Below are 72,089 nucleotides of genomic sequence, written 5' to 3'. Positions count from 1 at the left end.
TAGGGACGGTTTAAGAACAGCTACTCTGGTCCCTTTTGTGGGTCCTTTATGACCCTGATTAGCTACTCTGGTCCCTTTTGTGGGTCCTTTATGACCCTGATTCGCTACTCTGGTCCCTTTTGTGGGTCCTTTATGACCCTGATTCGGTTTGGGTTGACCTTTTGTGGGTCCTTTATGACCCTGATTCGGTTTGGGTTGAGATCCTCCATTTCTTGAAGTTCCCAAACCGTTGGTCTGTTTATCTCTCGAGAGACAGTCTTGACGGAACCCTAGACCGGTTCTATCACTGGTAGGTCTGTGATCATTCACCATTTTCTCCATAGCTTTGGAGGAATTAGTGTATGATGCTATAACCTTTCTAAGATCATTTTCTGTGATCTCTCGAGTTTTGCACTCTTTAGTTAGTAGGATTACTTTGGCTTCTAACTCACTTACTTTGAGAGTTAGCTCTGAATTCTCTTTCGAGACGTTCTTAAGCATATCTCTTTCAGCAGTTAGCTTGCTGTTTTCTTCCCTGATTTTGGCATGAGTGCTATTAGCGACAGCGAGATCCCTTTTAAATGTTTCAAGCATCTCAAAGGGATCTTCATCGCTTCTGAAGGAAGAACAACGAGAGGTAGAAGTAGAGCAGCGAGATGTGGAAGTAGAGGTTACCTCATTGTCAATGGCCATTAGACATTGATCCTCTTCTTCCTCGGTGTATAAGCAGATGAGTCCCCTCTCATCCTCTGAGCTGCTGCTGATATCGCTAGAGCTCGACGTCTCGGACTCCTCGATCAATCTCTCGAGTTCCTCAGCAACAAGCGCCTTTCTGCGCAGATGTTTCTTTGAATCTCCCTTGAAGCCACTTTGTGCTGGCTTCTCTTTGGATTCCTCCTTTCTCCTGGAGTCCCTGCCTTCTTGGCCTTGATACTTGCTTACCTTAGGGTAAGGACAGTCAGCCTTGAAGTGCCCCGGTCTCCTGCAGTTGTAGCATAGACCTTGATCTTCTTCCTCCATTCTTCTGAGTGTGTATCTTTCATTTTTCCTTCTTGATGAGGAAGGTGAACTTGTATTGCTTTCTGGCGTCTTCTTCATGAACTTCCTGAATTTTCTTATGAAGAAAGCAAACTGTTCGTCAGATAAAAAATCAGTGGGGTTAGACTCTGACCTTGAGGATGTGGATGGTTGATCAGCAACAAGTGCCACGTTTCGTCGGTCCACTACGTCCTCATCTCTCGGGAACATCTCAAATTCGAAGGCTTTGAGATCTCGGAAGAGTTGGTTTGTGGAGGTGTTCTTTAGATCTCTGTGATCACGCATTATGATCACCTTCATCTCCCACTCCTTGGTTAGGCCTCGTAGGACCTTCAGGTTTAGTTCCTTCTGTGGGATATCCTTGTTGAGATCGTTGATCTCGGTTATCAGCTTCATGAACCGAGAGTCCATGCTGTCGACGCTCTCTCCTGACTTCATCTTGAAGTCTTCGAACTTCTTCATGGCCACAGTGAGCTTGTTCTCCTTCTCCTGTTCGTCACCTTCACCAATTAACATTAAAGTGTCCCATACCTCTTTAGCTGTGTTGCACTTCCTTACTCTAGGGAAGATGGTTTCGTCTATGGCTCTGAAAAGGATGTCCTTGGCAATGTTGTTAAGGTTGTTCCTCTTCCTATCGTCACTTGTCCATTCTTCCTTAGGTTTGGGGACATACTTTGGTGAATCCCTGGTTTGCTCAGCAGCCGTGTTCACCATCATGATCTTGACTGGTCCAGATGTTATGACTTCGGCCATCTCGTCATGGAGGGCTGATAGATACGCAAGCATGCGTGTTTTCCAGTCATCAAACCTGCTGAGATCAAAGAGAAGGTGTCTCGACAACATGCTGTCCATTTTAAAAAATATCTCGTGCTTTGAAAATATTTTTAAAAGATTTTTCAAAGAAAGATCTCTAGGCAATATAAACAAAGGTTTATATCGATCAGAGAACTTGCTCTGATACCAATTGTTGGTCCCAAGGGGATGGGGTACAAGTCTAGAGGGGGGGTGAATAGACTTGTATAAGATTTTGCAAATCTTTTTCGACCTCTCGAGTGTATTGAACTTAGGATGTTTAGGTTCGATACCTCACGAGATGAAGACAAAGTTTTATGCGCAGCGGAAAAGTTATCCCCTTTTAGTTAGCACGAGTTTGGGTTAGTTCGAGNGTTTAAGAACAGCTACTCTGGTCCCTTTTGTGGGTCCTTTATGACCCTGATTCGGTTTGGGTTGAGATCCTCCATTTCTTGAAGTTCCCAAACCGTTGGTCTGTTTATCTCTCGAGAGACAGTCTTGACGGAACCCTAGACCGGTTCTATCACTGGTAGGTCTGTGATCATTCACCATTTTCTCCATAGCTTTGGAGGAATTAGTGTATGATGCTATAACCTTTCTAAGATCATTTTCTGTGATCTCTCGAGTTTTGCACTCTTTAGTTAGTAGGATTACTTTGGCTTCTAACTCACTTACTTTGAGAGTTAGCTCTGAATTCTCTTTCGAGACGTTCTTAAGCATATCTCTTTCAGCAGTTAGCTTGCTGTTTTCTTCCCTGATTTTGGCATGAGTGCTATTAGCGACAGCGAGATCCCTTTTAAATGTTTCAAGCATCTCAAAGGGATCTTCATCGCTTCTGAAGGAAGAACAACGAGAGGTAGAAGTAGAGCAGCGAGATGTGGAAGTAGAGGTTACCTCATTGTCAATGGCCATTAGACATTGATCCTCTTCTTCCTCGGTGTATAAGCAGATGAGTCCCCTCTCATCCTCTGAGCTGCTGCTGATATCGCTAGAGCTCGACGTCTCGGACTCCTCGATCAATCTCTCGAGTTCCTCAGCAACAAGCGCCTTTCTGCGCAGATGTTTCTTTGAATCTCCCTTGAAGCCACTTTGTGCTGGCTTCTCTTTGGATTCCTCCTTTCTCCTGGAGTCCCTGCCTTCTTGGCCTTGATACTTGCTTACCTTAGGGTAAGGACAGTCAGCCTTGAAGTGCCCCGGTCTCCTGCAGTTGTAGCATAGACCTTGATCTTCTTCCTCCATTCTTCTGAGTGTGTATCTTTCATTTTTCCTTCTTGATGAGGAAGGTGAACTTGTATTGCTTTCTGGCGTCTTCTTCATGAACTTCCTGAATTTTCTTATGAAGAAAGCAAACTGTTCGTCAGATAAAAAATCAGTGGGGTTAGACTCTGACCTTGAGGATGTGGATGGTTGATCAGCAACAAGTGCCACGTTTCGTCGGTCCACTACGTCCTCATCTCTCGGGAACATCTCAAATTCGAAGGCTTTGAGATCTCGGAAGAGTTGGTTTGTGGAGGTGTTCTTTAGATCTCTGTGATCACGCATTATGATCACCTTCATCTCCCACTCCTTGGTTAGGCCTCGTAGGACCTTCAGGTTTAGTTCCTTCTGTGGGATATCCTTGTTGAGATCGTTGATCTCGGTTATCAGCTTCATGAACCGAGAGTCCATGCTGTCGACGCTCTCTCCTGACTTCATCTTGAAGTCTTCGAACTTCTTCATGGCCACAGTGAGCTTGTTCTCCTTCTCCTGTTCGTCACCTTCACCAATTAACATTAAAGTGTCCCATACCTCTTTAGCTGTGTTGCACTTCCTTACTCTAGGGAAGATGGTTTCGTCTATGGCTCTGAAAAGGATGTCCTTGGCAATGTTGTTAAGGTTGTTCCTCTTCCTATCGTCACTTGTCCATTCTTCCTTAGGTTTGGGGACATACTTTGGTGAATCCCTGGTTTGCTCAGCAGCCGTGTTCACCATCATGATCTTGACTGGTCCAGATGTTATGACTTCGGCCATCTCGTCATGGAGGGCTGATAGATACGCAAGCATGCGTGTTTTCCAGTCATCAAACCTGCTGAGATCAAAGAGAAGGTGTCTCGACAACATGCTGTCCATTTTAAAAAATATCTCGTGCTTTGAAAATATTTTTAAAAGATTTTTCAAAGAAAGATCTCTAGGCAATATAAACAAAGGTTTATATCGATCAGAGAACTTGCTCTGATACCAATTGTTGGTCCCAAGGGGATGGGGTACAAGTCTAGAGGGGGGGTGAATAGACTTGTATAAGATTTTGCAAATCTTTTTCGACCTCTCGAGTGTATTGAACTTAGGATGTTTAGGTTCGATACCTCACGAGATGAAGACAAAGTTTTATGCGCAGCGGAAAAGTTATCCCCTTTTAGTTAGCACGAGTTTGGGTTAGTTCGAGAGGTGAGAATTATATGTAGTGCAATCGAGAGGTTAGTCGAGAGATAAAACAGAAAGTAAATGCGAGAGAGATTTTTAAGTGGTTCGGCCAACCCGCCTACTTCCACTCTTCTTCCAGAAACTCCCTGGAAGGATTGCACTAAAAACTTCCCTTTCTAGTACAATAACGAGCGCTTGAGCTTTGATCACCAAGCCCGCCTCAAGCCTCAGGTTTTTCGCCCCGCTTCCAGTTACTCCACCTCTCGAGCACTTGACCTTTGATCACCAAGCCCGCGTCAAGCCTCAGGTTTCTTTCACTCGGACAGCTGCCAGGTTACTCCGCCTCTCCTAAGGTATTTCTCCCCGCTTCCAGTTACTCCACCTCTCGAGCACTTGACCTTTGATCACCAAGCCCGCGTCAAGCCTCAGGTTTCTTTCGCTCGGACAGCTGCCAGGATACTCCACCTCTCTTGCTTAATCCAAAGCAAGGTGTTTTTGGTTGTCACAGTTGAATGTAACAATCTCCAATCTGACCACAAGCTATCGTTGAATCAACTTCGATGTAGAGCAGCTTCGGTCACCTTCTAGATGTATAGCAGTTTAAGCTTTGTAACTCTCTCAAACACTAAGATGTGTTTTCTCGCTGTTTTGAATATCAGGATGATATTCCAAGTTAAGCACTTGCACTTGAACGTTTGAATCAGACACCTCTTAAGAATTTCGAACTTGTTAACCTTTGAACTCTTGAACCCCCTTACTTCTTCTGTGTCTTCACGTCCTTATATATGAGAGTAGAGGAATAATTCCGTTGGAGGGAAAATTATTCCGTTTGAAATTTGTCTCCCATGCCGAACATGGGTTTTGCACATTTTCAGCATATTTCATGGAGTGGTGGTCTTGTAACTTGAACCTTTTGTCTTGTAGTGAATATCCCATATTCCACTGTCTTGAGTCTATGCTCCACTTGCTTCTTTTGGAAAAAGTTACTCTTTTTATATTCCCCCTTGTTGAGAAAAGTTACTCTTTTTAAATTCCCATCATTCCTTGTTTGTGGGGAATCAGACCACTTCAGGATTGGTGCACCTTTTGACCGTTTGTGGTGGAAGTCTGTCGTGTCATCCACTTCCGCCCATTTTGAAATCTCACGTTCAGCACCTCTTCATTATTCTATCTCCATGATATTCTTCTTCTCCAAACTTAGAATATTTTATACGCACATGTTGACTGCCATTCAGCCTCTTGGAGAAGTACCGGTTTATCGAGACCATGCTTGATGTCTCGATTGCTCGATCCCATGTATCGAGAGGTCTATCTTTCGAACATTTATTACGTCTCGAGCTGGATAGTTATATCGAAAGGTCCTTATCTCTCGAACTCGGCTTATGTCTCGAGACTTAGTTGATGTCTCGCAGACCCTTATTCCTCCAATGTTGTCTCGTGCCTTCTTTTGATCTATCTGTTAGCTTACAACACGAAAACTTCTAAGTTGTTCAAACAAGTTTACCTTAAGCTTAAATATTTTCCGAGTTGAGCTCAAAGTTACCCGGTTGTATTTTCGCTCTTAGTTTACTTGTCGAACTTACATTGTTTTGCCTATGTATCGAGACTTGGGGATTTCTACTTAACAGTTGGTATCATCAAAACCTATTACATAATGTTCCTAACACACTCTCTCTCTTCCCCTACTCATTCTTCACGCCACTTTCATTCATCTTCCCCTTCAAAGATTGGTCTTCATTTCATCTTCAATATTCAAGTCAAGATTGCTCTTTTAGGATTGTTGAGGCTTGGGTAAGTGTCTATCTCTAGGAGTATACCTTGCATCATGTTATTTTCATAATCTTTATACAAGTTCTTATGTTGTTCTTTTGGGGATCTTTTGGGAAAAAGATGATCAAGATGGAGGTGGTGCTTTGTGAAGAGGTTTGAGAGTTCTTGGGTGGAGTGTGCTTCAAGAGGTAACCATCATGTCCACTAAAACCTATTTTTACACTCTCAATCTATGATATTATTTGGTGTATTGGAATCCTGAGAAATTCTTTGCTGCTTAGCCTATTTGTTATTGTCTATGAAGTCATCTTTGATGGATTATGAACTTGTGTTCTTGATCCTTTGTGTATTGATGTTATGGATATTTGTTGGTATGGATTCCTTGTTTATTTGGCTTCTGGGAGTTGTAATCTGAGCAATATAATCCTATTTTTGTATTCTGATCTGAACATTTCGTATTCTGTCTGATCTGTTCTGGGAAGGGTTGGTTAACACTTACGGAGGACTCTAACGGAATAATGTGCCCCGTTGGTGCCTTCCGTAAGCGTGTAACGGTGGGGGATGGTGGAGGGAGGTCTTCCGCCAGGGTGATCCGCCTACTTCTTGCGGAGGAGTGCGGCGGAGCTACGGGATCCGCTGGGGAGTTCCGTTAGTTCTGTTGGGAGTCTGTTCCAGTGAGCTATTCTGTGATCTGTTTGTTTAGTTGTTTCCCCTTTTGTTCTGAATCTTGTTGGAGTATTTTGTTGGGTATTTTACCATGTCTTTGGAGTATTTATTCCTACCTCTTGGTCCATCTTTTGAATCTCTTGCTTTGTTGAATCCTTGATTATATTATCTGGGAGTTGGTTTGTGTTCATATCTGAGATGAACACTCTGAGTGGTTGTTCTTGGGCTGGGGTTGAGGTTGGATATGGTTGGTGGATCTTTGAGTATCTTTGTGTATATGAGCATTATTTGCCATTTGTGTATATGAGCATTAATTGCCATTTGTGTATATCGGCACTATTTGCCACTTTGGTAGTTGAGGATTTGTGTATATCGGCACTATTTGCCACTTTGGTAGTTGAGGAATATTTGCCTCTATGTATTCGGGCACGATTTGCCTCCGTGTATATTTCGGGCACCATTTGCCTTCGTGTATTTTGGGCACCATTTGCCTTATGATTCGGGTATTATCTACCTCCGTGTACTGAGTTTGGATTTGGTGATTGGTATGAGGTTTCTCCGTGTACTGAGTTTGGATTTGGTGATTGGTATGAGGTTTGGTGTGTTGGTTGGAGGGTAAGGGTTAGTACTTATCCTTAGGTTGAGGTCTGTTTGGTCTTTTACTTGATTCTTGAGTTATATCGCATCTCGCTAGTTGTTGATTATTCTTGGATATATTCTTGATTCGGTTGATATTCTGTTGATATCTTGTGCCTTGTGCAATTATGTTGAATATTTGATATTGTTGAGGAGTCTTGGTTTATCCTTTATTCAGCGTGTTATTGTTGAGTATCCGATTTCAAGTATTGAACAGTTCGTTGGTGTATATATTCTATATGGGTGTGTAAACCTATTTACAACTTATTATATATCTATATTTCCTTGCGGGTGTGAGTGGTGGTTGCTTAGCAGTCTTTTGCTAATGGTTTCTTGCGTGTTTTCCAGGAATGCAATAAGTCTAAGCGAGAGCGCGCTAGAGCTTACCTATATGAGGCAGCTTAGACATAGTTATGTTGCTTTAGACTTGTGTTTTGGGCCTGTGTGCCAATGACGAGACTATATGTACTCTTGTTTAGATTTCAGATGTTTTGGATATGTTTTGAGGATTTGTTATCTATGCAGTTCAGTTCTTTTGGTTAGCCTGTGCATCTAGGCCGTGTTTTTCTTACCTAGATGTGGCATGATACCCCTTTAGGTTATAAATCGCTTCCGTTATGTTATGTTTGATAGTTGAGATAGGCAGCTTTTGCGTTAAAGTTTAGCTATCTCGGCTTGTGAAAAGTTGGGGTGTCACACCGGTGCTCCAAGAAGTTTCGACTCTTGAGTTGAACACGCAACAATGGGGAGAGATTGAGAGTGAAGACGAGGATGATATTGAGATCGTGTGGGAAGAAGAAAACCCCGCAAAAGGTAAAACCCTCACTCTAACTCTAATTGAAAATTCTTATGATGTTTGTGAGGATGATTCCCTTACGATTTATAATGATAATCTTGATAAGTGTGACAAAGTTTCCTTTTGCTCATGGGAGTGTGATTCCTTACAATTTCGTGATAATGATTTGGGGAGTGAGGATGATATCAAGTCTTTTTATTCTTGTGAGAGTGAGATCTGCGAATTTGATGATTCGGGAGAAGGTGTAGACACTTCACGTGAGATAGATAGCGGTGAGTGTGTTCACTTGGAAGCTTTTAAGGATAAATTTTTGAGGGATGGAATCTATAACGAGAAGGGAGAAGAGAGGCTTGCTATCCTTAAACAACTTAGGGTAGTACCTGATAAGCCTCCGAGATACCCTTAAATCAAGCTAATATTAGAGTGTTTTGTCACGTCTATAGCATCCTTACTTGATGAATTGTGCTCATAAATGCTTGAAATTCACTAACCAACACACAAAAGCTACTTTTAGCCTAAAGGAGGTAAAACAGGAGCCCCGGGAGCAAATAGGAGCAAAAGTTGAGCTTAAAGAGCGAACCAGGCAAGATCGGAGCTCTGGAGGACCCAACAGGATGGCCACACGCGTGTGAGCGTGCGTGGAAATAATCCAGTAGCCTCCCACGCACACTCACACGCGTGTAAGCAGGCGTGGAGACTGCATTGCGCGAAATTTGACTAGGGTTGCTTTTTCAGAGACTATTTAAACCCCTTTGATAGATTTTCAGAGGAGGTTCCCAGAAATTCAGTTTTCCTTTCCTTAGTTTTTCCTTTGGAGAACTTTCTCCATTTTCTTAGTTTTTCATTTCTTAGTTTAGATAAATCTCCATTGTAGAAGACTACAAAGCTTGGATTGAAGGATTACTTCACTCTAGGTGATCTCTATTTCATTTATATTATATTTTGTTATCTTGTTTTTGGATTAAATTAGCTTTTGTCTTGAATTTCATGTCATGAGTGGCTAGTTTAATCTAGAGATTTGGATTGTGTGATTGTATGATGCTAGTGTGATGATCTTATCTCTATTTTTGGATCTAAATGCTTAGATTGTTGGATTATCTATTCTTGTCTATTGATTGTTGTTTTGATGAGATCTTGTTTGGATTTGGCCAATCTAGATGAGAGATTGAGCTCTTGGCTCTTTCATGTCTTTGATTAGAGTTAAGATTTGAAGCTTGACACAATCATAGTTCCTATGGACTTCTTAAGAATAGTAGGATAGTGTGTAGCTTAAGTGTTTGATAAAATTCCTCTTAGAGCTTTGGATGCTTGAAGGCACTCCTTAGTCAAAGAAGCCTTAGTACACAAAGGTGGAAAAGGACTAAGACAACACACTCTTGAATAGCCAACATCCTTGCATTATCTATCCATTACCTTAGTCACACCAAGATGCAACATACATGAACACTATCCAATCCCTACCCCTTTTTACATATTTGCAAACTCTTTTACTTTACTACTCTCTTACAATCAAACCAAACCTTATGAACTCCTTTCACTCACAATCCACCATTCACCACACTCAAATCCCTCGCATGACTCAATCAAGTAAACACCCGAACCTTTGACACACCTCCACGTCCCTCCTTCGAAACCGACACTCGGGGAGTCACTGACTTTCCGTTTTAACATAAATATCTTTTGACACCTCAACCCTACGCACAAAACTCCAATGTCAAAATGGCGCCGTTGCCGAGGAGGGCAATAGGTTGTCATATGTTTTGTTTACTTTGATTGTATGAATGCTAGATTTGAGCATTGTTTGTTGGTCCCGATTGGGTGGTGAAAAGTCTAGAGGGGGGGTGAATAGACTTTTCAAACAAATTAAAATTTATAACACTTTAACAAAATAACTCAAATTAAATTAGACTTGAATAAATCTAAAGTAGAGTGCACAGCAGAATAATAGTATGTAAAGTGCTATAATAAAATGAAGAATTAACTGGGCATTGACGGTATGCAAAATTATAAAGAAATACGTGAGTTGTGTGTGAACTTAATTGTGTTGCATGCAAGATAAAGTCTGCATAAAAATAATAAGTAAAGTAAAGAGAGAGAGAGAGGCGATTTTATAGTGGTTCGAAGGTGATGTAATCCTTATACTCCACTCTTCTCCTTTCACTCTAAGGAGGAATTCACTATCTTCTGTCACCAAGATACAATAGTGAATGCACCAGTGCTAGTTCTTCTAACTCAGCACTTCTACAACTTCTCCTTAGTGCCTTGAACACAAAGCTAGCACTAATCTCACTTCGAGTGCCTCTGCACAAAGCTTGCACTCCCTAGGCCTTTCACAACTCCTCTGCTACTCAACCCTCTACCCACACTTAGCAGGGAATTTGTTTTACAAGGAAAATAATTTTTCTTTCTTTCTCCAACTCTAAGAGACTCTCAGAATATTTATTTGAGATAGCTTAGTCTCCAGATGAAATATTGAAGAATTTCTCTCTTAATTTTTGTATAGCACTTGTATTCAGCATACGTAGAATTTGTGTTGTGTGATTGGTTGTTTTTCTTCTTCAAGTCTTCATTTATTTATAGCTGTGAATTTTGAAGTTGCCCGTTGGAGATAGGCAATTTCAAAATTTGAAATCTTGTACTTGAGATCTTGCTGTGTAGAAATGTTGAAAATAATTTCAACTTTTATCAGATGTCAGGATGATTTTTGACTTTGTAATATTTTCCTGATCTTGCAAGTAATCTCCATGCTTTGTAATTAATTCTTGTCAGATGTGTGTCTTGAGCTTTCTTGGCTGATGAATATATTCCTTTGCTCATGTATTAATTCCTTGGCTCAATATTTAATCCTTTGCTCTTTTTGGATTAACTGCTCTCAGTGGGGTTTGAACTCAGCTACTAGGACCGTGACTCATAGCGTAGCTCCTTAATTAAATCATTGGCTGATCCTTTTAATTTTGCTTCCATTAGGAATTGATGCATGGATCAAATCAGCGTAGCTCCTTAATTAATAAATAAGAGCGTGGCTCATTTCCTTCATAAAATAGAGACCGTGGCTCATTATTTAAAATGTTCCTCATGAGTGTTGATCCCTGGTTTTTCTTCAATATCAACCGTAGCTCATCTCCTTGAATAAATTTAGAGCGTGACTCCTCCTATTTAATTAAATTTGAGCGTAGCATCCTTTTAATTCCAATCCTTAGCTTATTCCTTTTATGAAATAAGAACCGTGGCTCATCCTTAAAGAAATTGAGACCGTAGCTCATCTCTATTTCCAATCCTTAGCTGATTTTAGAGATTCATCCGTAGCTCTTCTTCTTTCTTGGCTTCTTCAAGAAATTCCTGGACTTAAATATTTCTTGTTCTGATCAAAATAAAATGACTCAAAATTCAAATAAAAATTGGGGGGTCTAGAATTTTTATCCTAGAAATACAATTTGGCTCATCAAAATCTAATTACAATTTATTCCTAACATTGTTAATCCATTCCACTTTCTTTCGTTTTATTTTCATTTCAATTGTTTTTGCTACGTACCCGATTGACTACTTCTAGTCAATTGTGGAATTTATGTTTCATTGATAATCTTACTAGGTGAATGCACATGCGAGTAAAAGGAAATCAAGGCTTACTACCCTACATTTCAGAAATCAATAGAGCAACTAGAAGGAAAAATACCCAAAGATCACAAATGGCTTCATCAAGCGCAACAAGAAATCCACAAGGAAGAGGAACAAATGTACCAAATCCACCCCAGTTCCAATTGTTCCACAAGCACCAATTAACCATGAAGAACCAATTCTTGAAGAACCACAAGCTAACAGGGCAAACAATCAAGAGAACATTCGTGAAGAAGAATACTATGGAATTCCTCAAGAACCGCAAAGATCAATTGCAGATTACATGACCCCTGATTTTAACATGCATAATTCGATCTATGTACCGCCGATGGAAAACGTCAACTTTCACGTACATCCAACTATTCTCACACTGGTTCAGAACAGTCAATACTCGGGATTACCATCTGAAGATCCCAATGCACACATCACAAGGTTCATACGAGCATGTGGGATGTACAGGCAAGAAGGCGTTAGTGAGGAGATAGTTCGACTCAAATTATTCCCATTTTCAGTTATAGGAGAGGTAGCACGATGGTTGGAAAGCCAAGACGACAATCATTTCAGATCGTGGCAGCAGTTGCATCGTGAATTCATGAACGAGTTCTTTCACATTACAAAGACTATGAGGATTCGAAGACTAATTCAGGAATTCAAGCAAGGAAGACTTGAAAGTTTGGGAGAGGCTTGGCGACGATTCAAGGTTCTTAAAAGACAATGCCCGCAAGATCTGATGCACCCATGGGACATGATTAGCTCATTCTACGGAGGGCTAACAGATGAAGGAAAAATGTTGCTTGACTCATCCTCCAGCGGTGCCTTTGTCTCCCTTGCTTTGCCAGAGGCTGAAGAATTAATTGAGAGAATATCCAAGAATACATCCTGTTGGTATGACCGACGAGGAGATCACGGGGGCATATATGAAGTTGATAATCGTGTGGTGAGCGAGGCAAAAACAGAGGCAATGAATCACGAAATCAAAAAGCTATAGGCCATGGTAGAAAAAATGGAAGGAAAACCCAAGCTTTGTATGGCTTTGGCACTTTACTGTAATATCTGTGGAGGACCTCATGATACCAATATTTGCACTTCTCCGTCTGCATCTGAGCAAGTTGAGGCGGTAGATTACCAAAGGAACTCCAATTTCAATGCTTATGGACAGAATCAAAGATCGAACAATAATTGGAAGCAGGGAGAGGGTTGGAACAATAGCAACAATGATGGATATCAAGCGAGAGGACAATACAACTATGGAAACAAACCTGCATATGGACAAAATGATAAGAACAGATTGATGTACAATCAAAACCAAGGAAATGGAAATCAAATGACCCAATACAGGCCACAATACAACTCTCAACTAGACTTGACTCAACAAAGAAGAGATGATATCCAAGAAGTAGATGAAAGACTTACAAGGACGATCATGGAACTAAAAAATGATCGGGCAAATCTAAAATAAGAGATTACTCAAGAGATTCGACAAGAAATTTCTAGTCTTAGTCAAGAGTCCAAGGCTACACTAAAGACAATTGAGAATCAAATCTCTCAAATGTTTAAGATGATGTCGGATAGACACTACGGACAACTCCCGAGTAACACTGAGAACAATCCTAAAGAGAGAGTCAATGCTATTGATGCCAAGGAAGAAGAACATGAAAAATGTGACCCGATGGATGCTATTTGCGGAATATGCCAATGTAAGGTAGAAGACAAGAGAAACGAGACTACCTCTTGTAGTCTCGATCTCGAATTAAAGAATGCGAGCGGTTCGTGCACAATCTCAATGAAGGAAAGCAAGGAGAAAACCACTTCGGAAGTATGCCCAAAAGAAAAGGAGCTACCACGAGACAAAATCAAAAGTTCAAAAGAGAAAGAAGCGGCACGAGAAGGTACAATTAATGCTTTTATCCGAAAATTTTTCAATAACAAGGAATATCGTGAGTTATTTGAGGATGAAAATTGTGATAATTTTACTTGCTTAAGCCAAGAAGCATCGGCTTGTTTGACTGAGGGTTACCCCAGAAAGAAGGGCGACCCTAGAGCTTTGTTAATTCCTTGTTCTATACAGAACATGGAACCTCAAAATGCTCTTGTCGATCTTGGAGCTTCTATTAATGTCATGCCTTCAAATCTTTTTGAAAAATTGAACTTACCAAGTTTGAAACCGACAAGGCTGACTCTACGTTTAGCTGACGGAACCACACGGTATCCGGAAGGCTTAGCGGAAGATGTTTTAGTAAGAGTAGGAAAATTTCTTGTGCCTGTCGACTTTGTTGTTTGCAAGATGGGTGATAATGAGCCCATGTTAGCCTCCACACCCGGAATGTTGATACTATCATGTTCTTCCAAATCCGGCGCGATATAATCGGACATAGCTCTCCTAGCCGGTGGGGGTTGATTAACTCCGTTCCCATCACCATTTCCATTTCTATTTCCATTGTCGTTTCCATCTCCATTAAGATTTAAATTGATATTTCCTTGCGCTTGTGCCATCCTTCGTTGCTTTCTAAGGTATTTTGCTCTCTTTTCAATCTCAAGGTCCAAAGGTAGTAATCCTTCTTTCCCCGATGACCGTGTTTGCATGCAACAAGTACCTAAAACACAAGATCACAACTAAACAAAGAAAATTTGTTATGGGTAAGTAAATATAAAGAAAAATAATGGATTAGACTCCTAGAATAAAACTTTCACTAATGTCAATACTTAAACGCCACTTCCACGGTAACGGCGCCAATTTGATTGCAGCATAATTTTATAACAATTCAAATACCCGGAGTATTCCGGGGTATCGATCCACAGGGAAGCGGGGCGCATTGAACACTAGTTACTAATATACTCATGTGAAGCTAATCCTAACGAAATTGATGTTTGAACGATTGCAAATGTTGTAATAAACGAGAATAAAGAAAGCTTAATTTATGAAAACAATTAGAGAGAGAGATGGGATTTCCGGGTTTAGGTGTTTAGTCTCCTAATGCCAAACTAAAGTGAAATATCATATTTGGGTAAGACAAGTGTTTAGATGCACTTAAAGAGGGGAATTACTCCCATAATTCCTACAAGACAAGGGGTAGATCAAGCATCATAAACAACTACACTAAACACTCTTTTCCAAGAGGTGCAAGCAAGATGCAAATGTGGGTGCCCTAGATTATATCCTAACTCCCGTCAAGATACAAATGTAGCAAATGAAACAAGCAATTGGATCCTTAATCACAAGCTTCATCATCTTTAAACACAATTGCATAACAAGTCATAAACCCAAATATAGATATATCATAGGAATATAAAGAACAAAGGCAAAGGATTCATCAACACCTTTCACCCAAAAATCCCAAAATACTTTAGCCAATCATGGCTAGGATAGAATTTAAAGCTCAAGTAAAGAAGAGTTTACAAAGACTAGAAAGTAAAGGAAAGGAAAAGAAATTCTCCCAAATATAGCTTTCCAAGCTTTCCTTCTTCCTCCCTAAGCCTTCATATCTCCTTGAGATGACTATCTTTTTCTCCAAGAATGGTGGATCCCTCCTTCACTCCATGGAAGAGACGACACCTTTCACTCACTCCCTTTTGCCTCCTAAAAACGCAGCTTCTCTTCGGGTTTTGGGAAAAAGAGCCTTTTATAGTGGGATCAAAAATAGGGGCAAAATAGGCTTTTCCGCCACTGTACTGCGCAGAATTCTCGACGCGTCGAGTATAGAGCTCGACGCGTCGAGCCTGGCTGTTGGCTCAAATCATCACGCTTTGAAGTATTTTGTTGCGACGGGCGGGATTTCGGACACGTCCAGCTCTAAATTCAGCATTCTTCATTCGTTTTGACTCCAAATCATGACCTCAAACATCCCTTTGCTTTGCATTTGATCAAAATTGGCTTCAAAATAATAACAAACGCCTTAAAAGCACCAAATTCAATAATAAATCATGTCTACACTAGAAAGCAGGGAAACATGAATTGGAGGCGATAATTTAATACATTTAAGCTCCAAAGATGATCTAAAACACTTAGATAATTATGCACAAATGAGGTCATATCACCGATTCAGATCTATGCGAAAAATTCTCAAAACTCATGCAAGGAAAATTCGAGATGAGCATGATGGGAGAATTAAACTACTTTTTAGGTCTTCAAGTCAGACAAGAACGTGATGGGATTTTCATAAATTAAGCAAAATACACCAAGGATCTCATCAAGAAGTTTGGAGTTGATGGGAAGTCCTCGGTCAAAATTCCTATGAACACCTCGTTACGAATGGACATTGATAACGAAGGAAAGGAGGTCGATCAAACGAAGTATAGAGGAATCATTGGTTCTCTACTATACTTAACTGCTAGTAGACCAAATATATCCTTTGAAGTAGGTGTATGTGCTCGGTTTCAAGCTAATCCTAAGGAAAGTCATCTAAGTGCTGCAAAGAAGATATTAAGATATCTTAAAGGAACTCAAAGTGTGGGACTTTGGTATCCGAAGAGTAATGTGTTTGATCTAGTTGGCTACTCTGATGCGGACTTTGCTGGTTGCAAAATTGATCGAAAGAGCACATCCGGGACATGCCAGTTCCTAGGGGGAAGGCTTGTCTCATGGTTCAGCAAAAAGCAAAACTCTATAGCTACAAGTACTCCTGAAGCCGAATACATAGCTGCTGGAAGCTGTTGTGCACAGATACTGTGGATGATGCAACAACTAAAGGATTATGGTGTATCTGCTAAGGAAGTGAGCATTATGTGTGATAACACAAGTGTTATTGCTATAACTCATAATCCGGTGTTACACTCAAGAACCAAGCATATTGATATTAAATATCATTTCATCCGAGACCATGTAGAGAAAAAGGATATCAAACTTGAATATGTGAAAACCGAAGATCAGCTTGCGGATATTCTCACGAAACCTCTTGCCGAGGCAAGATTCTCTACGTTACGCCATGAACTCGGGATGATAGAGATGAGTTAATAGAGACAACCGAACCCTTACAAAACTGAAAGGACGTCTCATTTATGACACACTAAAATTAATGCGGCCATAAGAATCAGCATTCACGGACTAGCAGTAAAAGATAAGCTCAAACGTATTTGGACAGTTGCAATATTGAATGGTCATATCAGATGGATATCAGCCAATCAGAAGAGCTCCAATCTCTCTATAAATAGATCACAACAAGGAAAGGGAGAGGTACCCTAACACCTCTTCTTTTGTGTTGTTTTCTATCTTGCAGGTATGGACAAAGGAAAAGGGAAGAAAGCTAGTTCCGAAGAGAAACCAACCAAAAAGAGGTTCTCTTTTCGGTTACTGCTCAAGGTAGGAACCAACAAGCTTAACAGACTAAGAGAGGAGAAGGGACAACCTCTTGAGGGTGACACATCTAACCATCCTCTTGAGATGTCCGATTCCGAATCTGAAGAGTACGTGCCCGCTCCACCAGCAATGTCTGTTCCGGGTTTTCACTCTCGTGGGTTAGCTCCACCATCCGAAGAGCCCTTTTGGCCTGACCAAGACATCGTGCCTAGACAAACCCCTTCCCCTTCCATTGACAACACTGGAGATGATGCATGGAATGACATCCAAGGCTGGTACCAACGGAACCAAGTCCAGAACCAACCAGCAAATGAGAACTTTGATGAAGACTATCTTCAGTACCTCGAGGAGATGCTTGAGCCAGATGATGTTCCGGATCAGTTCTCGGTGCAAGAAAGCCAGCCGGGTTATGGACCGATGCCTCCATATTAGAATCCAGATATTGCCCCAAGCACTCAACCTGCTCCAAGCCCTCCTACCACGGAGAGTAGCCAAGGCCAAAGCCTTCTGTCCACCGCAAACAGCAGGCTTGCAAGGGTCAAGGGAAAGGGCAAAGCAAGGAAGTAACTGTCACTCCTTGTAATGAAATCAGGGTTCGGATGGATGTTTGTGTTATGATCTCTTGGTTGTTGACTGTTGTCTCTTAATGAAATAATCTATCTCTTTGGCTGTGTGATCTATTTCTCTTTATTCCGAATCATTCTAAAGATACCGAAGACTAGCAGTTCTACCTAAGTCTGAAAGATATCTGTTCTAGTACCGAAGAGTACCCTCTTATCAGTAGTACCGAAGAATGCTAATTTACACAGCAAATGTCATTAACTAAATACATGACAACCGAAGGACTAGCTATCGAGTCCTTATCAACTAAGTCCTTATACTTCATACTCTTACTGAGTCTAAGGCAACCAAAGGGTTAGACTCCTATCTTGATGAACAAGTCTGATCATATTTCTCGGAATGAGCAACTTGTGACCGTTTATCTTATGAACGCGGGATCGTGGAGGAACACGTGTCAGCTTGCCATTCGCTAAAACCTTCAGAGCATGCGCTCCACCTACCCTGCTCTGCCGAACCGTTAGACATGAAAGGACGGTCCATAAATGAAAAGATAGCAAAATGAGTACTTTCTCTTTCCTCATTAAATGCGTCTATCACATTATGAGTAAGTGGACATTTTCAGATAAGTCGTGACCACGATCTTGTGCCACTTTTGCCCTCTCCTTAAAGTCGTGACCACGATCTTGTGCCACTTTTGCCCTCTCCTTAAAGGGCATTAAGGATTTTTGTCTCATATACATAAATTTGCCCCAATTTTTTTTGGTAACCCGACACAGTAAAATTGCAAGTCCATGGTGGACAAATTAGCTTCAAATTATTTTAATTTTTTTTCATAGTATTAATAAAATACTTGGTAAATAAATATATAACATTAGTTTGTACTATAACTTTGATATTTAATTACAAGATATTGTAAAAAAAAAAAGATATTGGACAATGTAATGAATATCAATTAATAAATTTGAATGTAAAGAATCTTTGCATGAGAGAAAATAAAGACAATATAACTAATGAAATTATTTATCTTATGAAAGGGAGAGGTACCCTAACACCTCTTCTTTTGTGTTGTTTTCTATCTTGCAGGTATGGACAAAGGAAAAGGGAAGAAAGCTAGTTCCGAAGAGAAACCAACCAAAAAGAGGTTCTCTTTTCGGTTACTGCTCAAGGTAGGAACCAACAAGCTTAACAGACTAAGAGAGGAGAAGGGACAACCTCTTGAGGGTGACACATCTAACCATCCTCTTGAGATGTCCGATTCCGAATCTGAAGAGTACGTGCCCGCTCCACCAGCAATGTCTGTTCCGGGTTTTCACTCTGGTGGGTTAGCTCCACCATCCGAAGAGCCCTTTTGGCCTGACCAAGACATCGTGCCTAGACAAACCCCTTCCCCTTCCATTGACAACACTGGAGATGATGCATGGAATGACATCCAAGGCTGGTACCAACGGAACCAAGTCCAGAACCAACCAGCAAAGAGAACTTTGATGAAGACTATCTTCAGTACCTCGAGGAGATGCTTGAGCCAGATGATGTTCCGGATCAGTTCTCGGTGCAAGAAAGCCAGCCGGGTTATGGACCGATGCCTCCATATTAGAATCCAGATATTGCCCCAAGCACTCAACCTGCTCCAAGCCCTCCTACCACGGAGAGTAGCCAAGGCCAAAGCCTTCTGTCCACCGCAAACAGCAGGCTTGCAAGGGTCAAGGGAAAGGGCAAGGCAAGGAAGTAACTGTCACTCCTTGTAATGAAATCAGGGTTCGGATGGATGTTTGTGTTATGATCTCTTGGTTGTTGACTGTTGTCTCTTAATGAAATAATCTATCTCTTTGGCTGTGTGATCTATTTCTCTTTATTCCGAATCATTCTAAAGATACCGAAGACTAGCAGTTCTACCTAAGTCTGAAAGATATCTGTTTTAGTACCGAAGAGTACCCTCTTATCAGTAGTACCGAAGAATGCTAATTTACACAGCAAATGTCATTACTAAATACATGACAACCGAAGGACTAGCTATCGAGTCCTTATCAACTAAGTCCTTATACTTCATATTCTTACTGAGTCTAAGGCAACCGAAGGGTTAGACTCCTATCTTGATGAACAAGTCTGATCATATTTCTCGGAATGAGCAACTTGTGACCGTTTATCTTATGAACGTGGGATCGTGGAGGAACACGTGTCAGCTTGCCATTCGCTAAAACCTTCAGAGCATGCGCTCCACCTACCCTGCTCTGCCGAACCGTTAGACATGAAAGGACGGTCCATAAATGAAAAGATGGCAAAATGAGTACTTTCTCTTTCCTCATTAAATGCGTCTATCACATTATGAGTAAGTGGACATTTTCAGATAAGTCGTGACCACGATCTTGTGCCACTTTTGCCCTCTCCTTAAAGGGCATTAAGGATTTTTGTCTCATATACATAAATTTGCCCAATTTTTTTTGGTAACCCGACACAGTAAAATTGCAAGTCCATGGTGGACAAATTAGCTTCAAATTATTTTAATAATTTTTTTTCATAGTATTAATAAAATACTTGGTAAATAAAATAATAACATTAGTTTGTACTATAACTTTGATATTTAATTACAAGATATTGTAAAAAAAAGATATTGGACAATGTAATGAATATCAATTAATAAATTTGAATGTAAAGAATCTTTGCATGAGAGAAAATAAAGACAATATAACTAATGAAATTATTTATCTTATTTAATTTAATTTTTGATAATGAATAATTTTTCAAATAAAGGTATTGTAGACACATAATTCTAATTAAAGAAATACATATGTATCATTTTTTGTTGTAGCTACTAATTTATTTAATTTAATAAGAGTAAATAGAGTGAGGAACTTAATTATGTCAAATTGATTGAGATGAGGTTCGAACCTAAGACCTTTCTTATAGAAATTAATGGATAAGTTAAAAGTTAACGGAATATTAACGGAGAAGAGAATTTTAACGGAAAACTTAACGGATAATCGTAAAAGTAAGGTTAAATTAGGTAATCTCTATTAATAATATTAATCTGAATTATCTTAACCATCTATTTGATTAAATAATTCATCTAAACCATCCATTTGATTAAATAATTTGACCGCCATTTTTCTACCCATTTTAGGTCTAACTCTCTTTGGCTCTTATTAGTATAGTAGAAATGTAATACTTTTAAGGGAAAATACAACACTTTTACATTTCGATTTAAAAGTATTACATTTTTCTTCAAAAGTATTATATTTTCCCTTATAAGTAAGACACTTGTCAACATTACTTATGATAAAAAATGTATTGCTTTTTCTCTTATAAGTAACAAAAATTATATTCTTGATTAGTATTATATTTGAGCGTATAAGTATGACATTTGCATGTTGCTCCGACCAGATCCGATACGTCTCACGAAATTTCAAGAATAAGAATCCGTGAGACGGTCTCACACAAGTGTGACCCACAAAGGTTTGATCCTAAAGCTTATAGATACCAGAAATACTAATCCAATGGAGGAAATGGCGTTGCGTTGAAGTGAAGTGAAGGGGAATTGGGAGGATCGTGTGCTACAGTAGCTATTTATAGCTACGGCACATGATCTTAGGCTAAGGGAAATCTGATGGAAAGAATGAAAGTGGATCATGGGCATTTGGAAAGATTGGGCTTGAATGAAATATTCATTAGGATTTGGAAAAAGAATTTTGGCTTTTTGCAAACCAGGCTTAGTATTTAAATGGTATGGACTTAGGAATTTAATAGTTATAAAATGAGTTTAGTAGGCTAGTCTCATATAGATTTTGGATAGTAAAATTTTGATCCATAAAATAATTTTTTTAGATTTCATAGCAAAGTATTTGTCTTGAAACTATTCTCGTCAAAATATTTATGGTAAAAAAATTTTATTTTGAGAATATTTTTACAAAAAGATTATTGTTTAAAAATAACGAGGTGTTACAACCGCCATTGAAAAGCCTATAGTTTTGTCCATTGAAACCAACATTGAGAAGCTTGCAGTTCTGCCCCACCGGCACCGCCGCATAAAAGCTTGTAATTTCGTCCACCTACANTTTCATAGTATTAATAAAATACTTGGTAAATAAATATATAACATTAGTTTGTACTATAACTTTGATATTTAATTACAAGATATTGTAAAAAAAAAAAGATATTGGACAATGTAATGAATATCAATTAATAAATTTGAATGTAAAGAATCTTTGCATGAGAGAAAATAAAGACAATATAACTAATGAAATTATTTATCTTATTTAATTTAATTTTTTGATAATGAATAATTTTTTCAAATAAAGGTATTGTAGACACATAATTCTAAATTAAAGAAATACATATGTATCATTTTTTGTTGTAGCTACTAATTTATTTAATTTAATAAGAGTAAATAGAGTGAGGAACTTAATTATGTCAAATTTGATTGAGATGAGGTTCGAACCTAAGACCTTTCTTATAGAAATTAATGGATAAGTTAAAAGTTAACGGAATATTAACGGAGAAGAGAATATTTAACGGAAAACTTAACGGATAATCGTAAAAGTAAGGTTAAATTAGGTAATCTCTATTAATAATATTAATCTGAATTATCTTAACCATCTATTTGATTAAATAATTCATCTAAACCATCCATTTGATTAAATAATTTGACCGCCATTTTTCTACCCATTTTAGGTCTAACTCTCTTTGGCTCTTATTAGTATAGTAGAAATGTAATACTTTTAAGGGAAAATACAACACTTTTACATTTCGATTTAAAAGTATTACATTTTTCTTCAAAAGTATTATATTTTCCCTTATAAGTAAGGACACTTGTCAACATTACTTATGATAAAAAATGTATTGCTTTTTCTCTTATAAGTAACAAAAATTATATTCTTGATTAGTATTATATTTGAGCGTATAAGTATGACATTTGCATGTTGCTCCGACCAGATCCGATACGTCTCACGAAATTTCAAGAATAAGAATCCGTGAGACGGTCTCACACAAGTGTGACCCACAAAGGTTTGATCCTAATTTTTTTTCATAGTATTAATAAAATACTTGGTAAATAAATATATAACATTAGTTTGTACTATAACTTTGATATTTAATTACAAGATATTGTAAAAAAAAAAAGATATTGGACAATGTAATGAATATCAATTAATAAATTTGAATGTAAAGAATCTTTGCATGAGAGAAAATAAAGACAATATAACTAATGAAATTATTTATCTTATTTAATTTAATTTTTTGATAATGAATAATTTTTTCAAATAAAGGTATTGTAGACACATAATTCTAAATTAAAGAAATACATATGTATCATTTTTTGTTGTAGCTACTAATTTATTTAATTTAATAAGAGTAAATAGAGTGAGGAACTTAATTATGTCAAATTTGATTGAGATGAGGTTCGAACCTAAGACCTTTCTTATAGAAATTAATGGATAAGTTAAAAGTTAACGGAATATTAACGGAGAAGAGAATATTTAACGGAAAACTTAACGGATAATCGTAAAAGTAAGGTTAAATTAGGTAATCTCTATTAATAATATTAATCTGAATTATCTTAACCATCTATTTGATTAAATAATTCATCTAAACCATCCATTTGATTAAATAATTTGACCGCCATTTTTCTACCCATTTTAGGTCTAACTCTCTTTGGCTCTTATTAGTATAGTAGAAATGTAATACTTTTAAGGGAAAATACAACACTTTTACATTTCGATTTAAAAGTATTACATTTTTCTTCAAAAGTATTATATTTTCCCTTATAAGTAAGGACACTTGTCAACATTACTTATGATAAAAAATGTATTGCTTTTTCTCTTATAAGTAACAAAAATTATATTCTTGATTAGTATTATATTTGAGCGTATAAGTATGACATTTGCATGTTGCTCCGACCAGATCCGATACGTCTCACGAAATTTCAAGAATAAGAATCCGTGAGACGGTCTCACACAAGTGTGACCCACAAAGGTTTGATCCTAAAGCTTATAGATACCAGAAATACTAATCCAATGGAGGAAATGGCGTTGCGTTGAAGTGAAGTGAAGGGGAATTGGGAGGATCATGTGCTACAGTAGCTATTTATAGCTACGGCACATGATCCTAGGCTAAGGGAAATCTGATGGAAAGAATGAAAGTGGATCATGGGCATTTGGAAAGATTGGGCTTGAATGAAATATTCATTAGGATTTGGAAAAAGAATTTTGGCTTTTTGCAAACCAGGCTTAGTATTTAAATGGTATGGACTTAGGAATTTAATAGTTATAAAATGAGTTTAGTAGGCTAGTCTCATATAGATTTTGGATAGTAAAATTTTGATCCATAAAATAATTTTTTTAGATTTCATAGCAAAGTATTTGTCTTGAAACTATTCTCGTCAAAATATTTATGGTAAAAAATAATTTTATTTTGAGAATATTTTTACAAAAAGATTATTGTTTAAAATAACGAGGTGTTACAACCGCCATTGAAAAGCCTATAGTTTTGTCCATTGAAACCAACATTGAGAAGCTTAAGCCTATAGTTTTGTCCATTGAAACCAACATTGAGAAGCTTGCAGTTCTGCCCACCGGCACCGCCGCATAAAAGCTTGTAATTTCGTCCACCTACATTGTCGCAGAGGCGCTGCACTTTCGTCGGCCGACACCACCGCAAAGACGCCTGCACTTTCGTCCACCGACATCGCCGCTGAGGAAACAATTTTTTTCAATCCATATTTGTGAACGGAAAATGGTTTAAAAATTGAAGAAGAATAAATTGAGGTTTGGTAGAACATGTACTTTGAAATTGTTTTATTTTGACTTAACATGGACGAGCATCATAATAAGACAATTTTACCCTTCATTTTCACTGCCCTAACGGAGCAAAGTAACGGAAGGACCATGGGTGGTAATAATTTGAATGTCGAAGGGCCACATGCGGTCAATTTAAAAGTTTAGAACTAAACGTGGCAAAACTACTATATTCAAAGGAGCTCAGATGGTATTAACTCATGTTATTAATACTGCATTCGTATTCTAATCATCATTGTTGAATCAAGTTGATGATTTTTTAAAGTAAAATATAGGATACAACATTTGAAATTTATAAATTTGTCTATAAAAGTTATTTGTGGGAAGACGAATTATATTATCATAGACAAAATTTGGTAAAATCATGAAAATTATAAGGTAAAAATGAAACAGAATTATTTGTGGGTGACTAAGTTTGAAAAACTACCAAATTAAAAAAGCATGTGCTCCTTCTCAACTAAAAGTCTAAGCTCACCCATGACATGGACTGACTGCTACCGAATTGAAGCTCGTGTCTCATCAACTAAAAGTCTAAGCTGATAGTTGGTTGGACTATACATTTATGTTTATACTAGTTTTACACGCGCATTGCGCGAATGGGTTAATGTCCAATGCTTACATTTAAATAAATATTTGAAAGTATATCAATGCAACATTATATAGGAGAAGTTTCTACATAAGTAAATGAATGTCGAATTTGTTTATTTAAATATGTAACTCAAAGTATATGAATCCAAGATAATATAGAAAAATCATTATAATTGTCACTAAAATAAATGTTTGCAACTTTGTAAAATCGATAGTCTAAATACTTGGTTTAAAAACAATAGTCTAAATAAATACTACTTTTGGTTTGGCTTTTTCTAAATATTATTAATTTTCTTTTGAGTAATATTGTCATTGTACTCATCTTCACTATTTGTCCTCATCCTTTTTAATTTGTTGGTAGTATGTTATTTGCAATTGGGTTACTATTGGTAGCATTGATGACAACGTCATGCAATGAGATAATGATGTAGGAAGCTATGGATTTTTCCTTTAGGTGTTCTGTTCGGGGTTCATTATTCAACCATTATTGTTGAATAAGTTATTGTGGATAAAGAAATCCTTAGTTTAAGGAATAAGATTAGATGAAGTAGTAAAAATTTGAACATTTTAAATATGGTGTAGTCCAAAGATATTACGAGGTAGTTTACCGCTTAAATTTGTTGGGTTATTTGAGTACTCGCATTGTCAACAAATCCCCCAAATAGTTAATAAGATTGGCTTCAAATTAATTCTTTTTTTTTTCATGGTATTAATGAAATACTTGGTAAATTATATATAATATTATTCTGTATTATAACTTTGATATTTAATTACAAGATAGTGTAAAAAGAAGATAATGGACAATGTACTGAATTTCAATTGATGAATTTGAATGTAAAGAGTGTTTGCATTGGAGAAAATAAAGACAATATAACTAATAAAATTATTTTTATTATTTAATTCATTGATAATGAATACTTAAAATTCTTTTAAATAAAGACATTGTAGACAAATAATTTTAAATTAAAGAAATGCATATGTGATGAGTTGATAATTGATCGTAAACAGAATACAACTGAACAGTGTTCCTATATGAGAGATAACACAATTCTCTCCTAGCCTATAGGATCACAGAAATTGACTAAGTTACAATCACTAATAATAACTATAGAGTATAATAAACATTTAAATGTCACATGGCTCACACGCCCCCTCAAGCACAAGGTTGGTAAGGCACAACATTGAGCTTGGTCCGTAGAGTCTGGAAGCGCTGAGTAGGTAACGGCTTGGTGAAGATGTCAGCCAGCTGATCCTGAGTCGACACAAAGCTAACAAGCAATTCTCTAGAAGCAACCTTGTCACGAACAAAGTGATAGTCAACCTCAACATGTTTGGTTCTGGCGTGAAAAACCGGATTGGCAGCCATGTAAGTGGCCCCTAAATTATCACACCACAGAGTCGCTGGTTGACCAGAGTGAAGATGTAACTCGCGCAATAATGAAACCACCCACGTAACCTCAGCAGCAACATCTGCGAGGCCTTTATATTCTGCCTCAGTGGAGGACCGAGCCACAGTCCGTTGTTTCCGGGATACCCAAGATATAAGATTCGAACCGAAGAAGACTGCGTAGCCACTGGTTGACTTTCTGTCGATCGGACAACCGGCCTAGTCGGAATCCGAATAGGCATGTAGCGTAGAGTGTGTTGAGGGAGTAACCTGTAAGCCCATGTCAAGAGTGCCTTTCACATATCGTAGCACCCGTTTGAGTAGCCCCCAGTGATCCGCAGTTGGCGAGTGCATAAACTGGCAAAGACGATTAACTGAAAAAGACAAGTCTGGCCGAGTAATAGTCAAGTACTGTAAGGCCCCAACAATACGACGATACTGAGTGGGATTGTCATGTAGCTCAAGTGTGGGAGATGCTGGCTGAGTAACTGCAGCTGGCGTGGCTAGAGGCTTGCACTCAATCATACCGGCACGAGCTAAAATGTCCTGCATATACCTCTTCTGAGATAGTAAAAATCCTCCATTAAACGGTAGAGTCTCAATGCCAAGGAAGAATCCAGGTGTGCCTAGATCTCTGATCTTGAATGCCGTAGACAAACTGCGCAAAAGAGAGTCAACCAAAACAGCACTATTGCACATCATGATGATATCATCAACGTAGACAAGCAAATAGACCCGAGAGTCTCCTGCAGTATAGTAAAATAAGGAGACGTCAGTTTTGGATGGCGAGAAACCAGCTGTGAGTAGAAAATCATGCAGGCGTTTAAACCAAGCCCGAGGCGCCTGCTTAAGCCCGTACAACGAACGCTGAAGGTGACAAACGTGCCCAGGATGCATTGGATCCTCATAACCGGGTGGTTGCTTCATGTAAACTGTTTCCGGCAAGTGACCATTAAGGAAGGCGTTATGGACATCTAATTGCCGAAGAACCCAGGAGTGAGTGACAGCAAGTGAAAACAGAAGCCTGACAGTAGTGGGTTTCACGACAGGACTGAAAGTGTCGAAGAAGTCCTCACCGGCTACCTGGTTAAACCCTTTAGCGACAAGCCTCGCTTTATATCGCTCAACAGTCCCGTCGGCTTTCCGTTTGGTACGATAAACCCATTTACAACCAATAATGTTCATGAGCGGTGTTGCGGGTACTAGTTTCCAAGTGTTGTTATGGAGTAGTGCGTTGAACTCCTGATCCATAGCATCCCTCCAATGTGAGTGGCCCACGGCCTGGGAATAACAAGTGGGATCAGTGGTGGTATGGACCGCATAAAACTGTTCACCTGTAGCCTTGGTTTTCCGACGAGTTCGCATGGCATGACCACCATCAGGTGGCTGTAGGCCCGCGGTAGAAGTTACTGGTTGTGAGTCAGTATTTGTTTGGGAAGACGAAGTCGGAATATATTCAGTTGTTGGTGTCTCCGAGGGTGTAACTATGACCGGGGGTTGGTGCCCACGAGTTATAAGCGGTGCAGTTGCCCACGGTTCAGGTGTTGGTTCAGATTCCACATTATCCTGCAAAGTAGCCTGAATAGCAAAAGGAAAAATGTTTTCAGCAAAGCGCACATGGCGACAGATATAGATTTTCCCAGTGTTAAGGTCCATGCAACGGTATCCCCTATATGAGACAGGATAACCTAGGAAGACACAGGGAGCTGACCTATACTCGGATTTGTGTTGGTTGTAGGGTCGGAGATAGGGAAAACACTGACAACCAAAGACACGGAAAAAATTGTAGGAAGGCTGAACATTATATATTTGGAAATGTGGACTTTTAAAGCCTATAGCAGATGAGGGCAAGAAATTAATTAAGAAAGTTGCCGTTTCAAAGGCATAGTCCCAGAATTTAAGGGGTGTGGAGCTTTGTGCTAATAACGCTAACCCGGTTTCAACAATATGGCGGTTGCGACGTTCTACCCTCCCATTTTGTTCGTGCGTATAAGCACATGACCGTCGGTGATTAATACCCAAGGATTGAAAAACAGAGTGGAGTCGTTGGTATTCCCCACCCAAATCAGACTGAATGGCTTTGATAGAACGCGAAAACCGACGTTCTACCATTGCCCGGAACAACGTGAAAATTTTATATATGTCAGATTTTACATGTAGTGGATAAAACCAAGTGTAACGCGAGTAGTCGTCCACGAATAAAACAAAATAACGACAATCTGTACTAGAAATAACAGGGGATGGACCCCAAATATCTGTGAAAATTAAATCTAGTACATTCTGACTGTTATTGGAAACCCTATCTAATGGAAACCTAGCGGACTTTCCAAGATGACAGGCCGAACAAACATCTGACGAACCGACTTTATTTGCTGTGACGGGGCAGTGTTTCAGAACACGGTTTAGAACCTGAGTGTGAGGGTGACCCAAACGCTGGTGCCAAATGGCGGAGGAAGCTCGGGCGGTAAGAAAGGCTGTGTGTTCCCGAGGGACTAAGAGTCTGTATAAACCGCCCGTAGTGAATCGTTTAAGCAGTACCGCCCGGGTTATGCAGTCCTTCACAAGAAAACAGTTTTTATGAAACTCGAAAAACACATTGTTTTCGTTAGTAAACCGATAAACTGAAAGTAAAGGAATAGACAATTTTGGTACGTGAAAGACATTAGACATTTTTAACAAGTGCGAATTGGATTTGATAACCGTGCAACCCACACTGGAAATATCCAAACCTGTACCATTGCCTACTTTCAGCATGTCGCCACCAGAGTACGGATCAGCATGATCAAGCAATTGGGAGTCCGGCGTCGCATGAGAGGTGGCGCCGGTGTCCGGGTACCAAGCCTCCGCCGTCGTCACTGGTGCCGTAGCCTCACCGGAAAAAGTTGCATGGGCTTGCACGACTGGCCGATCATCATACCTTCGAAAACAGGTTACTGCCGTATGGCCATGCGATCTGCATATTTAGCACCTCGGCGTACCGCCTCTCCCGCCGCGACCAGAGTTGCTGTTGGTGTTGTTACCTCGACCGCGCCAGTGTCGGCCACCACGGCCGCCCGCCTGGTTTCGGCCACCATTACCGGAGCCGGCTCCGTTGCGACCTCGACCAGCGTAGAAGGCGGCAGGAGACCCATGCGATGTAGCAGATTCGGCCGGCGTGTAATCATCGGCCTGGATGAACTCTTGGGCCTGAAGTTGGTCAGCCAGCTGCGGCAACGTGATGGGGGTGGCAGCCGCAGTGAGAGTGCCCGCCATGGCACGGAACTCCGGTCGTAAACCACGGAGTACGTACAGAAGCTGTTCGTCGGGTGTGAGCGGACGACCGGCTAGCGACAACGCCTCGACCAACATTTGGGCTTGGCCGAGGTACTCCGCCAGTGTAGAGCTTCCCTGGCGAAGCGTTTGGAACTGACCCAGAAGACTGAGACACCGAGTCCGCGACGTCGATGCCAGCGCCGTAGTGATCGACTCCCACACGGCGCGACTGGTTTCCTTCCCCACCGCGAGATACATAACCTCGCTGGTTAGAGAAGAAACAATTAGGGAGAGAATAGCCTGGTCCTGCTGCACCCATGGGAGATACGCCGGATTGGGCGTTGCAGGCGGCGGAGCGGCGGTGGACGTTTGGGTGGTGACGACGGTCGGCGGTGGACACGGCAACGAACCGTCGAGATATCCTAGCAGCCCTTGGCTGCGTAAGAAGGGGAGAATTTGCGTCCTCCAATAGATGTAATTACGGGAGTTGAGTTTGATTGTGATGGAATGAGTTGCCGCCGACAGAGAGGGCGTCGGCGGCGTGACAGCGGCAAGAGATGGGGTAATTGCTCCATCATTGGCCAGAGAAGTCATCGGCGATTGGTTGGGTTTGGGATGAGAGAGAGGATCCTAACCTAACGCTGATACCAGATGAGTTGATAATTGATCGTAAACAGAATACAACTGAACAGTGTTCCTATATGAGAGATAACACAATTCTCTCCTAGCCTATAGGATCACAGAAATTGACTAAGTTACAATCACTAATAATAACTAGAGTATAATAAACATTTAAATGTCACATGGCTCACATATGTATCATTTTTTGTTGTAACTACTAATTTATTTAATTTAATAATAGTAAAATAGAGTGATCCGCTTCAATTCGTAGGGTTATTTGAATACTCTATTTGTCAACCAATCCTCAAGTAGTTAATATAATTAGCTTCAAACTATTTTTTTTTGACTTAATTATGCCAAATTTGATTGGGACGAGGTTCGAACATAAGACATTTCATAATTTATAAAGTTTAAACTTTAAATAACAAGAATAGATTTGTAATTTTGCAATCTTCACTTTTTAATTTCGTATTCCATCGAACAAAAAGAAAATTATCATTCCAAATTTAAGAGACAAAATTAAAGCCATTAGTTAGGTTTGATTTGTAATTGGTTATCATAGGTGGTGCATTTTATTTTGGTGTTACTAATTAGGAAATTAAAATTGGTATGTTGTATACGTTTGAAATTTTCTCCTTATTTTTTTTTGGGTGATCTATAAACACAATTCCAACAATGTTAAGCATGCTCATGTTGTATTTTAGAAATACATTTGACTAAAATCTAGGCAATGGTCAAGCACTACGCATAATTAATTAAAAGTTAGATTTTGCTTTTGTTTTGGTTTTTTTTTTTCTTTTTCATCGTGTTGTGACATATTTTAGTTTATAGATTTAACAACATTTTCTTAATATGCTATAAGGAGAATGCATGATGAAACGTTTATATCGTTACTAGCTAGAACTCTCAAAATAGAGTTAACCTCAAGTTAACTCGTCCTGTCTCGTTAAAAAGAATATGACGGAATCTAATTTGTCAAACCCATATTAAAGACGGACTTTTTAACACATCTCGCGATCTCACCTAACTCGCGGGCTTGACAGGGCAGGCTAACACATTAGCCAACCTAATTAAATTTTTAAAAAATAGTAATTTATTTCCATTGTTCCAGAGCCCAATAATTATTTCATGAGCCACGTGGTCCACATAGCCAAATACAAAGTATATATTTTAATATATATTATTAAAGGTATGACCACACAATAATTTGCGGCAAAATGTACTATGGACCCGGGTCCACATTCACAATGTTAGAACTCTATGCTCACAATTTTAGATCTCAATATACAAATTACATTACTCAATATTTACAATTTTTGAACTCTATATTCACAATTTTATTATATAGATTCAAAAAGAGTAAATACCCAAAATGGTCCCTCGACTATAGGATAATTCACAAATTAGTCCTCGACTATTGATACGGAGGACCAAATTAGGTAAAATTTGAATAGTTGAGGATTTAATTGGATTCAATCAATAGTCGAGGACTAATTTGTGAATTATGCTATTGTCGATGGACCATTTTGGGCATTTACTCATTCAAAATTGTGTTATATACTATTGAATATAGAGTTATAAAATTGTGAATATAAAGTTATGTAATTGTGAATGAAGGAGTTTATTTTTCTGATGAAGACAGTGGGAAAAGACAGTTGCTATTTTTGTTTATGTATTCTTGATTTATCCGCTAGGTCAGTCTGGTTGGTTCTTTGCGCTTAATTTTGGTGTAGCAGCTATATTTCGATCCATCCTCTTTTTTCAAGGGTTTCATAATTGGACATTGAACCCATTTCATATGATGGGAGTTGCCGGTGTATTGGGCGCTGCCTTGCTATGCGCTATTCATGGTGCTACCGTAGAAAATACGGAGTACTTTATTTGAAGACGGTGATGGTGCAAATACATTCCGCGCTTTTAACCCATCTCAATCTGAAGAAACTTATTCAATGGTTACTGCTAACAGCTTTTGGTCCCAAATCTTTGGGGTTGCTTTTTCCAATAAACGTTGGTTACATTTCTTTATGATATTTGTACCAGTAACCGATTTTTTCAATCACTAGTTTAAATTTCCAGTGTTTAAGGCAGTTATTTGCGGCAAATATGCTATGAACCCGGGTCCACATTCACAATTTTAGAACTCTATATTCACAATTTTAGATCTCAATATACAAAATTACGTTACTCAATATTCACAATTTTTTAAAATTTATATTCACAATTTTTTTTTATATAGATTCAAAAGTTGTGTTATACTGTTGAATATAGAGTTATAAAATTGTGAATATAAAGTTATGTAATTGTGAATATAAATTTTTAAAATGAGTTAATTCCAACAATGGCTCTCCGACTATGTTGATTTTCCAAAATTAATCCTCGACTTTTATTTTAGACAATTTAGGTCACATGACTTTCAAATTCTTTCCAATGTTGGTCATTTCGTTAAATTTTGGTTAACTTGAGGTCAAATGAAGGGGTAAAATTGTCCATTCACCTATTTAGTGTATTATTACTCGTATTTTTCATGTCCTATACGCTGTATATATGAATATAATCTCCGTCGAAATCTCAATCGAAACCATACAATCTCAGTCGAAGTCTCTTCGACTAAGATTATATTCATATATATAGTGTATATGACAGGAGAAATACGAGTAATAATACACTAAACAGGTGAACATGCAATTTTACCCCTTCATTTGACCTCAACTTAACCAAAATTTGACTAAAAGACCAGCATTGGAAAAAATTTGAAAGTCAAGTGACTTAAATTATCCAAATTAAAAGTCAGGAAATAATTTTGAAAAATCAACATAATCGAAGGACAATTGCTGAAATTAACTCTTTTTAAAATTATGAACATAAAATTATAAAATTATGAATATGGACCATGGCATAACAACAGATAATTTGCCTTCCGGACCCTTCTCCAAATCCCAAGTCCCCATTTCGGCCCATTAACCCAAAAAACCTAATACCCTTTACGGCTTTACCTATTTCCCCTAAAATGCCTAATTCTTAAACTCTAATTTCCCCTTCCCAAATTACAATTGCAATTTGCAAACTCAGAAGAGTACCTCGAGAGGAGAGATCAGAGTCGGTCGTCTCCTTCGCAACTCCTCGACGACGGCACTCCACTCCAGTAGTCCAGTCGGCAGTCTCCAGACTCCAGTACAGATAAATAAATTTATTTTCCTGCCTTTTAATTTCATTTATTTTGTTTAATTATTGATGATCTGATCTATGTTAAATACTTGGATTGCTCGAGTGTTAAAACTTTATTATGCATATATCGTATATACTGCCAGTGTATGTGTATCCAATATATATTAAATGCGGCGGGGGAAGGGTGTCCCGTCCACGAAAATTTTCCCGATGGCCCAATATTAAGCTACGGTATTATAAATGAATTGAGGAATATAATGCACTGGCAGTTAGTGATGAAGACGAAATTCTTTTTGGTAGTGTGTCTTTACTGTGTTTAGAGTTGCCAATTTGGAGATCTGCTTCTTTTACAAGTTCTACTGTGTTTATGTGTTATTAGTTTTGATCTAATTATTTTTGTATAATTATGCATCTATGTGTTTTTTTTCTTTTCTTCCAGGATGGCGGAAATCTCAGAATTCAAATATGCTTATTTCATTTCCGGAGCAGAAATAATTCGGATTAAAATCCCTATGACATCTAATAGTTTTAAACCCGAAGCCGAGCTTGTGTTCTCTAATCCATCTCAACCTCTTCCATTAGAAATGGGACTCTTTAGCCACAATCACATTGTATATATGGTTGGGGGCTACCATGGCCGTAGGGCTGTGGGCGTGGACAGCCCTAAGGTTGTGGAGGCGGATGGACTTCAATATTTCGATCGTGTTTATATGTTTGATCCAACCAAGTTCGACGAAATTCCGCTTGAAAACATTAAATCACTTCAGAACTTAAACTTAAACTGTGAACGCATGGTGTATCCTAACGTCATTCGAGCTGAGGATCGGATTTACCTGTTGTCACTGCGTGATTTTTTTTGTGATCATTTGGACATGATCGGACCTGCCTTCGATTTTCAATACTTTGATCCAAACAAGAATTTGGTTAAAACACTGCCACCCCCACCCGTCCTACGTGATTATAAAATGGACCTTGTTCGTCTTGGCGCAGATTGTCATTTTTTCCTTAGAGGTTATATATATGTGTTTATTACAGACGCCGAGACTTGTTTTCAAACATTTAAGTTCAACACCATAAATTCAGATTGGGAGGAATGCGACTCCATGGTGGACAAATTTAAAGAGAAAAATATTCCTTTTCCCTTCTTACATGTTGGCGATATGGGGATTTCGAATGAATTGACTGATAACACTCGGATTCTAGTCGCCCTTAATGGTGATGCTCTGCCCATTGCATATAATGTTCACCTTAGTGACAAGGGTGATATTGATCCTATATCTCATAGGGTTCTAGCTGAACTTTATACTTCGGATTTTGATTTGTATGGCTTAGAAAATGATTGGAAACAATTAGCTGATATGGGAGGCGGAAGGTTTTGTGTGATGTGCTGTGCTTTAGATGAAGTTTTTTTGATATACGGCTTCAAAATTGAGTTTGATCTTGAATGGACCATTCAAAGGAATAAAACTAAAGTGAGTTCGTCATGTATTATTTTCAAAATGGAATTCAATCATAATTACCCCATCCCTTTGAAGCGTTCACTTACCGGTTTCTGTATAGCGTAAGTACACCCCACACCCCACATTCATTCTTCTCATTCATGCTTCTACTTGTGTGAAAAAGCTTATAATTCATTCTTTTGATGTCCTAATTGTTTGTATATTTATTGCCAGCTCTGCTCCGCCTCCTCTTGCATCTCCTAGCTCTGCTCCTCCTCCTCTTGCATCTCCCGACGATGAAGACCAAGACAAGAATGATAGGAAGAGTAAGAGAAAAGGGGGGAGTTTTGTATATTTACTTCCAACTATGACAGCTATGTCAGCTCTGCTCCTCCTCCACCTCATCCGGGGCCGCTGAGTAAGTTTTCTTCTTCTTCTTCTTGCGCTTGTCAACTTTGCCAATTCTCTTTAATGCAACTTGGAAAAACTTTAAAATTTTCATTTGTATGTTTTATTTGCTTAATATAGTAATCAACAGTTTTAATTTATTGGGAACAAAGGGTATGCTTCTTATTTCTTACTGAATGTGAAGTGTTCAAACATTGATAAATGTGTTTCATTCTTTCTTATCTGGCTTTAAGTTGTTCTTGATGGCTTATACATTATACGTATACATATGAATGTAATGTGGTAAATTATAAAGGAAAACTAGCTTTAGCCTTTAGCTACACAAAGTTTGCAATATATATGTAGTGCACATCAAGTAGTGTGTTTATACAAAATGTTTGAATGGAAAGAAGAGTATTACCTTGAAAACTGCTTTCATGTTTCCTAGAATTCTTTTTGCTGTCTTCTTTATTTGTACTGAATGCTCTGATCTTGGTTATGAATATTTTAGATTCCATTTCTTTAACTACTGCCTTTAAACTTAAAAGGATACTTTTTAGTTTCTGTTGATACTCAATCATGGTTGAAGCAACATTTTCAACACGAAGTCGAGCTTGTGTTCTCTAATCCATCTCAACCTCTTCCGGGAGGTATGGGACTCTTTAGCCACAATCACATTGTATATATGGTTGGGGGCTACTTTCACAAAAGGGAGGTGTGCGTGGACAGACCTAAGGTTGTGGATGTGGAAGGATTTCAATATTTCGATCTTGTTTATATGTTTGATCCAACCAAGTTTGACGAAATTCCGCTTGAAAATATTAAACCACTTCAGAACTTAAACTTAAACTGTGATCGCATGGTGGTGTATCCTAACGTCATTCGAGCTGAGGATCGGATTTACCTGTTGTCACTGCGTGATTATTTTTGTCATCATTTTGACATGATCGGACACGCCTTCCATTTTCAATACTTTGATCCAAACAAGAATTTGTTTAAAACCCTGCCACCCCCACCCGTCCTACATGATTCTAAATTAATGGACATGTCTACTCTTGATGCACGGTGTCATTTTTTCCTTAGAGGTTATATATATGTGTTTATTACAGACGCCAAGACTTGTTTTCAAACATCTAAGTTCAACACCATAAATTCAGATTCACAATGGGAGGATTGCAAGTCCATGGTGGACAAATTTAAAGAGAAAAATATTCCTTTTCCCTTCTTACATGTTGGCGATATGGGGATTTCGAATGAATTGGCTGATAACACTTGGATTCTAGTCGCCCTTAATGGTGGTGCTCTGCCCATTGCATATAATGTTCACCTTAGTGACAAGGGTGATATTGATCCTATATCTCATAGGGTTCTGGCTGAACTTCATACTTCGGATGTTCATAAGTATGGCAGAAAAAATGATTGGAAACAATTAGCTGATATGGGAGGTGGAAGGTTTTGTGTGATGTGCTGTGCTTTAGATGAAGATTTTTTGATATACGGCTTCGAAATTGATTTTGAACTTGAATGGACCATTCAAAGTGATAAAACTAAAGTGAGTTCGTCATCTATTATTTTCAAAATGGAATTCGATCATAATTACCCCATCCCTTTGGAGAGTCAACTTACCGGTTTCTGTATAGCGTAAGTACACCCCACACCCCACATTCATTCTTCTCATTCATGCTTCTACTTGTGTGAAAAAGCTTATAATTCATTCTTTTGATGTCCTAATTGTTTGTATATTTATTGCCAGCTCTGCTCCGCCTCCTCTTGCATCTCCTAGCTCTGCTCCTCCTCCTCTTGTATCTCCCGACAGTGAAGACCAAGACAAGAATGATAGGAAGAGTAAGAGAAAATGGGGGAGTGGATTGTTTGTATATTTACTTCCAACTATGTCAGCTCTGCTCCTCCACCTCATCTGGGGCCGCTGAGTAAGTTTTCTTCTTCTTCTTCTTGCGCTTGTCAACTTTGCCAATTCTCTTTAATGCAACTTGGAAAAACTTTAAAATTTTCATTTGTATGTTTTATTTGCTTAATATAGTAATCAACAGTTTTAATTTATTGGGAACAAAGGGTATGCTTCTTATTTCTTACTGAATGTGAAGTGTTCAAACATTGATAAATGTGTTTCATTCTTTCTTATCTGGCTTAGTTGTTCTTGATGTCTTATACATTATATGTATACATATGTACGTAATGTGGTAAATTATAAAGGAAAACTAGCTTTAGCTACACAAAGTTTGCAATATATATCTAGTGCACATCAAGTAGTGTGTGTATACAAAATGTTTGAATGGAAAGAAGAAGATTACCTTGAAAACTGCTTTCTTGTTTCCTGGAATTCTTTTTGCTGTCTTCTTTGTACTGAATGCTCTGATCTTGGGGGAGCAATCTTCTGGAGCTGTTCCATTTGGAACTATGTTTGCTTACGGTTTGGTATCTCAGTTCCATTAGTGTTTGTAGGCAGTTATTTAGGTTATAAAAATTCAGCTATGGAAGACCCTGTAAAGACGAATAAGATCACATGAAACCTGCCTTTTCGATCTATTCTTTCTTTTTGGGGTGTTTTCATTGAGCTGTTTTTCATCTTGAAATCCATATGGCTGAACCAGTTAGTTTTGCTACATCTTTGGTTTGGTTTTCATAGTTTTCCTGATCTTGTTGATCGATCACATGCGCAGAGTTAACTGTTGTGCTCTGCTAATTGCAGGCTTGCAGTGTGGTGGAGGGCCTATCTGACTGCCGGTCCCTTAGTTGTATACTCACCAAGTTGGAAATTACAAAGCTGGTCTCAGGCATGTTATATTTCGGCTACATGTTGATTGAGTCATATGCCTTGTTCGTTTAAACCGGGACAATTGGCTTTTATGCATGCATGCTTGCTTCTGGTTTGTTTGTAAGATATACTCTGTCTGTGAAGATTGACTGATGGCAACAAAGTACGTACTCAATTACTAGTGATGAAGTTGATTGATAAGCATTTTCTTGTCTTAGGATTTGTGAACTTGTGGATTAATATATGGAACATGCATGCTCTGATCTTGGTTATGAATATTTTAGATTCCATTTCTTTAACTACTGCCTTTAAACATAAAAAGGATACTTTTTAGTTTCTGTTGATACTCAATCATAATGTCCAGTTTAAGATTCAGACTATGATATGTTAATAGTAAACTTCCCCGCTCCTTCCGGGGATTCGGAAGGCACGGGAGCTTGCCCAGGGGAATCATCACTTGAGGGTATTGATGGCCTAGGGAGAATCATCACTTGAGGGAATTGAATTCGGGTTCTCCAAAAATTCATCCACTTGTCACTTGAGCTACCCGATTGGGTTACATAAATTGTTAACTGATTTAAAAGAAAAATATGTCAATCTTAATATGACAAAGTCTTTTTGGCCATTTACATAATATTCTTCCTTTTATAAAATGTTTTAGTTGAGATCAAGATTATTGTCAACTGCAACAATCTGGCAAAGCATATTTTTTTAGAAAAATAAGACTAATTGGAAATAACTTACCATAAAAATCATATCAAATTGGGGCCCACTCCTTTTAAAAAATAAATAAAACAATAAAAACTTAACAAGTAGTAAAAAAAAAACAAATACTCAAAAAAAAAAAAAAGAATTAACAATTTTCGTCAAATGAAATTAAATTTGACATTTCTCATTTATTTAATATTACCATTAATATACATCATTCTTTTTTGTCAATTTAACATTTAAAAAGAAATCTTTAATTAGTAAAATAAAATAAGAAATGATGAGTTTTTTTTTAACTACAATCTAATCTATATGTTTAACATAATTATATCAATATCTTTAATGGGGATGTGACTCGAACATGTGACTTTTCGTTTGAAACAAAAACAATAATGTTATCAAATTACAAGATATTTAAGCCCTTTTTGGTAAAATAATTAGCCTATATGTTAATTTTGACTTATTTGACCACTATTAGTTATTTGACTTGGTTAAAAAATCAATATAAATGTTTGGTTAATCAACCATTTGTAACTCCAAAATGCTAAAATTAAAAAAGCTAATAAAAGCAACTTTTTTAATTAGCTTTTTTAGAAAAGAAATTATACCAAACAACTATCAGCTAGCAACTAATTATTTCATGAGCCACGTGGTCCACATAGCCAAATACAAAGTATATATTTTTAATATAGCTTATTAAAGGTATGACCACGCAATAATTTGCGGCAAAATATGCTATGGACCCGGGTCCACATTCAAAATGTTAGAACTCTATGTTCACAATTTTAGATCTCAATATACAAATTACATTACTCAATATTTACAATTTTTGAACTCTATATTCACAATTTTATTATATAGATTCAAAAAGAGTAAATACCCAAAATGGTCCCTCGACTATAGGATAATTCACAAATTAGTCCTCGAATATTGATACGGAGGACCAAATTAGGTAAAATTTGAATAGTTGAGGATTTAATTGGATTCAATCAATAGTCGATGACTAATTTGTGAATTATGCTATAGTCGATGGACCATTTTGGGTATTCACTCATTCAAAAATTGTGTTATATACTATTGAATATAGAGTTATAAATTTGTGAATATAAAGTTATGTAATTGTGAATGAAGGAGTTTATTTTTCTGATGAAGACAGTTGCTATTTTCGTTTATGTATTCTTGATTTATCCGCTAGGTCAGTGTGGTTGGTTCTTTGCGCTTAGTTTTGGTGTAGCAGCTATATTTCGATCCATCCTCTTTTTTCAAGGGTTTCATAATTGGACATTGAACCCATTTCATATGATGGGAGTTGCCGGTGTATTGGGCGCTGCCTTGCTATGCGCTATTCATGGTGCTACCGTAGAAAATACGGAGTACTTTATTTGAAGACGGTGATGGTGCAAATACATTCCGCGCTTTTAACCCATCTCAATCTGAAGAAACTTATTCAATGGTTACTGCTAACAGCTTTTGGTCCCAAATCTTTGGGGTTGCTTTTTCCAATAAACGTTGGTTACATTTCTTTATGTTATTTGTACTAGTAACCGATTTTTTCAATCACTAGTTTAAATTTCCAGTGTTTAAGGCAGTTATTTGCGGCAAATATGCTATGACCCCGGGTCCACATTCACAATTTTAGAACTCTATGTTCACAATTTTAGATCTCAATATACAAAATTATGTTACTCAATATTCGCAATTTTTTAAAATTTATATTCACAATTTTTTTATATAGATTCAAAAGTTGTGTTATACTGTTGAATATAGAGTTATAAAATTGTGAATATAAAGTTATGTAATTGTGAATATAAATTTTTAAAATGAGTTAATTCCAGCCATGGCCCTCCGACTATGTTGATTTTCCAAAATTAATTCTCGACTTTTATTTTAGACAATTTAGGTCACATGACTTTCAAATTCTTTCCAATGTTGGTCATTTCGTTAAATTTTGGTTAACTTGAGGTCAAATGAAGGGGTAAAATTGTCCATTCACCTATTTAGTGTATTATTACTCGTATTTTTCATGTCCTATACGCTGTATATATGAATATAATCTCCGTCGAAATCTCAATCGAAACCATACAATCTCAGTCGAAGTCTCTTCGACTAAGATTATATTCATATATATAGTGTATATGACAGGAGAAATACGAGTAATAATACACTAAACAGGTGAACATGCAATTTTACCCCTTCATTTGACCTCAACTTAACCAAAATTTGACTAAAAGACCAGCATTGGAAAAAATTTGAAAGTCAAGTGACTTAAATTATCCAAATTAAAAGTCAGGAAATAATTTTGAAAAATCAACATAATCGAAGGACAATTGCTGAAATTAACTCTTTTTAAAATTATGAACATAAAATTATAAAATTATGAATATGGACCATGGCATAACAACAGATAATTTGCCTTCCGGACCCTTCTCCAAATCCCAAGTCCCCATTTCGGCCCATTAACCCAAAAAACCTAATACCCTTTACGGCTTTACCTATTTCCCCTAAAATGCCTAATTCTTAAACTCTAATTTCCCCTTCCCAAATTACAATTGCAATTTGCAAACTCAGAAGAGTACCTCGAGACGAGAGATCAGAGTCGGTCGTCTCCTTCGCAACTCCTCCACTCCAGTAGTCCAGTCGGCAGTCTCCAGACTCCAGTACAGATAAATAAATTTATTTTCCTGCCTTTTAATTTCATTTATTTTGTTTAATTATTGATGATCTGATCTATGTTAAATACTTGGATTGCTCGAGTGTTAAAACTTTATTATGCATATATCGTATATACTGCCAGTGTATGTGTATCCAATATATATTAAATGCGGCGGGGGAAGGGTGTCCCGTCCACGAAAATTTTCCCGATGGCCCAATATTAAGCTACGGTATTATAAATGAATTGAGGAATATAATGCACTGGCAGTTAGTGATGAAGACGAAATTCTTTTTGGTAGTGTGTCTTTACTGTGTTTAGAGTTGCCAATTTGGAGATCTGCTTCTTTTACAAATTCTACTGTGTTTATGTGTTATTAGTTTTGATCTAATTATTTTTGTATAATTATGCATCTATGTGTTTTTTTTTTTTTCTTCCAGGATGGCGGAAATCTCAGAATTCAAATATGCTTATTTCATTTCCGGAGTAGAAATAATTCGGATTAAAATCCCTATGACATCTAATAGTTTTAAACACGAAGTCGAGCTTGTGTTCTCTAATCCATCTCAACCTCTTCCAAGAGGTATGGGACTCTTTAGCCACAATCACATTGTATATATGGTTGGGGGCTACTTTCACAAAAGGGAGGTGTGCGTGGACAGACCTAAGGTTGTGGATGTGGATGGACTTCAATATTTCGATCTTGTTTATATGTTTGATCCAACCAAGTTTGAAGAAATTCCGCTTGAAAATATTAAACCACTTCAGAACTTAAACTGTGATTGCATGATGTATCCTAACGTCATTCGAGCTGAGGATCGGATTTACCTGTTGTCACTGCCTGATTATTTTGGTCATAATTTTGACATGATCGGACACGCCTTCCATTTTCAATACTTTGATCCAAACAAGAATTTGTTTAAAACCCTGCCACCCCCACCCGTCCTACGTGATTATAATTTAATGAACATGGTTAGTCTTGATGCACGGTGTCATTTTTTCCTTAGAGGTTATATATATGTGTTTATTACAGACGCCAAGACTTGTTTTCAAACATCTAAGTTCAACACCATAAATTCAGATTCACAATGGGAGGATTGCAAGTCCATGGTGGACAAATTTAAAGAGAAAAATATTCCTTTTCCCTTCTTACATGTTGGCGATATGGGGATTTCGAATGAATTGGCTGATAACACTTGGATTCTAGTCGCCCTTAATGGTGGTGCTCTGCCCATTGCATATAATGTTCACCTTAGTGACAAGGGTGATATTGATCCTATATCTCATAGGGTTCTGGCTGAACTTCATACTTCGGATGTTCATAAGTATGGCAGAAAAAATGATTGGAAACAATTAGCTGATATGGGAGGTGGAAGGTTTTGTGTGATGTGCTGTGCTTTAGATGAAGATTTTTTGATATACGGCTTCGAAATTGATTTTGAACTTGAATGGACCATTCAAAGTGATAAAACTAAAGTGAGTTCGTCATCTATTATTTTCAAAATGGAATTCGATCATAATTACCCCATCCCTTTGGAGAGTCAACTTACCGGTTTCTGTATAGCGTAAGTACACCCCACACCCCACATTCATTCTTCTCATTCATGCTTCTACTTGTGTGAAAAAGCTTATAATTCATTCTTTTGATGTCCTAATTGTTTGTATATTTATTGCCAGCTCTGCTCCGCCTCCTCTTGCATCTCCTAGCTCTGCTCCTCCTCCTCTTGTATCTCCCGACAGTGAAGACCAAGACAAGAATGATAGGAAGAGTAAGAGAAAATGGGGGAGTGGATTGTTTGTATATTTACTTCCAACTATGTCAGCTCTGCTCCTCCACCTCATCTGGGGCCGCTGAGTAAGTTTTCTTCTTCTTCTTCTTGCGCTTGTCAACTTTGCCAATTCTCTTTAATGCAACTTGGAAAAACTTTAAAATTTTCATTTGTATGTTTTATTTGCTTAATATAGTAATCAACAGTTTTAATTTATTGGGAACAAAGGGTATGCTTCTTATTTCTTACTGAATGTGAAGTGTTCAAACATTGATAAATGTGTTTCATTCTTTCTTATCTGGCTTAGTTGTTCTTGATGTCTTATACATTATATGTATACATATGTACGTAATGTGGTAAATTATAAAGGAAAACTAGCTTTAGCTACACAAAGTTTGCAATATATATCTAGTGCACATCAAGTAGTGTGTGTATACAAAATGTTTGAATGGAAAGAAGAAGATTACCTTGAAAACTGCTTTCTTGTTTCCTGGAATTCTTTTTGCTGTCTTCTTTGTACTGAATGCTCTGATCTTGGGGGAGCAATCTTCTGGAGCTGTTCCATTTGGAACTATGTTTGCTTACGGTTTGGTATCTCAGTTCCATTAGTGTTTGTAGGCAGTTATTTAGGTTATAAAAATTCAGCTATGGAAGACCCTGTAAAGACGAATAAGATCACATGAAACCTGCCTTTTCGATCTATTCTTTCTTTTTGGGGTGTTTTCATTGAGCTGTTTTTCATCTTGAAATCCATATGGCTGAACCAGTTAGTTTTGCTACATCTTTGGTTTGGTTTTCATAGTTTTCCTGATCTTGTTGATCGATCACATGCGCAGAGTTAACTGTTGTGCTCTGCTAATTGCANTTTTTGGGGTGTTTTCATTGAGCTGTTTTTCATCTTGAAATCCATATGGCTGAACCAGTTAGTTTTGCTACATCTTTGGTTTGGTTTTCATAGTTTTCCTGATCTTGTTGATCGATCACATGCGCAGAGTTAACTGTTGTGCTCTGCTAATTGCAGGCTTGCAGTGTGGTGGAGGGCCTATCTGACTGCCGGTCCCTTAGTTGTATACTCACCAAGTTGGAAATTACAAAGCTGGTCTCAGGCATGTTATATTTCGGCTACATGTTGATTGAGTCATATGCCTTGTTCGTTTAAACCGGGACAATTGGCTTTTATGCATGCATGCTTGCTTCTGGTTTGTTTGTAAGATATACTCTGTCTGTGAAGATTGACTGATGGCAACAAAGTACGTACTCAATTACTAGTGATGAAGTTGATTGATAAGCATTTTCTTGTCTTAGGATTTGTGAACTTGTGGATTAATATATGGAACATGCATGCTCTGATCTTGGTTATGAATATTTTAGATTCCATTTCTTTAACTACTGCCTTTAAACATAAAAAGGATACTTTTTAGTTTCTGTTGATACTCAATCATAATGTCCAGTTTAAGATTCAGACTATGATATGTTAATAGTAAACTTCCCCGCTCCTTCCGGGGATTCGGAAGGCACGGGAGCTTGCCCAGGGGAATCATCACTTGAGGGTATTGATGGCCTAGGGAGAATCATCACTTGAGGGAATTGAATTCGGGTTCTCCAAAAATTCATCCACTTGTCACTTGAGCTACCCGATTGGGTTACATAAATTGTTAACTGATTTAAAAGAAAAATATGTCAATCTTAATATGACAAAGTCTTTTTGGCCATTTACATAATATTCTTCCTTTTATAAAAAGTCTTTTTGGCCATTTACATAATATTCTTCCTTTTATAAAATGTTTTAGTTGAGATCAAGATTATTGTCAACTGCAACAATCTGGCAAAGCATATTATTTTAGAAAAAGAAGACTAATTGGAAATAACTTACCATAAAAATCATATCAAATTGGGGCCCACTCCTTTTAAAAAATAAATAAAACAATAAAAACTTAACAAGTAGTAAAAAAAAAACAAATACTCAAAAAAAAAAAAAAGAATTAACAATTTTCGTCAAATGAAATTAAATTTGACATTTCTCATTTATTTAATATTACCATTAATATACATCATTCTTTTTTGTCAATTTAACATTTAAAAAGAAATCTTTAATTAGTAAAATAAAATAAGAAATGATGAGTTTTTTTTTAACTACAATCTAATCTATATGTTTAACATAATTATATCAATATCTTTAATGGGGATGTGACTCGAACATGTGACTTTTCGTTTGAAACAAAAACAATAATGTTATCAAATTACAAGATATTTAAGCCCTTTTTGGTAAAATAATTAGCCTATATGTTAATTTTGACTTATTTGACCACTATTAGTTATTTGACTTGGTTAAAAAATCAATATAAATGTTTGGTTAATCAACCATTTGTAACTCCAAAATGCTAAAATTAAAAAAGCTAATAAAAGCAACTTTTTTAATTAGCTTTTTTAGAAAAGAAATTATACCAAACAACTATCAGCTAGCAACTAATTATTTCATGAGCCACGTGGTCCACATAGCCAAATACAAAGTATATATTTTTAATATAGCTTATTAAAGGTATGACCACGCAATAATTTGCGGCAAAATATGCTATGGACCCGGGTCCACATTCAAAATGTTAGAACTCTATGTTCACAATTTTAGATCTCAATATACAAATTACATTACTCAATATTTACAATTTTTGAACTCTATATTCACAATTTTATTATATAGATTCAAAAAGAGTAAATACCCAAAATGGTCCCTCGACTATAGGATAATTCACAAATTAGTCCTCGAATATTGATACGGAGGACCAAATTAGGTAAAATTTGAATAGTTGAGGATTTAATTGGATTCAATCAATAGTCGATGACTAATTTGTGAATTATGCTATAGTCGATGGACCATTTTGGGTATTCACTCATTCAAAAATTGTGTTATATACTATTGAATATAGAGTTATAAATTTGTGAATATAAAGTTATGTAATTGTGAATGAAGGAGTTTATTTTTCTGATGAAGACAGTTGCTATTTTCGTTTATGTATTCTTGATTTATCCGCTAGGTCAGTGTGGTTGGGTTTATGTATTCTTGATTTATCCGCTAGGTCAGTGTGGTTGGTTCTTTGCGCTTAGTTTTGGTGTAGCAGCTATATTTCGATCCATCCTCTTTTTTCAAGGGTTTCATAATTGGACATTGAACCCATTTCATATGATGGGAGTTGCCGGTGTATTGGGCGCTGCCTTGCTATGCGCTATTCATGGTGCTACCGTAGAAAATACGGAGTACTTTATTTGAAGACGATGATGGTGCAAATACATTCCGCGCTTTTAACCCATCTCAATCTGAAGAAACTTATTCAATGGTTACTGCTAACAGCTTTTGGTCCCAAATCTTTGGGGTTGCTTTTTCCAATAAACGTTGGTTACATTTCTTTATGTTATTTGTACTAGTAACCGATTTTTTCAATCACTAGTTTAAATTTCCAGTGTTTAAGGCAGTTATTTGCGGCAAATATGCTATGACCCCGGGTCCACATTCACAATTTTAGAACTCTATGTTCACAATTTTAGATCTCAATATACAAAATTATGTTACTCAATATTCGCAATTTTTTAAAATTTATATTCACAATTTTTTTATATAGATTCAAAAGTTGTGTTATACTGTTGAATATAGAGTTATAAAATTGTGAATATAAAGTTATGTAATTGTGAATATAAATTTTTAAAATGAGTTAATTCCAGCCATGGCCCTCCGACTATGTTGATTTTCCAAAATTAATTCTCGACTTTTATTTTAGACAATTTAGGTCACATGACTTTCAAATTCTTTCCAATGTTGGTCATTTCGTTAAATTTTGGTTAACTTGAGGTCAAATGAAGGGGTAAAATTGTCCATTCACCTATTTAGTGTATTATTACTCGTATTTTTCATGTCCTATACGCTGTATATATGAATATAATCTCCGTCGAAATCTCAATCGAAACCATATAATCTCAGTCGAAGTCTCTTCGACTAAGATTATATTCATATATATAGTGTATATGACAGGAGAAATACGAGTAATAATACACTAAATAGGTGAACGGGCAATTTTACCCCTTCATTTGACCTCAACTTAACCAAAGTTTGACTAAAAGACCAGCATTGGAAAGAATTCGAAAGTCAAGGAACTTAAATTGTCCAAATTAAAAGTCAGGAAATAATTTTGAAAAATCAAAATAATCGAAGGACAATTGCTGGAATTAACTCTTTTTAAAATTGTGAACATAAAATTATAAAATTATGAATATGGACCATAGCATAACAACAGATAATTTGCCTTCCGGACCCTTCTCCAAATCCCAAGTCCCCATTTCGGCCCATTAACCCAAAAAACCTAATACCCTTTACGAATTACGACTTTACCCATTTCCCCTAAAATGCCTAAATCTTAAACTCTAATTTCCCCTTCCCAAATTACAATTGCAATTTGCAAACTCAGAAGAGTACCTCGAGACGAGAGATCAGAGTCGGTCGTCTCCTTCGCAACTCCTCCACTCCAGTAGTCCAGTCGGCAGTCTCCAGACTCCAGTACAGATAAATAAATTTATTTTCCTGCCTTTTAATTTCATTTATTTTGTTTAATTATTGATGATCTGATCTATGTTAAATACTTGGATTGCTCGAGTGTTAAAACTTTATTATGCATATATCGTATATACTGCCAGTGTATGTGCATCCAATATATATTAAATGCGGCGGGGGAAGGGTGTCCCGTCCACGAAAATTTTCCCGATGGCCCAATATTAAGCTACGGTATTATAAATGAATTGAGGAATATAATGCACTGGCAGTTAGTGATGAAGACGAAATTCTTTTTGGTAGTGTGTCTTTACTGTGTTTAGAGTTGCCAATTTGGAGATCTGCTTCTTTTACAAATTCTACTGTGTTTATATGTGTTATTAGTTTTGATCTAATTATTTTTGTATAATTATGCATCTATGTGTTTTTTTTTTTTTCTTCCAGGATGGCGGAAATCTCAGAATTCAAATATGCTTATTTCATTTCCGGAGTAGAAATAATTCGGATTAAAATCCCTATGACATCTAATAGTTTTAAACACGAAGTCGAGCTTGTGTTCTCTAATCCATCTCAACCTCTTCCAAGAGGTATGGGACTCTTTAGCCACAATCACATTGTATATATGGTTGGGGGCTACTTTTTCAAAAGGGATGTGTGCGTGGACAGACCTAAGGTTGTGGATGTGGATGGACTTCAATATTTCGATCTTGTTTATATGTTTGATCCAACCAAGTTTGAAGAAATTCCGCTTGAAAATATTAAACCACTTCAGAACTTAAACTGTGATTGCATGATTAATCCTAACGTCATTCGAGCTGAGGATCGGATTTACCTGTTGTCACTGCGTGATTATTTTTGTCATAATTTTGACATGATCGGACACGCCTTCCATTTTCAATGTCATAATTTTGACATGATCGGACACGCCTTCCATTTTCAATACTTTAATTTTGACATGATCGGACACGCCTTCCATTTTCAATACTTTGATCTTGACATGATCGGACACGCCTTCCATTTTCAATACTTTGATCCAAACAAGAATTTGCACGCCTTCCATTTTCAATACTTTGATCCAAACAAGAATTTGTTTAAAACCCTGCCACCCCCACCCGTCCTACGTGATTATAATTTAATGAACATGGGTAGTCTTGATGCACGGTGTCATTTTTTCCTTAGAGGTTATATATATGTGTTTATTACAGACGCCAAGACTTGTTTTCAAACATCTAAGTTCAACACCATAAATTCAGATTCACAATGGGAGGATTGCAAGTCCATGGTGGACAAATTTAAAGAGAAAAATATTCCTTTTCCCTTCTTACATGTTGGCGATATGGGGATTTCGAATGAATTGGCTGATAACACTTGGATTCTAGTCGCCCTTAATGGTGGTGCTCTGCCCATTGCATATAATGTTCACCTTAGTGACAAGGGTGATATTGATCCTATATCTCATAGGGTTCTGGCTGAACTTCATACTTCGGATGTTCATAAGTATGGCAGAAAAAATGATTGGAAACAATTAGCTGATATGGGAGGTGGAAGGTTTTGTGTGATGTGCTGTGCTTTAGATGAAGATTTTTTGATATACGGCTTCGAAATTGATTTTGAACTTGAATGGACCATTCAAAGTGATAAAACTAAAGTGAGTTCGTCATCTATTATTTTCAAAATGGAATTCGATCATAATTACCCCATCCCTTTGGAGAGTCAACTTACCGGTTTCTGTATAGCGTAAGTACACCCCACACCCCACATTCATTCTTCTCATTCATGCTTCTACTTGTGTGAAAAAGCTTATAATTCATTCTTTTGATGTCCTAATTGTTTGTATATTTATTGCCAGCTCTGCTCCGCCTCCTCTTGCATCTCCTAGCTCTGCTCCTCCTCCTCTTGTATCTCCCGACAGTGAAGACCAAGACAAGAATGATAGGAAGAGTAAGAGAAAATGGGGGAGTGGATTGTTTGTATATTTACTTCCAACTATGTCAGCTCTGCTCCTCCACCTCATCTGGGGCCGCTGAGTAAGTTTTCTTCTTCTTCTTCTTGCGCTTGTCAACTTTGCCAATTCTCTTTAATGCAACTTGGAAAAACTTTAAAATTTTCATTTGTATGTTTTATTTGCTTAATATAGTAATCAACAGTTTTAATTTATTGGGAACAAAGGGTATGCTTCTTATTTCTTACTGAATGTGAAGTGTTCAAACATTGATAAATGTGTTTCATTCTTTCTTATCTGGCTTAGTTGTTCTTGATGTCTTATACATTATATGTATACATATGTACGTAATGTGGTAAATTATAAAGGAAAACTAGCTTTAGCTACACAAAGTTTGCAATATATATCTAGTGCACATCAAGTAGTGTGTGTATACAAAATGTTTGAATGGAAAGAAGAAGATTACCTTGAAAACTGCTTTCTTGTTTCCTGGAATTCTTTTTGCTGTCTTCTTTGTACTGAATGCTCTGATCTTGGGGGAGCAATCTTCTGGAGCTGTTCCATTTGGAACTATGTTTGCTTACGGTTTGGTATCTCAGTTCCATTAGTGTTTGTAGGCAGTTATTTAGGTTATAAAAATTCAGCTATGGAAGACCCTGTAAAGACGAATAAGATCACATGAAACCTGCCTTTTCGATCTATTCTTTCTTTTTGGGGTGTTTTCATTGAGCTGTTTTTCATCTTGAAATCCATATGGCTGAACCAGTTAGTTTTGCTACATCTTTGGTTTGGTTTTCATAGTTTTCCTGATCTTGTTGATCGATCACATGCGCAGAGTTAACTGTTGTGCTCTGCTAATTGCAGGCTTGCAGTGTGGTGGAGGGCCTATCTGACTGCCGGTCCCTTAGTTGTATACTCACCAAGTTGGAAATTACAAAGCTGGTCTCAGGCATGTTATATTTCGGCTACATGTTGATTGAGTCATATGCCTTGTTCGTTTAAACCGGGACAATTGGCTTTTATGCATGCATGCTTGCTTCTGGTTTGTTTGTAAGATATACTCTGTCTGTGAAGATTGACTGATGGCAACAAAGTACGTACTCAATTACTAGTGATGAAGTTGATTGATAAGCATTTTCTTGTCTTAGGATTTGTGAACTTGTGGATTAATATATGGAACATGCATGCTCTGATCTTGGTTATGAATATTTTAGATTCCATTTCTTTAACTACTGCCTTTAAACATAAAAAGGATACTTTTTAGTTTCTGTTGATACTCAATCATAATGTCCAGTTTAAGATTCAGACTATGATATGTTAATAGTAAACTTCCCCGCTCCTTCCGGGGATTCGGAAGGCACGGGAGCTTGCCCAGGGGAATCATCACTTGAGGGTATTGATGGCCTAGGGAGAATCATCACTTGAGGGAATTGAATTCGGGTTCTCCAAAAATTCATCCACTTGTCACTTGAGCTACCCGATTGGGTTACATAAATTGTTAACTGATTTAAAAGAAAAATATGTCAATCTTAATATGACAAAGTCTTTTTGGCCATTTACATAATATTCTTCCTTTTATAAAATGTTTTAGTTGAGATCAAGATTATTGTCAACTGCAACAATCTGGCAAAGCATATTTTTTTAGAAAAATAAGACTAATTGGAAATAACTTACCATAAAAATCATATCAAATTGGGGCCCACTCCTTTTAAAAAATAAATAAAACAAAAAAAACTTAACGAGTAGTAAAAAAAAAAACAAATACTCAAAAAAAAAAAGAATTAACAATTTTCGTCAAATGAAATTAAATTTGACATTTCTCATTTATTTAATATTACCATTAATATACATCATTCTTTTTTGTCAATTTAACATTTAAAAAGAAATCTTTAATTAGTAAAATAAAATAAGAAATGATGAGTTTTTTTATAACTACAATCTAATCTATATGTTTAACATAATTATATCAATATCTTTAATGGGGATGTGACTCGAATATGTGACTTTTCGTTTGAAACAAAAACAATAATGTTATCAAATTACAAGATATTTAAGCCCTTTTTGGTAAACTAATTAGCCTATCTGTTAATTTTGACTTATTTGACCACTATTAGTTATTTGACTTGGTTAAAAAATTAATATAAGTGTTTGGTTAATCAACTTTTTGTAACTCCAAAATGCTAAAAATTAAAAAAGCTAATAAAAGTAACTTTTTTAATTAGCTTTTTGAGAAAAGAAATTATACTAAACAACTATCAGCTAACAACTAATTTACCAAACACTTTTCTACAATCCGCTAATGTTATTAACTAGTTATATTCTACAACCCAATCAGCTAACAGCTATCAACTAACAACCATTTACCAAACATGGCCTTAGCATAAAGAGTTGGTTGTTAGACCATCTCTAACCAAGACACCAAAGCACCAAAATAGGAAAAAAATAATGGCGTGAAAGCCCTCCAATCAACAGAGTAAAACACCAAAAGTTTTGGTGCAATGTGAACAGTGCAGTGGATCCGCACCATTTTTGGTGCGGACATTTACTTCCCATTTTGCCCATCTTTTGTTCTTTATCTTTTTTGTAATTACTTTTGTATCCTTTTTTTTTAATTATATATATTTACATATTTTGTTAAATATTTAAATAAAAATTGTATATTATTAAAAACAAATTATATCATTTGAAAGATCTCATTAAGATGATTAAAACAAGACTAATATTGAATATAATTTAATTGAAAAAAATTACATAAAACATAATTAAATTTTAATTTTTTTTAAAAGTAATTAAATTTTAATTAATTAAATACAACTATATGTTAAATAATAAAAGTATAAATATAAACTTTTTATGAGAATATAAATTATTTTAGTGTACGAATAAAAATTGGTGTAGAATTTGGTGTAAATGGGTTGGAGATTTAAAATAATTTGATAAAAGAATATGCTGGAAATATTCCTTTTGCTGTAAAATTTGGTGCAAAATTTGATATTTTGGGTATGAGATGGTCTTTGAGTGTATCCACAGAAGCGAATTGTTTTGGTTGTTGGGCTTAGAATAATTGATAGAGTTAAACAATAAAGTCATTTGGTCTCAGTGGTGGTCATTGGGTATAAAATCTACATATATATTGGGCTTAGGATATTTTGGGTGGTGAAATAATAATAATAATCTATACTATATATAAAAACAATAGCCTCCTCCCAAATTTTTCCGCCCAAACTTAGTGACATTTTAGTAAAATCATTTATTTTATTCATTTATTATTTTATTAATTATCCATATATATTTATTCATAAAATCAGTCAATTGCTAAGAACATACCAATTTCATACCCCAATTTCATTCACCTATAATTGATTAATTATCCATATATATTTATGGTAATATGGTAATATTGTTAATATTAATTGGTGATTGGTGATATATTCATAATCTATACTATATATTCGTAAACATATATAGTATTCTTAATCAAATCAAATCATTTATTATAATCTATAATATATGTATAAAATATATTATTTTATATTATTATATTATAATTATAATATTATAATATTATAATATTATTTTGTAACATCCATACTATTATTTTGAAACCTCCATTATATTATAATATTATAATATATTTTCATATATTTTATACGTATAGATTAGAATATATTTTGAAATGGCATTTAAAAATTAGGAAAATATATTCTAATCTATATGTATAAAATATATTATTTTATATTAAAAGAACGGAAAAAATGTAAAAAAAAAAAGTCTCCAGATCGATGAAAAAAGGCATGAAGCACGTGTTACTATGAAAGTTATACATCTTTATAATAATAATAATAATAATAATAATCGGAACAAATTATAATTTATACGTAGGATTACAAATTTCATTTAGAATTAATAATTAAAAATGTTAAGTAATTAATAATATTTTCCTTTTGAAAAATTAACAAATTTATAATTCTCACCATTTCTACCTATAAATACAATGGATTGTTGATTTTGAAAAGCACAATTCTTCAATTTGCACTGTCTGTCTCTTTTTCCCGTTCTATGTGAAATCATATATTGGCGGCTCTCTTATTTTCTTCTTCCACCGCCCTGTAAATAGAATGGATTGGTGTTGCATCCATTATAATATCGATTATAATATCATTTTACAATATCGATTTTATGATAACTATTATTTGTTGAGGCACAAGATTGCTTTTGTTTTAATACTTTGACATTAGTCTCAGCGTTTATACTTTGATTTATGTATGTGTATGAAATATTTGTCGCAGTATGAACACACGGTGTTGATGGAGTTACTAAACAAGGGTCATCTAGATCCGGAGAAGAAGATATGCAAAGGAGTCAGTGACGACAAGAAGAAATGAGGGGTTTGACTGGTGATGTTTTTTGAATTCAATAAAAGAATAGCACACTTTTTAATTGTAAAATCCAATGTTTTCTTAGAACATTTATATATTTGATTTTGAAGTAATTATTAATTTTTTTTATCAGTTTACCTTACGATATATACAATATTATATGCTTTCCTCCTCATTTTCTTCTTCTTCTTAACTTTTCTTATCATTTTTAGAGTTTATTACCGAAATGGTCCCTCGACTATTGCGAAATTACCAATTTGGTCCTCGACAATTTTTCGTGCCCAATTAAGTCCATCGACTTTGAAAATTTTAACCAATTTGGTCCTCCGTTTATTTTGCCGTTAAAATTGGGACCAAATTGGTAATTTTGCTATAGTCAAGGGACCAAAATGGTAATTTTTCTATAGTCAAGAGACCAAATTGGTAGTTAATTTTTCACTGAAATGGTCCCTTGACTATAGTAAATTTACCAATTTGGTCCCTTGACTATAGCAAAATTACCAATTTGGTCCCGATTTTAACGGTAAAATAAACAGAGGACCAAATTGGTTAAAATTTTCAAAGTCGAGGGACTTAATTAGGCACGAAAAATTGTCAAGGACCAAATTGGTAATTTCGCAATAGTCGAGGGACTATTTCGGTAATAAACTCTAATTTTTATTAATACCTAATAATAATTAACATAAATACTTAATTAATAAATGTAAATTTATATTAGATAGTTATATTAATTATTATTAATTATTAAAGAAAATATAATTTATGTGTACTATCTTAATTATATCTTAATTATAAAAATTCTACCTAATAATTTTAATATTACAAGGGACACAATAAATATCGTAAATAATATTTAATAATTGTCAATATGTATTAGGCAATAAAAACTAATACTTAATTATTAAGTCAATTATAAAATTTTTTGTACAATAGACACATTATTTTTTAATTATTTTGGTTTGATAATATTATTTCTTATTCATAAAAAATTAAAGCAATACTTTTAGTACTACGGATGTTACTAAGGATTATCTTAATTATTAAGGATATGTATTTAGCTTAGTAATAAAAAGACTTAAAATATATTAATTATAGTAGCATGGTAATCAATTAGTAAGACAATTATATTAGGCAATCTAATTAATAATTTACTTTTTAAATTATATCATCTTTTTAATTATGAATATTTTCCTAAAGTATATACACAAATTATACTAAGTTAAAAGTGTGTATACAAAAACAATATCCTCCTCCCAAATTTTCCCACCCAAATTTAGTGGCATTTTAATAAAATCATTTATTATTTTATCAATTATACATATACATTTATTCATAAAATCAGTCAATTGCTAAGAACATACCAATTTCATACCCCAATTTCATTCACCTATAATTGATTAATTATCCATATATATTTATGGTAATATGGTAATATTGTTCATATTAATCGGTGATTGGTGATATATTCATAATTTATACTATATATTCGTAAACATATATATTATTCTTAATCAAATCAAATCATGTTTTGTTATGTTTAAGATATTGCATTATCTACCATTCATACCTATTAATTATCGTTTAAAAATTAGAAAAAATATATTCTAATCTATATGTATAAAATATATTATTTTATATTACTGTATTATAATTATAATATTATAACATTATAATATTATTTTGTAACATCCATATTATTATTTTGTAACCTCCATTATATTATAATATTATAATATATTTTCATATATTTTATACGTATAGATTAGAATATATTTTGAAATGACATTTAAAAATTAAGAAAAATATATTCTAATCTATATGTATAAAATACATAAATACATAAGTTACATATTTAATATATAATAATAATAATATTTGTTGTATATACGAATTGATATTCATGTTAACGAAAAATAATTAATTTAGTGTAATTGACTAATAATAATTTCCTAATAATTATTATGGTAATTAAGCTAAATATTGGTCGTTCAATTTATTTTTATACTCCGTAATAATTAAATTTAAATTATTTCACATTTTCCATATTTATTTTTGTAATAATATAATTACTTAAGTTATACGGAGTATTAAATATTGATCTTTTAAAGATAATTGTAAACAAACAAGTCATATATTATTCAATTAATTGAGTGATGGTTTTGCACTAATCTTATAATCAAATATATGTACATGTTCAATATTAGATTTTTTAAAATAATTTTGTCTTTAATTTTATTATCTAAATAAATAATAAAAAAATTTATCAGTGAATCGCACGGGTAATTGGAAAATTATTTGCTCTAATTCAAGCAAAGAAAACATCAAAAAACATAATCAATCCAACCAATTTCATCAATTGCGCTATATAATATTCGATGTTATAATTTATATAATTGTATATCGATCCAAATATTCTTAAAGTATTATAACAAATTCATTCCGTGCAATGCACGGGCAAAAATACTAGTAATCTATACTATATATAAAAATAATATCCTCCTCCCAAATTTTCCCCCCAAAACTTAGGGGTATTTTGGTAAAATCATTTATTTTATTTATTTATTATTTTATTATTTTATTAGTTATCCATCCTATAATATTATTATGGTAATATGATAATGATAATATGATAATATGGTAATATTGTTAATATTAATGGGTGATAGGTGATTGATGATATATAATTGATAATTGATAATATGGTATATGGTATTATTCTTAATATTAATATATTAATATATAATATATTAATATATACTAATATTAATTAATTAATTGGTGATTATTTTATAAAAGAATAATTAATTGGTGATCGGTGATTAGTGATATGGTAATATTGTTATATATTAATATATATATATATATATATATATATTAATATTCATTAATTAATTGGTGATTGGTGATTAGTGATATGGTAATATTGTTATATATTAATATTGGTATTGATTGATATTGATATTAATTAATTAATTGGTGATTGGTGATTAGTGATATGATAATATTGTTAATATTAATTGGTGATATATTCCTATTCCTAATATATGTAATGTAATATAATATATGTAATATGTAATAGCATAAAATTTGCTATTTAAATAGAGCATTCTGCTTGACATTGTTAATAGCCACCGCTTTCTCAATAGCCACGTACGTGTATTCCTGGACTCTCTTATTTACACCAAATAGCGACGCTTCTTATGCAAGTTCTCCTCTCTTTTGTTCCGGCGGATCTCAACCATGTTCTCTTCTCTTCTTCTCCGATCATCTTCGGCATCAACTGCGACCTTATAGCGGCTCCAGCGAACATCAGTTCTGGCGTTAGCTTTCAGCGACATGATGCTCAAATCAATCAAATCAATCCTAAACAACCTAGCAGTGATACAATCTATGATTATATTCATGGAAGGGAAGAAATTCTAGAAGAGTTGTAAAAAGAAGAAATCATCAGGCGTGGGTATCATCAGGAGTTGTATAATGCCACTGATTTGAATTTCATATGAATATGCTACGGTATTGTACTTGTGGGCCAATATGATTAGTAGAAAATTATAATTATTTAATTTTCTACTAAAAAAGTAAATAGACGTAATCCACAATTTATGGGATTGGATTATTGTGGGTCACGTCTATTACTTACATGGTCACGTCCTTTTTAGTACTCAAAAAGTAGAAAATTAAATAATTATAATTATATTTGGTAAAAACCTATTAATAATAATAAATTCTATCATAATAATTATAATAATAATCATAATCATAATTAATAATGATGGTTTTAACGGATCGGGTCCACCATAAATCGGATAGGGAGTGCCGGGTCTAACAGACTAGAGCCCAGGCGATTACAAAGTGACTACGAGAATCGAACCCGCTGGTCGTAGCATTTTTTAGGTACAAGCAAATACCCGGAGTATTCCAGGGTTATCGATCCACAGGGAAGCGGGGTATCAAGCACTAGTTACTAATTAATTCACGAGAAGCTATTCCTACGTTAACAATGGGTATTTATCTATAATTATGAAAACAAAATAAATGAAGCAAGGCAAACGGACTTTTATATACAAGAGATTAAGCGCGGGATTTTTGGGTGTCAAAGTGTTTAATCACCTAGTGCCAATCTAAAGTGAAATAATCATTCGGGTTCAACAAGTGTGGATGATTGCAATCTAAAAGGGAAAGATTACTCTCGTAATTCAATCCCAAAATAAGGTAATTGGAATACTCACTCTCGTGAGCTATTCACAACATATAATCAAGAACTAGCAATAAATGGAATACCCACTCTCGTGGGCTATTCACAATTGGAATACTCACTCTCGTGAGCTATTCACAATAAATCCCTTAATCAACATGTCCTCTCTCGAGGTACAAGAATCAAGTGCAATTGTGGGTGCTCTAATTCATAGACAAATTTAGCAATGAAACAAGTAATTAGGATCCTTAACTACAAGCATCAAGAAATTAAGCCACAATTACAACACAAGTAATAAACCCAAATAGATATTTCATTCAAGCAATTCAAGAACTAGGCACATAGGTTCATAAACACTTATCAATCCAAAAATCCCAAAGGAAAGCTTAGCCTATCATGGCTAAAATAGATTCAACAAATATACAATAAAGCTTTAAAATAGAAAAGAGAGGAAGAAATTCTCCCGAATGAAGCCTCCAAGCTCTTCTCTTTGATCTCTCTTCTCCAATTGATTTTTCCTTTTTGAGCTCTTTGAGAAGATGAGAGCTTCCCTTTCTTGATCTCCTTTGTCCAAATCCGCAGCCAAGCTTTTTAGGGTTGATAGGAAGTGATGCTTTTATAGTGGGTGGAGAATGGGGGGCAAAAATGGCAATTCAAAGAACAGAAAAATCGCAGATCTGCAACTTTCGCCGCGGCGAGAATTAGGCTCGCCGCGGCGAGAGCGTCACTGCCCAAATATTGGGACTTTCGCCGCGGCGAGAGTGAAGCTCGCCGCGGCGAGAATCTGCCTGGGACGCATCTCCAACTTGCAACCTGATTTTGACCCTTTTCCCTTTTGAATCACACTTTGATGTCTTCACAAGAATTGTAGCCCTTGAAGTCTTCTTTCCAATGGTTCAAGAATCATCTCATTTGGAATTTCCTAGCTTGAGATATGACCCAATCACCGAGGTGTCGCCATATTTAGTCGGAATTACAACTCTTTGATCTTTTGACCATTTTTCCTTTTGATCTACACTTTGATGTCTTGATAAGAGTTGTAGCCCTTTAAGTCTTCTTTTCAATGGCTCAAGAATCATCTCATTTGGATATTCCTAGGAAGAGATATGACCCGATTACCAAAATGTCGCTATGGTTGGGCGAATCTCTTGCTCAACTTTTCCTTTGTTTTGTTCATGTGGTCAAATCCATTGAAAGTGCAACTCTTTGGCTCCCTTGGAAGTATTTTTGACATCATCTTAGCTTCACCTTGGCTCCCCTATGGCTTGAGATTCATCCAAAAATGTCCCGAAAGACATACATTTCCTTCAATTCATCAATTTATGCACCTAAAGATATAAACAATTGAATTAAGGCACATTTTGCATAAAATCAAATTATTTATCACTCAAAATAGGTTTATATATAGGGTGAAAATATGGAAAAATAGGCACTTATCACCCGCGACGGGGGGTTGAAGGTAAGAAGCCGGTACCACTAGACCGTAGTACTTGCCGTGTTCAGATGTGTCCCTCATGACAACCGCGGCTCCTATTTATACCGAGCCACCCCCATCCTAGCCGTCCACGTGTACGCTTCAGAGACCCCACCCCGCTTCTCGCGCCACGTGGTCCACGTGCACCGCATCGCATGCCACACCCCCACACCTCACACCCATCGGCCGCCCGCGGTGCGCGACACGGGGCGCAAAGGGGGTGCCGGGCCGCGGCGCGGCCACGCACCCGGTGCGCTGGCCGCGCCTTGGCCGGGCACTGCCAGCGCACCCCCGAGGCCCCGCCGGCGCCACCCACGGCCGGTGGGGGCATGTGGGCTTCCTGGACCTGCCTTGGCCTGGCCCACCCACCCAAGCCCAGTTTTTCCTGGCCCGTACCCAATATCCCCATCAAATAATAACAAATTATAACCAATTATAATATATAATTACCATAAACATTTGTCAGTGGTATTACATTAAGTATAATGCACGTATATGTAGTAATCTATAATCTATAATAAGATACAAATTTATTATATTTTAGTTTCTAACCATTTATAACCAAAATTCAAATGGTAATATCCTACTAACGTGGTCAATCTCACCCCATTTTATTCATATAATTATTTTGGTTATAAACATTAATGCACGTATATGTAATAAAATACAAATTTATTATATATTTGTTTCTAACCATTTATAACCAAAATTCAAATGGTAATATCATACTAATGTGGTCAAACTTACTCCATTTTATTGAGTAATAGATGTGACCCACAATTTATGGAATTAGATTATTTTTGCATAGGACTTAATGAGCAACAGTTATTTTTGTTTATAATTATTTTGGTTATATACATTAATGGACGTATATGTATTAATCTATTAATCTATAATCTATATCTATACTATATATAAAAGTAAAATCTTTTTATTTCATTTTTTCGCCCAAACTTTTGTAATCAATTGATTAAATATTTTATTGGTCAAATATTTAATAAAGCTTATTTTTAAGAAAATGTAAAATGGAAATTAACTAATATCTATTAATTGGTAATATTGTTTATATATTTACGTATCAATGATATTAATAAAAGAAAAATCATCCCCTTCAACTTTCCTGCACAAACTAATATTATTAATTAATTGGTCAAAATATTAATAAAATTGGTAACAAAATTTTATTTACCAAATTATCGGAATAATTAAACCATTATAATTGTGAGAATAATGGAAACAAATTCTGTGTAATTTTATAATAAAAAATAATTTATTAATTATTATCTACATCAATAATACTAATTCGAATACTATCTGTATTTCTATATCTATACTACTATTAATAAAAAATAAAATAATCCTTTGTGAAATTTCCGCCCAAACAATAGTAAAGATAAAATAAAAAAAGAAAAGTTGATATTACTAATTGATTGAAAATATAAAAAGATCCTAATCTATACTATATATAAAAGTAAAATACTCTTATTTCATTTCCCGTCCAAACTTTTATAGTCAATTAATTAAATATTTTATTGGTCAAATAATTAATAAAGCTTATTTTGTAAGAAAATGTAAAATGAAAATTAACAAATATCTATTAATTGTTATTATTGTTTTTATATTTACATATCAATACTATTAATAAAAGTAAAATCATCTCCTTCAACTTTTTTGCACAAACTAATATTATTAATTAAATGGTCAAAATATTAATAAAGTTTAATGGGTAACAAAAATTTTATTTCCAAATTCTCGGAATAATTAAACCATTATAATTGTGAGAATAATGAAAACAAAATTTACATAATATTATAAGAAAAATAATTTATTAATTATTATTTACACCAATAATAATAATTCGAATACTTATATTTACACCAATACTACTATTAATAAAAATAAAATAATCCTTTGTGAAATTCACGCTCAAACAATAGTAAAGATAAAATGAAATAGAAAACTGATTTTACAAATTGATTGAAAATATAAAAGGAATAAGGTTCAAATTGGCCATTGAACGTAACCTGAAAGTGCAATTAGGCCATTGAACCAAAAAAAAAAAGGTGCAATTAGGCCACTGAACACTCCAAATGTATGCAATTTCACCTGATAATAGGTTACTATCCATTTCATCAGGTTACTTGCTTACATGGACGGTGAATTCACATTTTAATATAATTTTTAATAACAAACTATTAAAATAAAAAATTAAAATAATTTAAAAATTAAAATTAAAAATACACACACACACACCGTAATAAAGCAAAAGTTGTTTTGTGAAAGAAGTTGAGTTTCCGTAAATAATAATAATAATAATAATAATAATAATAATAATAATAATAATAAAATATAAATAAATAAATAAATAAATAAATAAATAAAATTTGATTCATCCACAAGTTTCTAATTAAGGTGGTAAGGGTATTCTTAAAGGGGGGAAGGTGTGGTGGTGGCCACAGATTTTTTTTTTTAAAAATTATTTTAATTTTTTATTTTAATAGTTTATTATTAAAAATTATTTTAAAATGACAACTCACCGTCCACATAAGCAAGTAACCTGAAAAAATGTATAGTAACCTGCTATCAGGTGAAATTGCATACGTTTAGAGTGTTCAGTGGCCTAATTGCACTTTTTTTTTGGTTCAATGACCTAATTGCACTTTCAGGTTACGTTCAGTGGCCAATTTGAACCTTATTCCAATATAAAAAGATCCCAATGAAAAAGTAAATGGAAATTAGGCAAATTGGAAAAAGAAAAAGGATATTACTAATTGACTGAAAATTATTTAGAAACTTTAAAAAAAATTAATTACACATTCCTTTTGAAAAATTTAAATTATTTAAACTTTTAAAAAATTAGTTAAACATGGATTGTTAGATTTTTTATAATAATTACAATTAATTCATTCAAATATGGAGGAGGAAGAAAAACTAAATGCGATATGGTGAAAATGAATAAATTTTTTTAAAAAATAATTACGCTTTCCTTTTGAAAACATTAAATTATTTAAACTTTAAAAAAATTCATTAAATATGGATTGTTAGTTTTTTTTTTTTTTTTTTGTAATAATTAGAATTAATTCATTCAAATATGGAGGAGGAAGAAAAACTAAATGTGATATGGTGAAAATGAATATATTTAAGATATAAAAGTATAATTGCACATATATTACTGTAATTTACTAATAATAATAATTGCATAATAATTATTATGGTAATTAAACTAAACATTGGTTGTTGAATTTATTTTTTAATAATTATAATTAAATTATTTCTCATTTTTCAATACTTATTGTAGTAATAATATAATTACATAAGTCATATTACATATCGATCTTTTAAAGATAATTGTAGACAAACAAGTCATATATTATTCAATTAATTGAGTAATACTTTTGCACTAATCTTATAATCAAATAAATGTACACGTTCAATATTAGAATTTTTTATAATTTCACCTTTATTTTTATTATCTAAATATACAATAAAAAATTTATCCGTGCATTGCACGGGTAATTGGAATACAATAAAAAATTTATCCGTGCATTGCACGGGTAATTGGACAATTATAAAAAATTTATCCGTGCATTGCACGGGTAATTGGACAATTATTTGCTCTAATTCAAGCAAGGAGAACATCAGAAAACATAATTGATCCAACCAATTTTATCAATTGCACTATATAATATTCGATGTTATAATTTATATAATTGTATATCGATCCAAATATTCTTAAAATATTATAATAAATCTATTCTGTGCAACGCACGGGCGAAAATACTAGTAATAATAATAATAATATATATTACCGTTACAATTTTCCTAATTATATAATTATAATAATTCCTAATTGCCTAGCGTACATATATAATTATATATTGATTGATTTGCAGTTATATAGATATATAGGGTATGATTTCTTCTTCTTATTATATACACATATTTAATTGACTTGAAATTTTTATTAATTATATTATTACTAAAAACCAAATAATATGTAATAATATTACTAAAATTCCCCTACGTTTGGGCGGGAAAATTTTGGAGGAGGATGTTGCTTTTATATATAGTATAGATATAGATATAGATTCCATACAATTATAGCTATTTGTTTATTACCAATAATAACTAATATATTTGAGCGGGAAAATTTGGGAGGAGGATGTTGTTTTTATATATTATTATTTTTATTATTATTATTATTATTATTATTATTATTATTATTATTATTATATAGATTATATAGATGCACATATATGTATTAATATATAAAATACAAATATACTATCATAATAAATAAATAAATAATAAATCTATACTATAATAATTATAACCAATTATAATTCATAATTATCATAAACATTTGTCAGTGGTATTACATTAATGCACATATATGTATTAATCTATAAAATATAAATATACTATCATAATAATTACCATAATTACTAATAACTAATTATAACCAATTATAATTAATATTATTCTATCATAATAATTACCATATTACTAAATTACTAAAATGCCCCTACGTTTGGGCGGGAAAATTTTGGCGGAGGATATTACTTTTATATATAGTATAGATTATGCCAAATTTGATTGGGACGGGGTTCGAACATAAGACATTTCTTAATTTATAAAGTTTAAACTTTAAATAAGAAAAATAGATTTGTAATTTTGCAATCTTCAGTTTTTAATTTCGTATTCCATCGAACAAAAATAAAATTATCATTCCAAATTTAAGAGACAAAATTAAAGCCATTAGTTAGGTTTGATTTGTAATTGGTTATCATAGGTGGTGCATTTTATTTTGGTGTTACTAATTAGGAAATTAAAATTGGTATGTTGTATACGTTTGAAATTTTGTCCTTTTTTTTGGGTGATCTATAAACACAATTCCAACTATGTTAAGCATGCTCATGTTGTATTTTAGAAATACATTTGACTAAAATCTAGGCAATGGTCAAGCACTACGCATAATTAATTAAAAGTTAGATTTTGCTTTAGTTTTGTTTTTTTTTTCATCGTGTTGTGACATATTTTAGTTTATAGATTTAACAACATTTTCTTAATATGCTATAAGGAGAGGAGCAGTTTTTTAAGCGACGAATATATAGTAGAGGAGAGTGGATCATAGCATTAATCATGGCATTAAAATAATCCATGTAACCTCCATCCACTAGCAGAAAATTAATTCTGCCACTAGCCAACATTTACACCCACTACCAAGTCCATTATTCACAAAATAACTCTGAAAATAATGATTGGAATTAATCAAGTCCATTATTCACAAAATAACTCTGAAAATAATGATTGGAATTAATCAATTTAATTCTGAAGCTACGAATATATAGTAGAGGAGAGTGGATCATAGCATTAATCATGACATTAAAATAATCCATATAATATAACCTTCACCACTAGCAGAAAATTAATTCTGCCACTAGCCAATATTTACACTCACTACCAAGTCCATTATTCACAAAATAACTCTGAAAATAATGATTGGAATTAATCAATTTAATTCCGTAATACCAAGAGTCATTTTTGAACGGACACAGTAGGTGAAACGTCGCGTTCGAGAGGTCACAAGAGTCGCAATGCGAGACACGGTCCAGTCTGTGAACTCCTGATCTCATGTGGTTCTGAGATGGAAAACTTGTTCGAAAATATGGCATAACTTAGCCCGCAAGGCCAGCCACTTTTCCAGACGACATTCGTGCCCGCGTACACGAGTCAAGCCTTTTCAGGCTCAGTTTGGAATTTGATTTGCATCCCCCCTGCGCGCGAGAACCTCTATGCCATACAAGTCAATTAGCAAGCCTCTTGTATTTATACTTTTATAGTGGGGCAAATCTTCCTTCCCAACCAATGTGGGACCAAGATACATAAGCTTTTCCCCACTTCAAATTCCATCTCCAATGGGTCTACTTTGAGAACCAATTTATCATTCACCCATTATCCATTTTGAGCGTACAATATATGGATCTCTTCGTCTCACTACGAAGAACCTGAATCCACATTGACCCGACCCAAATAGGTTGTGGACCCCACTTTAAATTGTACCATAAAATGGCCACTAAAATGTCATTTTAGTGCTATTTTTCCAACACAGAATTTATACGCTTAGGTACAAATTTACATAACATGAGACACAGAAACACATAATACAAAACACATATTCATATTTTACAGTATTAAAAAATACACCTTATAACGTGAACTGCACAACAAACGACTGTCATCAAAATTAAAATTTAAAATTTAAAATAACGTAGTATAGGACTAGGGTCTACAGTATAACGATTGCGTGGATTAGACGTTATAATTTCCAATGGGGATTAGGGTATGGTTGTCTATTTCTTGCTACGTTGCTAGGTATTTAGGTATTGATGAAGTCCAATCATATCCATAGAAAAATGGATGGATTGGCCCCGCCCAAGCAATCTAGCATGTGGCTGCGGGCTACATATTAATTAAACTCGATATTTCAAGTTTTTTTGACATTGACTACACAAAAGTTTGGTACTGATTAAGATTTTTATCTTTTATATAATAGCACTAAAGTAGTCAAATAAGTCATTTAACTATAGATCAAAAAGTAATTAATCTCTTACAATATGTTTAGTTCACGGAATGAATTTTGAGGGAATAGGTAAGAAATACAATATGAATTTTGAGGGAATAGGTAAGGAATGGAATGTTATGTTATTCCATGAGGAATGGAATAATAACAAATTTTTCTATAGGTAACCTCTTATTTTTAGTAACCATAATTTTCAACCGGTTTTTAGTAAAGTTATAAACCAATTAAATCGGTTGTTGAAACCGAAAAAATAACAAAAGAAAAATATGAAGAGACAAAAATGCCTTACTAAAAATAAGAAAAATCATGAAAAGGACTAAAAATGTATTAAAAAAATAGTATGGGATGTTAAATGAAAAAAACGATAGTTTGAGATTAAATTTAAAATTGCCACAAAAGACAAAGGACATCTGGTGAAATTAATTCTATATAATAATAATAATAATAATAGTGATTATGATTATGATATATATATAGGGGCTGGATCCTATGAGATCACTCTATTAGATGAGATCATGAGATCCCATCTCAACCATTTATAAATTTGGAATGAATGGTTAGGATTGATATTAAAATATAAATTATATTAGGACAAAATTAATTGAAAAGGATAGAATTGTAATTTGATTATGATCTTTTGTAATGGAAATAAATGAAATGTAATAATTTCCATATATTAAGTAAACCTAATCATGGTATCACATAATATATTTTTGTAATTTTTTGTAAGATGTTAACAAAAGAACAATAAGGAAAAACAGAAGAAATCATATATGTTTCGTTAATGGCAAAAAACATTACCATAAGAATTTTTTGAACTTTTAATTTTCCTTTGGTTCGAAGGTGTGTGTGTCATTGGTGTTAGGCGTGTGCATATACCTGTGCTTGTTTATTTGAACTAGTATGCGTTTTGATTGGGTAGCGCGTCATTTTTGTCTATGAAAGCAAAATAAATGGGTTTCGCATGTTATGTGTATTGTAGTTTTTTTTTTCTTCCCCCTTTTGTTGATATTCATAAGTGTGTGCAGAAAAGGGTTTAGAACGTTTTGATTAGAGCAATTATATTAAATTGTTATGTACGTAGGTGCCTGCGATAGTGATGACGAGCGTGTGCATAAATCTGAGTTACATGTGCGTATGTGTAGTTGGGCGTGTGCGAAAGACTTAATCTATAATTGTTAGCGATCATGGAGTTAGGCGTGTTTGTCATTATTTTTGGTTAGAAGTTGGGTTGTCTATGGAGTTACCGTCTGCAACCCCCCCCCCCCCACCCACCCCCTTTACTTTGCAAGTGCGTGAAAAATTAGTGATAAGGAAATTAAGGATTAGGGATGTTTTGTTTGTCAATTAAATTTTATATATAATGGGGTACATGTGTATGTGGTCTTGTGGTTCGAAGGTGTGTGCATCATTGGCGTTAGGCGTGTGCATATACCCATGCTTGTTATTTGAACTAGTGTGCGTTTTGATTGGGTGGTGCGTTATTTTTGTCTATGAAAGCAAAATAAATTAATGGGTTTCGCATGTTATGTGTATTGCAGCTTTTTTTCATTTTTGTTGATATTCATAGGTGTGTGCAGAAAATGGTTTGGAATGTTTTGATTAGAGTAATTATTTTAAATTGTTCTGATTTACGTAGGTGTGTGCGATAGTGATGACGGGCGTGTGCATAAATCTTAGTAATGTGTGCGTGTGTGTAGTTGGGCGTGTTTTTGGTTAGATGTTGGGTTGTCCATGCAGTTAGCGTTTATTGGGAACGGTGGGTGCGTTTACTCGACGGTGTGTGCGTCCGTGATTGCTAGCGTGTGCAAACCGCTGGGTAATGTGTGATTGGGCATTGTTATTAAAATGCATAATACGGAATGCAATTTTTTGTGCGCTCATGGAGTTAAGCATGAGTGATTTTGAGATTTGGTTTGTAGGTGTGTGCGTTAATGGGTTTAGCGGGTGTTAAACCACAATTTTGACATTGTAGTAATGTGCATTTCTTTAAGACGGTGTGTGCATGCGTGAGCGTTAGCGTGTGCAAAATTCTGGGAACTGTGTGCGTGGGCGTTGTTAAAAAAATGCGAAGTACTGAATGCAATTTGTTGTGCGTGCATGGAGTTTGTAGGTGTATGCGTTAATGGGTTTAGCGTGTGAAAAAGCCCAAAATATGACATTGTAGTAGTGTGCATGTCTTTAAGACGACGTGTGCAAGTTACTGATTAAATGATTTTCTCTTCAACAAATGCAGGACCTGGTGTGTGTGTGCGTGCGTGAGTGTTAGCGTGTGCAAAATTCTGGGAACTGTGTGTGGGCGCTGTTAAAAAAATGCGAAGTACTGAATGCAATAAGGTGCGTGCACAATGCGTGCAAAACAAAAATCTGTAATAAACTCATCAAAAATTGTCGAATGATATAATGCATTCCTTACAAAATGCACCCTAGTCACTACTAAGCCAAGAAACGCTAACCATACTTTAATTGGTAAAAGTTATGTAAAGAAAAAAAAAAGGATCTTGTGAGACTAAAATTGGTTGTCACCGAACATGTGCTGCAACTCCCACTGCAAAGTCCATGTTCCTAGCTAAAATCTTCACTGGCCGTACTATCTTGAACTACATTTTGGTCATCCCCACCATTGTTGGTTGCACACACATAAGCACCATCTGAAACACACATACCATTCAAGACTAAAAACAAATCAGCGTCGACAATGCACACACGGGTGTTAAACCCAATGCACATACTGTTCTGTAATTGAGGTTGCACAGACTGCATATGACACACGCACACACGTCGTTATTATTCTATAAAAAATGAACCAAATGGAATGTCACCTAAAATGTAGAGGGTATAAAATCCTAATATCTAGAGTGAAAAAGCACTAATTGTTGACAAATATGACAGTTGAAATGGAACTCGCATAGACTACAAACCAACACGCACAGAGGGTATACAAATCTAAAAAATGGACCAAATGAAACTCGCACAGACTACAAACCGACACGCACAGACTACAAACCGACACACACAGACCTTGGTATTGTTCTTTACAATACAGTCTTTTACTGTATAAGAGTTGCTGGGAGCTTGGGGTGAGGGGACTGCATTTTGTTGCTTATTCTTTCATCTTAATTTTCTTCTCTTGGCTAAAATCAATAGCCTAAGCCCTGTACTAATCCATAGGCACAGTGCATCTGAAATTCTGGCTAGCAATTCTTAAAACAAATAAGGTACTGAATTTCTATGTGAAAAAGTGAGATACAATCGCAATAGAAGAACATATTAGTGACCCCCTAAATTGTTTTGCCAAATAAAAGCTTAATCCTTCATAGTCCCTTCTACATTTTCCAATTTCCAGTAGCTCCAAAGAGCAAGCGTGCAGAATTAAAGGAGAAGCTGATAAAAACCAAAGCTATAAGAGTGAATAAATTTCTTAAACTCAAGGCATTGAATAAGAAAGTCATAAATGGCACAGAAGTTTCAATCTTTGTTCTCCCCTCTACCACAGACTAAACACTCAGAAATCAAACCCAAAGATTCAAATATTTTCACCATTTTTCATCAATTACCCCTGTCCAACCCAGAAGGTATTGCAATAGAAATTTGACCTGCAATTGGCGGCAATGGCAGCAACGCCATCAGTAGTGAAGCCCTCACAAATGGAGAGCGAAAAGACCTTGAAGTTCTTGAAGACCTAGAGATCAACTCCAAACCAACACGCACAGACCTCGATATTATTCTTTACCAATGAACCAAATGCAATGCCACCTAATATCTAGACTGAAAAAAGCCCTAATCTCATCAGACTGCACCCAGACCCAAACCCCAACCACCCCCTATCTCGCCGGAAAACCTATCCAAAAAAACAAAACGCCAACCCCAACAAACAAACTCACACGCCGGTAACAATAGACCCAAAAATAAAGCCCTAACAATATCGCATTAAACTACGCAACTCAGAACCAATTTAGAAAACGGAAAGAAAAACTTACCTTGCACAGCATCTGACGATGTTGCCTTCAGCCTCTTAGACCGCCGGAGCGAGAAGCCGGCTATGGAGAGAGAGACAGACGGAGAGTGAGAGACGGAAGGAGAGAGAGACTCTGATCGTGAATGAAAGAGGGAAGAGTTAGAATATCGCTAAAAATAAAAATAATAATGCACATAGCTACCCAAGTTACTAAAAAACCCCTTAATAAATTAAAATCAGTACTTAAATTAAAAACAAATCAAAATAAATCTGAACCCTTGAGCAAAATTAAAGAACGATTAAGATCTGATCTCACAATCTCGTGCAGATAAGGTGATCTCACTGGATCCAAATCCTATATATATATATATATATATATATATATATATATATAAAAGATTTTAAAACAATTATCATATGTGTATTATAATCATAAATGTATAAACATATTATATTTGCGCATAATTATAGGATCTGTATTTAATTTTAAGGCAAAAATTTGTGTGAGACCGTCTCACCATGAGACGGATCGGGTCGGGTTGGGTCAAGATGCAAATGTAACACTTATATGCACAAATGTCACACTTATATGCTCAAATGTAATACTAATCAGGAATAAAATTTTTGTTACTTATAAGGGTAAATGTGATACTTTTAAGGGAAAATACAATACTTTTACATTTCGATTTAAAAGTATTATATTTTTCCTCAAAAGTATTATATTTGGCCTTATAAGTAAGGGGCACTTGTCAACATTACTTATTATGAAAAATGTATTACTTTTTCTCTTATAAGTAACAAAAATTGTATTTTTGATTAGTGTTATATTTGAGCATATAAGTATGACATTTGCACATAAAAGTATGACATTTGCATGGTGTTTTGACCCGACCCGACCCGTCTCACGAATAAGGATCCGTGAGACGGTCTCACACAAGTGTGGCCCTAATTTTAATATTAAATTTTTATATGTTTATTTATTTACATATTCCATAACCAATTTCAATTTTAAAATTTTGAAACTTTATTGAAGTTAGAATTTAGCTACTATACTACTTTTATTTTTCTTGGTAGAAAATTTGTCTACTACACTGAAAAATAGTGGATCAAGTCATTTACTCATATATGGTGTATTTCAAAAATCGCTTGCCACGCCTTTGACTATGTTAAGCAACCGTTAGTATTTTTTTTTTTTATGAATTACGTATTATACACAAATCGTATATGAGATCTAATTATATTGTTCTTATTTCAGATGCAAATCTGATCAATTGTGTATGTTGATGCTTCAAGAGTGAGAAATTCAACTGGGCTAAAGATTTTACTTTGTAGTAATTTAAAATATTGTTGTAAGCAAACAACTAATGTTGTTTAGAAAGAAGTTTTCAATAATTTGTAATTTAAATTTATATGTAGAAAGTTAATACCAATTAAATATTTTAATTTGAAACAATGATTCAAATATTTTTTTTTCGAACACAATTATTCTCAATATAATCGTATATTGAAAAGTCTATTATAACAATTTCAACCTTTCAGTTGTAACACCCCGATTTTCAACACTAACATTCTAGTACAAAATCCGTAACAAACGCTGCGGGAGCTTACATCTTATCAGCAGAAAACCGGGTGTCACCGCCACACCTAGAGTGAATTCTATCACCTCTTTGATAAAACTCAACTCTAAGTGCTAAGGCTAACCTTACAACATCAACATCAACATACAACATCGAAACACAACATCAATATCAAACTTATACATAAGGAAGTCATTCTTCCAGAGTATCTATTCTAAGATAGAGTAAACTTCAACCTGCACTTCCCTTCTATTCCGAGCTCATCGGCTACAGGGGCCCACACTAATCTGCAACTGATAAGAAACACATTGAAGTGCAGTTAGCGCGACGGCTAAGTAAGGAAATCCAATGTCACTTAAAAGTAGACAAAGGTT

The 72,089-nt window shown here is 35.2% G+C and overlaps 3 protein-coding genes and 1 long non-coding RNA gene across 7 annotated transcripts in view; 3 read left to right on the top strand and 1 right to left on the bottom strand.

Moving 5' to 3' along the window:
• Positions 1-33,208: 33,208 nt before the first annotated feature.
• LOC115996727 lies at positions 33,209-38,245 on the top strand. The gene is made up of 4 exons (XM_031236103.1): positions 33,209-33,350; positions 33,784-34,905; positions 36,924-37,101; positions 37,881-38,245. Exons 2-3 carry the CDS (start codon positions 33,785-33,787, stop codon positions 37,099-37,101), a joined length of 1,299 nt encoding a protein of 432 aa, XP_031091963.1. The 5' UTR covers positions 33,209-33,350; position 33,784; the 3' UTR covers positions 37,881-38,245.
• Positions 38,246-41,182: 2,937 nt separating this feature from the next.
• Positions 41,183-44,459, top strand: LOC115995682. Its single transcript, XM_031234787.1, has 5 exons — positions 41,183-41,311; positions 41,745-41,887; positions 42,386-42,869; positions 42,982-43,159; positions 44,095-44,459. The coding sequence occupies exons 2-4, from the start codon at positions 41,746-41,748 to the stop codon at positions 43,157-43,159; spliced, it is 804 nt and encodes a 267-aa protein (XP_031090647.1). The 5' UTR covers positions 41,183-41,311; position 41,745; the 3' UTR covers positions 44,095-44,459.
• Positions 44,460-47,464: 3,005 nt separating this feature from the next.
• LOC115995597 lies at positions 47,465-50,778 on the top strand. 4 transcript variants are annotated; one of them, XR_004093533.1, is made up of 5 exons: positions 47,465-47,616; positions 48,052-48,506; positions 48,675-49,255; positions 49,457-49,634; positions 50,414-50,778. XR_004093533.1 is itself a non-coding variant. In XM_031234684.1 (5 exons), the coding sequence occupies exons 2-4, from the start codon at positions 48,053-48,055 to the stop codon at positions 49,632-49,634; spliced, it is 804 nt and encodes a 267-aa protein (XP_031090544.1). In that variant the 5' UTR covers positions 47,465-47,616; position 48,052; the 3' UTR covers positions 50,414-50,778. The 4 variants fall into 4 exon arrangements, 3 of the variants coding, with proteins under 3 accessions (XP_031090544.1, XP_031090543.1, XP_031090541.1); XM_031234684.1 differs by having other exon boundaries at positions 48,052-48,194; positions 48,861-49,344; XM_031234683.1 differs by having other exon boundaries at positions 48,052-48,194; positions 48,813-49,344.
• Positions 50,779-68,518: 17,740 nt separating this feature from the next.
• Positions 68,519-72,089, bottom strand: part of LOC115996393 — a 5,432-nt gene continuing 1,861 nt past the window's right edge. The window contains exons 2-3 of the long non-coding RNA XR_004093606.1: positions 70,161-70,271; positions 68,519-68,831 (exon numbers count right to left, since the gene is read on the bottom strand). This is a non-coding gene — a long non-coding RNA (uncharacterized LOC115996393). The remainder of the gene's footprint in view (positions 68,832-70,160; positions 70,272-72,089) is intronic.

This window comes from Ipomoea triloba, chromosome 11 (assembly GCF_003576645.1).
Source record: "Ipomoea triloba cultivar NCNSP0323 chromosome 11, ASM357664v1".
Taxonomy (NCBI): Eukaryota; Viridiplantae; Streptophyta; class Magnoliopsida; order Solanales; family Convolvulaceae; genus Ipomoea; species Ipomoea triloba.
Note: the sequence above shows the minus strand (reverse complement) of the source record. Positions and strands in the feature narration are given on the sequence as shown.

Coding starts and splice junctions, on each gene's coding strand:
- LOC115995682 (XM_031234787.1), top strand. CDS start 41,746: ATGGCGGAAATCTCAGAATTCAAATATGCTTATTTCATTTCCGGAGTA. Junction 41,888..42,385: donor ATCTCAACCTCTTCCAAGAG/GTATGGGACTCT, acceptor CCATAAATTCAG/ATTCACAATGGGAGGATTGC. Junction 42,870..42,981: donor CTTACCGGTTTCTGTATAGC/GTAAGTACACCC, acceptor ATTTATTGCCAG/CTCTGCTCCGCCTCCTCTTG.
- LOC115995597 (XM_031234681.1), top strand. CDS start 48,053: ATGGCGGAAATCTCAGAATTCAAATATGCTTATTTCATTTCCGGAGTA. Junction 48,507..48,674: donor ACACGCCTTCCATTTTCAAT/GTCATAATTTTG, acceptor TCCATTTTCAAT/ACTTTGATCCAAACAAGAAT. Junction 49,345..49,456: donor CTTACCGGTTTCTGTATAGC/GTAAGTACACCC, acceptor ATTTATTGCCAG/CTCTGCTCCGCCTCCTCTTG.
- LOC115996727 (XM_031236103.1), top strand. CDS start 33,785: ATGGCGGAAATCTCAGAATTCAAATATGCTTATTTCATTTCCGGAGCA. Junction 34,906..36,923: donor CTTACCGGTTTCTGTATAGC/GTAAGTACACCC, acceptor ATTTATTGCCAG/CTCTGCTCCGCCTCCTCTTG.